The sequence below is a fragment of the Aotus nancymaae genome, unplaced genomic scaffold, assembly GCF_030222135.1.
Source record: "Aotus nancymaae isolate 86718 unplaced genomic scaffold, 86718_ANA_hifiasm-v0.15.2.pri h1tg000158l, whole genome shotgun sequence".
Lineage (NCBI taxonomy): Eukaryota > Metazoa > Chordata > Mammalia > Primates > Aotidae > Aotus > Aotus nancymaae.
The window spans coordinates 2,736,760-2,805,987 of record NW_026988573.1 but is presented as its reverse complement, the minus strand read 5'-3'; the positions used below and the strand labels follow the sequence as shown (position 1 = coordinate 2,805,987).

The following is a 69,228-nucleotide window of genomic DNA, read 5'->3' as shown; positions in this document are numbered from 1 at the left end:
CGAATCCTTTTAAGTTCCTTGAGACTGGTTTCATGGTCTACAACGTGGTTAATCTTACGAAATGCTCCGTGTTCATTTTCTGAAGAGATTTTTGCTGGTAAGGAATTCCTGTTTGACAACTTTGCTTTTCTTTCAGACTTTAGGGCTGTTTCTCCACTTCCTTTTCGCTGGCATCGATTCAGAGGAAAGGTCCGCCGCCATCGTTTGTTCTGCGTGTCATATGCCTTTTTTCTCTGGCTACTGTCAAGATTTTGTCTTTGTTATTGGTTTAAAGCATTTATTTGTGCCTTGGTGCTCCTGTTTTATGGTTTTTCATGTTTAGGGTTCGTTGAGATTCTTGGATCTGCAGATTCATGGTTTTCATCAAATTTAGAAAATGTTTGTATTTTATTTCTTCAAATATTTTTCCTGACCTTCCTTTTCTCTCCTTTGTAGACTCCAATTACATATATATTAGGCTTTTTGACGTTGTCCCAGGAATCACTGGTGCTGTTCTATTTTCTTAGTTTTTCTTTCTCTGGGTCTTATGTTGTGCAGTTTCTGTTACTATGTTTTAAATCACACTAACCTTTATTCTTCAGTGTGAATTCTGCCATTCATCCTATACCGTGTGTATTACATCTCACACATTGTAGTTTTCACGTTTAGAATTTTGATTTGGTTCTTTTTAAAATTTTGGTTCTTCTGTGTCTCTACTTGATATGTTTATTATTTCCTGTGCTTCTTGAGCATATAAAACTAAATTATACTAGCCGCTCGATGTCCTTAGCTACTAATTTTATTATGGGTGTCATTTCTGGGTCACTTCCAAGTGACTGGCTTTTCTCCTTCATATGGATTGTATTCTCTTGCTTTCTGCACTCCTGGCAAGCTTTTGTTGGTTGCTGGGCATTCTGAAACTGACCTTATTTGATGCTGGATACATACGTGCACACACACACACCCACGCACACGCACACACACACCACACGCACCCACACCCACGGGCACACCCACCCACACGCACACCCACGCACACGCAAACACACGCACACACACCCACACGCATGCACACACACACGCACCACACACCCACACCCACACACACCCATACACAACCACGCACACGTGCACACACACCACACCCACGCACACGCACACCCACACACACGCATATGCGCACACACACACCCACATGCGCCCACACACATGCACACACACCCCACGTGCACACACACACGCACCCACCCACACACACACACACACGCACATAATACCCTTGAGTTTATTCTGGAATACAGTTAAGTTACATGTAAACAATTTATCCTCTTGGGTCTCGGTTTTAGGCTTTTTCAAGTGAGAACAGAGCAGACTTTAGCCTAGGGCTGACTCTCCTTACCACCGAGGCCATCCTCCTCTGCATGTGCACTTGACGCCTGGCGACAGAGGGTGCTTTGTGCTCTGGCTGGTGGAACCAGCTCTGTTCCTGGTCCCACATGAGCCCCCACAATCCTTCCCTGTAGTTCCCGTGGTGATTCTTCCCCGGCCTCAGGTGTTTTTTTTTTTAATGTGTGCTGATTTCTAGAGTTCTTTGTGCAGCCGTCTCCCCTCCAGTGCCCTCTCCCGTGGGCTCTACCCTCTGTGGTCTTCCTGAGCTCCTAGCTCTGTTTTCTCCACGGTGGAGACCTATGGGCTTCCCCTTCCTGAGCTGCTACCTCCAAACTTTCTCCAGACAGCAAGGTAGAGAAGTCACAGCTCCCACGCAGGGCTCCCGCTCTTGTTTCACAAACTTCAGGGTGGGTTTCTGCTTAATATATTTTGTCCAGTTTTCCTCCCTCCCTCCCTCCCTCCCTCCCTCCCTCCCCTCCTCCCTCCCTCTCTCCCTCCCTTCCTTCCTTCTTTCTTATCTCACAAGACAGAATAGTCTGGTTCCCATTACTCTATCTTAGCTGAAAGTTACATTATTTTTTAAAAATTTACTTCAGTCAAGAGAAATTTTTACCAGAAACATTTATTCAACAAATATTTATGTATTATCTTCTGTGAAGATCAATATGCCTAGAGCTGTGAATAAAGACAGACAGGATCTCTGCCTTCAGAGCTGAGAGAGATATGAAATGAATCTCACGATTAGCTATTTAATTTCAGTTGTGATAGGCAAGGGTGCCCTTTTCATGTCCTGAGCACTTTGAATCCTATGATGGCCCCCAAAGCTTGTAGCCGGGTGGAGAGGTCAGCACCCCACACCTTCTTAGGCAGACGAAAGGGTCAGCAATGCACCTTATTAGGCTGACAGGGGTCAGCGACCCACCTGCTTAGGCGAATGGAGAGGTCAGTGTCCTGTGCCTTCTTAGGTGAGTGGAGGGGTCAGCGACCCGCCTGCTTAGGCAGATGGAGAGGTCAGTGTCCTGTGCCTTCTCACGTGAGTGGAGGGGTCAGTGATGCACCTGCTTAGGCAGATGGAGAGGTCAGTGTCCTGTGCCTTCTCACGTGAGTGGAGGGGTCAGTGATGCACCTGCTTAGGCAGATGGAGAGGTCAGTGTCCTGTGCCTTCTCACGTGAGTGGAGGGGTCAGTGATGCACCTGCTTAGGCAGATGGAGAGGTCAGTGTCCTGCGCCTCCTTAGGTGAATGGAGGGGTCAGCGATGCGCCTGCTTAGGCAGACGGAGAGGTCAGTGTCCTGTGCCTTCTTAGGTGAGTGAAGGGGTCAGTAACGCACCTGCTCAGGCAGATGGAGAGGTCAGTGTCCTGTGCCTTCTTAGGTGAGTGGAGGGGTCAGTGATGCACCTGCTTAGGCAGATGGAGAGGTCAGTGTCCTGTGCCTTCTTAGGTGAGTGGAGGGGTCAGCGATGCGCCTGCTTAGGCAGATGGAGAGGTCAGTGTCCTGCGCCTTCTTAGGTGAGTGGAGGGGTCAGCGATGCACCTGCTTAGGCAGATGGAGAGGTCAGTGTCCTGTGCCTCCTTAGGTGAGTGGAGGGGTCAGTGATGCACCTGCTTAGGCAGATGGAGAGGTCAGTGTCCTGTGCCTTCTTAGGTGAGTGGAGGGGTCAGTGATGCACCTGCTTAGGCAGATGGAGAGGTCAGTGTCCTGTGCCTTTTTAAGCAGGTAGAGAGGTCAGTGTCCTGCGCCTTCTTAGGTGAGTGGAGGGGTCAGTGATGCACCTGCTTAGGCAGATGGAGAGGTCAGTGTCCTGTGCCTTTTTAAGCAGGTAGAGAGGTCAGTGTCCTGCGCCTTCTTAGGTGAGTGGAGGGGTCAGGGATGCACCTGCTTAGGCAGATGGAGAGGTCAGTGTCCTGTGCCTTTTTAAGCAGGTAGAGAGGTCAGTGTCCTGCGCCTTCTTAGGTGAGTGGAGGGGTCAGCGATGCACCTGCTTAGGCAGATGGAGAGGTCAGTGTCCTGTGCCTTTTTAAGCAGGTAGAGAGGTCAGTGTCCTGCGCCTTCTTAGGTGAGTGGAGGGGTCAGTGATGCACCTGCTTAGGTGTTGTGGGAGATTCTGGGGAGGACACTGAGGAGCAGCAGGGTTGGGTGGAGTGACTCGGTTTCTCCTCTGTGAAGAGGACGAGATGCAGGCAGAGGGACTCTACCCACCCCGTGGACGGTGCTGCTGCTGAGTCCCGTCTTCCATACCTCCCCATGCTACGTCTCCGCAGGAAGAACTGAGCAAACTGAGCTTCTCAGAGACCCCCAAGATCAATGTGACAATTCATTGGCAGTGCCTGTCCCTTGGTCAGGTCCCCGATGCGACCAGGAGGAGGACTGGCACACAGACCCAGGGAGGAAATCGTCCCAGGATAGCACTCTCTCACAGGCAGCTTGAAACAGGCTCGGGACGGTCTGGGCTCTGCCTGTTGCCAGCCTCTCTGGACCTGAGCTTTGTTGCTCTGAGGGCCTGGACCTTTGCACGGGGAAGGAACATCCTACTGTGGGAAACTGCAGGAGATGCCTTTCGAGTTTGGGTTGCTGGGCTGCAGGGAAGCTGCCAGGGAGGGAAGATGCCTCACCTACACCTGCAACTGGGCCCATTTTCGTATGCTTTCCTCTCTCCTGCATGGCTCACATACTCAAAATATCTGCCCCAAAGCAGCCCTCAGGGGTCTCTTCTATTATTGCCCACCCTGCCCTTTAGATGCAGAGAAGGAGGCACACAGATCGAGGGGTGTCCACGGAGGCACACAGATCGAGGGGCGTCCACGGAGGCACACACATCGAGGGGCGTCCACGGAGGCACACACATCGAGGGGCGTCCACGGAGGCACACACATCGAGGGGCGTCCGCGGAGGCACACAGATCGAGGGGCGTCCGCGGAGGCACACAGATCGAGGGGCGTCCGCGGAGGCACACAGATCGAGGGGCGTCCGCGGAGGCACACAGATCGAGGGGCGTCCGCGGAGGCACACACATCGAGGGGCGTCCGCGGAGGCACACAGATCGAGGGGCGTCCGCGGAGGCACACAGATCGAGGGGCGTCCACGGAGGCACACACAGATCGAGGGGCATCCACAGAGGCACACACATCGAGGGGCGTCCACGGAGGTCCCAGGAGATGGAGACCTGGCTAGAAGGAGACCCCTGCATGCCTGATATCCAGTCCCAAGTGCCCCCAGCCCTTGCCAGCATGGCCAGACCCCCCTGAACCAGGGCCTGCCTGATGGCACTGGGGAGGACGGGGCTGGGGTCTCCTGCTCAGACTCTCACCCCCATGTGCATTACCAGCCCCTCTTTCCTCAGTGCCATTGGCATTCCTGTCCCAGCTATCTTGGAAAGGCCCAGCAATCCCATTACTGGGTATATACCCAAAGGATTATAAATCATTCTGTTATAAAGACACATGCACATGTATGTTTATTGCAGCACTGTTCACAATAGCGAAGACTTGGAACCAACCCAAATGCCCATCAATGATAGACTGGATAAGGAAAATGTGGCACATATACACCATGGAATACTATGCAGCCATAAAAAAGATGAGTTCATGTCCTTTGCAGTGACATGCCTGAAACTGGAAACCATCATTCTCAGCAAACTAACACAGAAACGGAAAACCAAACACCGCATGTTCTCACTCATAAGTGGGTGTTGAACAATGAAAACACATGGACACAGGGAGGAGAACATAACAACATACCTGGGCCCGGGGGGTGGGGGGCTAGGGGAGGAATAGCAGGGGGTGGGGGGATTGGAGAGGGATAGCATTAGGAGAAATACCTAATGTAGATGACGGGGTGATGGATGCTGAAAACCACCACCATGACACGCGTATACCTATGTAACAAACCTGCACAGTCTGCACATGTGCCCCAGAATTTAAAGTATGATAAATAACATTTTTAAAAAAGGATCAACTCACCAGCTCGTGGTCCTTGCCGTGGACCCATTGCTATTTATTATTCATAGTGAGAAGGTTTTAGGGGAGGCTGGGCACTCATTGACTAGGAAGTACAATTATTGTTTCATTAAAGATTGATTACACATGTGGCTGGCCATTCAAATAATGGCTCTGCTGACACCGTTAATTGAATGATAAACGATTCCACCCTTGCTCCTCTGAATCAATACGAACGCTGCATGGCAAAGGCAGCCAGCCAGCCCTTCTCTCCCACCTGGAGGTGACGAGGGACCAGGGAAGAGCAGGCAGTTCCCAGGCTACAAATAAGGTCAGCTTTGGGGGTCAGAGGTGCCAGGCGTCAGCCTAGCCACCTGCTCTGGGGCCTAGGCACAGCTGTCAAGAACTCAGTCAACTTTAATGTCTCTGTGAGAAACTTAATTTCAATTTAATAAGTCAGGTACTGTGTGTGATTTAATGTCACTTCATTATTAAAAGCAGATTGATGGAGACTTCAAACATTAGACAGCCCTACCAGGAAGTGTGATATCCATCTGGTCCTGCTAGAATTGAAAGAACACCACAGACCTTCCAAGTCTGAGAGAGGCATCCAGCTATGCACGCATTCATTCCTGCATTCATTCATTCATGAATTCATTTGTGCATTCATTCATTCATTTGTGCATTCATTCATTCATACATTCATTCATGCATTCATTTGTGCATTCATTCATTCATACAGTCATTCATGCATTCATTTGTGCATTCATTCATTCATACATTCATTCATGCATTCATTCATTAATTCATTTGTGCATTCATTCATTCATGCATTCATTCATTGATTTATTCATCCATTTATTCACTTATGCATGCATTCATTCATTCATGTATTCATTCATTCGCTTATTCATGCATTCAGTTGTGTATTCATTCATTCCTTCATTCATACATTCATTTGTGCATTCATTCATTCATTCATACATTCATTCGTGCATGCAATCATAGCTCATGTGCTCTGAGCCACATACTATGAATGAGTGAAAGTGGAGAAGCAGAGCAGACACCGCCCACCTCCTTTCCAAGCTCCCAGTCAAGTGAGGAAGGGGAAGGAGAGAAGGAAAATGAACAGGGAGCAGCCAGGCAAGGAGACCCAGCCTCCCAGGAGAAGCCACAGGGTGGCTGTGAGCAAGGAGGGCACAAGCCCCCCACTAGGATCTGGGGGTGATCACAGGAAAAGCATCGTCTGAGGAAGGCAGTCAGCACTGCCCCCACTCCAGGCCACACAGCTGTCCTCCCACCTCCCTCCAGGACAAGGTCCCGCAGGTGGAGCTGTGAAAAGCAGGAAGGAGACCTTGGGGTCCTGGAGAGCAGAGAACACGGGTGGGTCTTGGGTCCTGTGGGAGATGAGAGCAGAGTTCAGGATGGCTGGCAGTGGGGAGCCCAGGATGCAGGAGGAGACAAGGAGGCTCCCCAGTGCTCGGTGCCGATGCAGCTGAGAGAACAGAGGTTTCCCATCAGGGCTGTCAGGGACCGTGGACCTTGGCTCCTGAAATGCCTGCGGGAAGTGAGCCATGACTGGGATCCTCTTGGGTGCTTCTCTGCAGGTAGATGGGGTCAGGAGCTGGGAAGCAGGACTCCTGGCAGGCTTCCTGGAGGAGGTGGCCTTCAGGTGGGCCAGGCAGTCAGTGTGACCGGCAGGCACACCCTCTGCCTTCCCCACTCCCACATTCACTGCTAATGTACCACCCTCAGAAACACCGAGGAAGCCGAGTCCTAGGCCACACAGTGTGTTTCATGCACCCCTTCCTGTTCCCAGGCCAGGATTCCACCCCAGACCCTATCTGGTGTTTCCAGCTGTGAAACCCGGGGATGAGACCCAAGCCCCTGGTCCGGCCCTCCCAGCCTCCCCTGCCCTGGCGCGGCTTTGTCTCCCTGGAGTGACATCAGCCCTGAGTTAACAAGATTCCACCCCAGGAGGTGACGAGCAGCTCGCTCCTCTCCGTCCTTGTTGAGAGCTCAGCCGCAGCAGCGACACGGCCACGTTTACACCCAGAAGATTGACACTGGGGCTTCTCTGCTTCGTCCGAGTAATGAGGATTTAGTATTTGTCAGCCGCTGCGGCTTACCAAGCATTTCCAGGCTCACACTTCACCCTCCAGCTGTAGTCCCCTGTGTCTTCTTCCACGTGCAGAAACAGGGCTGGGCCAGGCAAGCTGAGGTCACACGACTGTCAGCAAAGGAGCTGGGACCTGAGCCTTTTCCGCAGCAGAACTTTCTGGCCCCTGCGGATGGTTGGATCTTGCAGAGAGGAGGCCCTGGGGCTGCCCTCAGGAAATTTCTTTGACCTGGCTCCTGGACATGCCTCAAGTCTATGCCCCTAGCCCCAGGGACTGTTTTGGGAACCAAGCAACTGGCCTTCTGGTGCCGGAGCTGCCTGGGCAACCCTGCGATGTGGTGGGGTGAGCTGGGGTCAGGAGACCTGATAGGGTAGACTTCCCCTCTGCTGCTCCTCGGCTGTGTGACCTTGAACAGCTCTCTGCACCTCTCTGAGCCATGCTGGGAGATGTCAGTGAGCCACTGAAACCTGGCCACTGGACACCCAGTTCCCCACTTGGCATAGAGAGGGGCTCCTGAAATACTCCGGTCCCTCCACCTTCCCAGATAGGGTCAGGAACTGCTGCGTTATCCTGACCAGACACGTTCCAGGCCCCGGACATCCCTAGGGTGGCAGCATTTCAAGTGCACCCAAGGGCCGGGTGCGGTGGCTCTCGCCTGTAATCGCAGCACCTTGGGAGGCTGAAACAGGCAGATCGCCTGAGGTCGGGAGTTTGAGACCAGCCTGAGCAACATGGAGAAACCCTGTCTCTACTAAAAGTACAAAATCAGCCAGGCGTGGTGGCGGGCACCCGTAGTCCCAGCTACTCGGGAGGCTGAGGCAGGAGAATCACTTGAACCCGGGAGGCGGAGGTTGCGGTGGACTGAGATTGCGCCACTGCACTCCAGCTTGGGCAATCAGAGCGAAATTCTGTCTCAAAAAAATTAAAATAAAAATAAAATAAAGTGTACCCAAGGGACGCAAGTTCCCTGAGATTCCCTGGAGGCATCGCTGGCCGCAGCCCACCCGGACCCGTCCTCATTCCCTTTCATTAGAGGAAGCCTGTGTCAGATTTGCCGCAACTGACAAGCGGCAGAGGTAGGTGCTCAGCCCACTTCCGGCGCCGTTGGGTGGGCGGAATTTGCAGCAATTAATTCCAGGGAAGCAGCTCCAGGACGAGGCCCCGGGGGCTCTGCGCAAGGCCAGGCAGCTGCTCCGGAGCCGGGACGGAGGATGGTCCCTCCTGCTGCGGGAACAGTCCAGCCGCCCACATCCTGCTGAAATCTTGAAATCCGAGCTCTGTTCTCCCCCAGTCACGGAGTTCTTGTCCGTGAAGTAGCATACAATTGCTTTTGGGAAGTACCCCTTGAGGTCAAATAAGATAGCCTGTGTACGAGAGAATTGTCACAATTGTGTCTCTTCTTTTTTTTTTTTTTTCAAGGAAAGGGGACTGGAATGTAGCACTATGGAAAATTAAAATCTCAAGAAAGCAGCATTAGAAAAAATAAGCCTGCTTCTAGTCAGCCCTTCCACCCCCAATTAATCACACAGGAGGCTGCTGTGAGCAGGCTGCTTCTGCTGAGGCTGCGGTCTGGGGCTTTGGTGAGCAAGCCCCAGGTCCATGCGGGTGGATGGAGTCGCAGATGCCCAAGGGGGCCGGCCTCCTCGGCTGCCCGATTCCTGTCCTGAGCTGACAGCTGCCCTCGCCCAGGCCACTGCCTGCGGCTACTGCCCGTGGCTACTGCCCGTGGCTACTGCCCACCGCAGACACAGACGCACTCCCTCTAAATGGAAGAAGTCCTGCCTCAGGGTTCCTCTCACGGTCTGAGAACGGGAGCAGTGACCGCACAGACAAGGGGTTGCCCCGAGGAGCCTTTTTCTCTCCACCAGGATGAGCTCAGGGCGCACAGGAAGGTCAGCCGCCCTTTGGGTGGCAAGCGGCGGGGGCACTGCTGAAGGGCACCTGGACGTGTCTCCTAAAGCTGAGCACACACGGAGCCTGCGGGCTGATAGTGAAGCGTGGATGTAAAGCTGCATGTGTCCGGTGACCCAGGAAGGCACCCCCGCCTGGCGTTCCCACGTGGGGCACTGCTGTGGGATGTTCTCCCTCCTTTCATCTGTGCGGCAGCTCTGAGGGGCACGTGCCTTGTCCCTGTGTCACTGATGAGGGACTCGAGTTGAGGGATGTGGATGGCCCAAGGAGGCTGAGTAATTGGGGCGCATAGCTGGAGGTTTTTCTCAGGATTGCTCCCCTCAGCCTGGGTTGAAAACCCCTTGGGAACCCCCTCCTGCCCCAGTCTGGGCTGGCGGGCACTTGGGGACCCACTTATTGTTTTCACGTCAGGTGAGCCCTACTGCAAAGCCGTTCCCTTGACCAGAACCGCACGTGGCATCTGTGGAGCCGAGAGTCCACCAGCAGCCGTGACTCACGGAGGAGGGAACTGGACCAGACGTTCGAGAAAGGAGGGCCCAGGGCCCTCAGAGGGTATCGACCAGCCCTGACCTCTGGTGCCACTGCCCACCAAGCCTGGTGAGGCCACTGTCCCCTGCCAGGGCTGTGGCTGCTAAATGCAGGGTGGGCATGAGTGAGCTGCAGGCTCCAGGCGGCTGGGATGCCCCCTCCTCCCCCTCTTCTCTCTCCATCCTCCAGAAAAGGTCACAGACCGGCCGGTGCTGGCCATCGTGCTGGCCATCCTGGCACGTGGGGCCTGCAGGCATCACCCCTGGGCTCGCTTTGTCATGGGAGAAACGGGAACTTGAAAAAGTGGCTCTTAAATAGGCGTCGGCCTCAGGCCATTGGGCGCATGATCGGCCCACAGGTGCATCAGAACCAGCTCCCTAGTGGCCTTTGCAGGAAGACCCTGATATCAGCACAGGGGAGGCCCAGTGAATGGGGGGGGCACGCCCACCGGGCTCTGCTAAGCTTGCTGTCTCACCCCCGGGGCATTGGCACCCGCTCTTCTTACCAACCAGCAAACCCATTTCCGCCCTTCTAATGACTCCGGGAGAACAACCCTGAGTACAGACAGGAGGTGAGAAAGGCGAGGTCAGCGGCACCCGGACAACTCCATACCTCCCAGAGGCGGCGTCGCGAACCGGTCGCCCTGCGTCTTCCTGCTCATTGTGGAGCCTCTCTTGTTTAAGTGAGAGTCCTTGGATCAGCTTGATTACTTTAGAAAGTTTATTTCCCCATTTCTTAAAGCTGTGCATGTGAATCGTGGAAGGCTGCACAGGAGAGAAGCCTGCAGGCCTCACTTCTTGGCGCATTTGCCAAGAACCTGTGGAGGGCTCTGCCACGCCCCATGCCGGAGATGCCTGTCCTGGCAGGCTCGGGGCTTGGGAGGCCATGGCGTCCTTGCAAAGGGCCAGCTGAGGGGCTGGGCAGGACAGGGAGGCAGGCCTGGTGGCAGCAGATCCAGGAGCTTCTCAGATTCTGCTCTGAATGGACACAGAGGGAAAGGATCGGGTTAAGGCTATGCCTGGCCAGTGTCACAGCCCGTCACCTCACAAAGATAGTGTTTTCCATCTGCTGCTGTGCAGCAAATTAACCCCAAACATAGAGGTTTCAACTAGAAGCATCTCTCATCTAAGGGTCTGTGGTCAGGAATTGGGTTGCTTCAGGAAGTTGCTGTCAAGTTGCTGGCCAGCGCCGTGTTTATCAGAGGGCTCAGCTGGGGTGGCAGGAGCTGCTGCCAACATGGTTCACTTGGCCACGGGCAGGTGACTTGGGTCCACACCATGTGAGCCTCTGGGTAGGGCCGTTCCTGGTTCCCTGCAATGTGACAACTGGCTTCCCTGAGAGCCAGTCACCCACGAGAGAAAGCAGGAAGAGGCTGCAATGCCGGGCTCGACCGACTCCGAGGTCCCACCATCACCCCTCCGGACACCAGGCCCACGTTCAAGGGGAAACGAGCTGAACTCCACCCCTTGAAATGGTAGCCATAGCTCAGAATTTCTGTGAACGTCTTTCCTTATTTCTCCATGCTGGCTGATGCCTACAGATGAAGATACTTAGTGTTTAGAAATCGAACGATCGTCTATAACCCTGTTGAATCCTGATCTTTTCATTTACACATGTCAAGAAGAAGGTCTTGCATCTGGAAATGTGGATATGTGTCATTCGTTTTGATATTTTAGGTGTTACATTTCAAACAACATGACGCCCTAATAAACGTTTCTTGAGCAAATGAATAGTGGACAAACGCCTGGTGCCAACATTCAATGTACCTAACCCCTCACCGCCAGGGCATTCCAGGTGGATTCAGTGCTCAATTACTTTAGAGTTCAGATAAACACAGCATGGAGATGGCTGGTGTTGGAATCAACCGTGCCCTCCTCCCCTGGCGCACACGCCTCCCAGGAGTCCTGTGTGCGCTGGAGCCTGGTCAGCGGACGGAGAGGAGTACTGTGTCCTGCTTCTGGGCACCCATAAAACCCCTCACGTGTGCTCCTCACCCTCCCTCCCTTACTGTCTGCTGAGCCAGAGAAAGGTGGCACCACGGGGCAGGCAGGACCTGGATCCCTGTGTCGCTCTGTGGGCTTCTAGGTTGGGTGAAACTGCCGAGGTTTGGGGGTGACTGTTATAGCAGAAAGCCCACTGGATCCTTGTTCCCTTGTCTAGGGATCTGAGACATTCTCCAAGGAAACGGGGGGCTGGTTCAAAGGACACACGTGTCTTCAGCGTGGACACCCACCATCAGACCGCCCTCTACATGTGGCCTCCACCGTCAGACTGCCTTCCACAGTGTGGACACCCACCATCAGACCGCCCTCCACACGTGGCCTCCACCATCAGACCGCCTTCCACAGTGTGGACACCCACCATCAGACTGCCCTCCACACGTGGCCTCCACCATCAGAACGCCCTCCACAGTGTGGACACCCACCGTCAGACTGCCTTCCACATGTGGCTTCCACCATCAGACTGCCCTCCACACGTGACCTCCACCATCAGACCGCCTTCCACAGTGTGGACGCCCACCATCAGACTGCTCTCCACACGTGGCCTCCACCGTCAGACTGCCCTTCACATGTGGCCTCCACCATCAGACCGCCCTCCACACATGCCCTCCACCATCAGACTGCCTTCCACAGTGTGGACACCCACCATCAGACTGCTCTCCACATGTGGCCTCCACCGTCAGACTGCCCTCCACACGTGGCCTCCACCGTCAGACTGCTTTCCACAGTGTGGACACCCACCATCAGACTGCCCTCCACACGTGGCCTCCACCATCAGACCGTCTTCAGTGTGGACACCCATCCTCAGACCATCCTCCACACGTGGCCATTTCTCCTCCCAAGGGCTCTGTGGCCTGGCCTCCAGCTCCTGCAGGCATTTCACAAACAAAGCAAGAGTGTCGACCCCAAATGTGCTCCCCAGAGCCCAGGTCCTTCCAGTTCTGTCATCTTGAGACCACCCCCTCCTCTCCTGGACCGGAAACTGCCTGAATGGGCCAACTGGGTCATCTTAGGGCTTGGTTCTGAAGACAGGAATCTCCAAGGAGCTACTCTGTGGTCCCGGCGCTGTGGGCACCTGGGGCTTCACTGCACGTGGGGCCAGGGGTAACTCCTCCTCTGCTGGGGCACAGCCACGCCCTGTCCTGTGGTCCTGTGACTCCCTCCCTCCTCCTCCACTGGGCACTAGGTTCCTGGTGGGCAGCTTCTGTCTCGGCCTAGCGCTGGCTGAGGTGCAGGTTAGGAGCTGAACCGAGCCACCCCTCACCCCAAATTCACATGTAGAAGTCCTCATTCCAGCACCTTGGATCTGTGATTGTATTTGGAGGCAGGACTTTCACAGAGGTCACTAAGTTGAAATGAGGCCATTAGCCTGGACCCTAATCCAGTAGGACTGGGTCCTTATAAGGAGGGGAGGTAAAGACACAGACACCCACAGAGGGAGAAGACGGCACCCACAGGCCAGGGAGAGAGGCTGGATCCTTGCATTGTCCCCTTGATCTCAGACTTCCAGCCTCCAGAACCGGGAACAATACGTTTCTCGCATTTCATCCTTCATCAAACAGAACGTGCTTTGATACAGCCTCTGAGCAGACTCATATAGGGGGCCTGGTAGCTTGCGCCTGGACTAGGGAGGTCTGAGGTCGCAAAGCCTGCAGAGGACAGGGGCCTCTGGGGGTCCAGCGGGTTCCTGTGATGAGGGCCTGGATGCCCGCCCCCGACCCCAGCCCCGCTCGCTGCTGCGTGGGTGCCCCTGGCCGCGGTGCCAGCTCCCACCTGCGATGCCCATTTTGTCTCTCCAACCCTGCGGATCTGCCCTCATTAGCTGCTCCGAATCCCATTTTTAGTCCTTTTATTTCCACACCTCTAAAACGTCAGTGTATTTCACTCCATTGCCAGTACAGAGCCCTGGAAGGCCAATTATCCCCCATTCGGAACAGTTCTCTTCAGCACGAAGAACTTCACATAAAAAGTTATTCATTTTATTTCAGGCAACTTGGAGGGAAGTCATGCCCCATGATGAGTGAGAGGGAAAAAGAGGCTCAAGCACCTGCGATGTACGTGTGTGTGAACTCCGCGTGGATGTGCCTCCGAAGAACACGTGAGCGACCCGTGCTGCGAGCACTGTCACCGTCTGGCTCCCGGGGCCTCACGCGTGCTGGAGCCGCTGTGGCCACACCTGGCGTTAAAGACGCTGGGGTTGGATCTGGGCTCAGCCACTGTCTGCATGAGCAAGGGTAAGTTACTTAACCTCTCTTGCCTTGGGTTCCCATCTGTGCAGGTGACTGAGACCATTTCCATCTCAGATGCACAAAGCGGTCAGCACAGTGCCCAGCCAGCAGCCCTGTCATCATCATCCCTGTCGGGCTCTTCCCCCAGCCAGCCGGTGAGGCAGGTGGAAGAGATCTTACTAATTATGCAGCGGAGGAAAGGGAGATTCCACAATGTTAAGGTATGGCCGGGTGCAGTGGTTCAGGGCTGTAATCCCAGCCCTGTGGGAGGCTGAGGCGGGTGGATCACTTGACGTCAGGGGTTCGAGACCAGCCTGGCCAACATGACGAAACCCCCATCTCTACTAAAAATACAAAAACGAGCCAGGCAGAGCCCCACCTGGCTTGTATGCCTGTAATCCCAGCTACTCGGTAGGCTGAGTCACAAGAATGGCTTGAACCCGGGAGGAGGAGGTTGCAGTGAGCCGAGATTGAGACTCTGCACTCCAGCCTGGGCAACAGAACCTGTCTCAAAGAAAACAAAATAGAACAAGATTAAGGGGCGTGTAGAGCCGGGCAGATGCGGTCTTCTGATTTCCAGCCTGCTGCCCTGTGGGACAGGCGGGCCCCGTCTTGGGGCGGGGAATGGTGAGACCTGTGCAGAAGAGGGCGTGCTTACACAAGTGTGTGCAGATGCGGGAGATGTTCTCTTCTTGGTATTCCAAATCAGCACACGCCAATAGTCACCTTTGTGTTCTGAGCAGGTTACCAAAGAGTTTCTTTAAGGGTATATATTTGCTTTTGTGGCCTTTAAAAAGCCCAATTAAAGTTTATGGCTTTGGCTGAGAAAGCCAACTTCCCATTTGTTATGAAGTCTGCAGGCTGGAGGCATCGGGGCGGGAGGACTTCCTGCCTTCCTGCTGCTGGCCTGAGATCCCGCCTGATGGTCAGCCTCCTGGGATGGGCCTGGCACCGGGAACTAAAGGCAGACAAGAAGGTGTGAAACAAACCCGTTACATCGTCCTTGCTGTCATACGGGAGCTGCAGCGGGCCAGGCGTGCCATTGCCCTACATAGCAATGAGAGGCAGAGCTCAGGGCGTCTGCACTGGTGGCAGCATGAATGAGGCACATGCACCGGGGTCCCCACAGTGGCTCTAGGCTCTGATCGTGGGGGTGACTTCCAGAGATTCTGTCACCTCCCCGCTGAGGGTATGTCTGTAACCTGTTGGAGGGCACAGACGTCTATTTCCTATGAAATGCCCAGCCAATGGCTATGGGACCCCCATACGGCAGATAAGAGCTAGTGGGCTCCCTGTGATGTGCTGAGCCAGATGACCCCAAGGCCCACCTGCAGTGTTTGCAGTAAAGCTGGGAAGGAAAGCCTAGCGCCTGAGTCAGTGCATGACCTGGGTGCAAGCCTGTGGCCATGGATGGCTGCCAAGGTGGAGAGGAGGGAGGGGACCAGGAGCATGGCCTGGGGGCACTGTGGGCAGGGCAGGAGCCAAGGGGTCAGACTCGCGGCAGAGAGTGGGGAGCAGTGGCAGAAAGGAGTGTTGTGCCCTCAGACACCGGGTCCTGCCGACCCCACTGGGTAGCGGCACGCCATGAACTCGGTAGAAAGCCCCAGAAGAAGTCCTCGTGAGGACACTAATTTGAAATCTTTGTCAGCAGGTGCTGATGGCAATTAGGGTTTTATTTCAAGCTGTAAATAGCCATAGTCTGGGGTCCTGGCCCCAGCTCAGCCACCTGCCTCTGCACGCCCCTGGTCACAGCTGCTCTTGGCCTCACTGCCCTCGGGAAACCAGGAGGTTGGCAGAGTTGGCTCCGAAGGCAGGCAAGCTGGAAGGTTCTCTGTGATTTTATGGTATGTGGTGACATTTAGCCAAGAAGGGGCAGCTCGGTGGTGGGAGTCCCAGATGCCTGGCTGAGGGCTGACCCTCCGCAGGGGTTCGCTCGCCTTCCTGGAATCTGGCGGGGACTGGCTGCAGGAGGCCGGCTCTGTCCTCTCCCCCATCACACGCACCAGGGAAGCGCTGCAGCTGCTGGGCAGCTTGTTCTCGGCCTTGCCCGTGGGCTCGCACTGGGAGAGCCATCGCAGGGGCCGCTGTCAGTGTCGCTTGCAGATGAGGGGTGCGAGCTGTGAGCCCAGGTGGGAGCAAAGGCCTGCAGTGCCCCGCACTGGGGGCCGCACCCAGGAGCAGAGCAGCTAGCGCCTCCTTCCCGGCACAGCCCGGGTCCTCTCCACTTGGCGGTCTTGACAGAGCCCCAAGCACCTGCAGAGCAGACAGGCTGCCATGCGCTGGCGGAGAAAGGTCACCCTGCCCTTGCCTGTTCAGCGAGGCTCTGCAGAAAGGGCCTAATGACTAATTAAAACCCTGCTGCCCGGGTTGGAATACTAATCCTTACAGCTGCACGGCCCTCCATGAGGCGTCTCTCTATGCATTCTGAAGAGCCGGGAGACGAAGCTGGAGGGGAAGGTGCTGGTTTCCACTGGCCACTTCTTTCCAGGTGCGGAGCGGCCTCTGTCTTCCAGTTCTCAAAGTCGCCGTGAAGAAGTTCGAGCTGCTCCTTCCTGCTCTCTTTCTCAGGGCCACAGGCAGAAATGGAGCCTCCTGGAGGGGCAGGGCCTCTACCTTCCAGTTCGCTTCTAGCTTCTGCCCAGGGAAACCTCTCCAGCCAGGAGATCCCAGCTGGGCCTGGCTGGGAGGGAGACGCATTCCCTCTGAAAAGTCTGGCAGGTGGTGGGCTGTGCCCAGCCATGCCCACTGGTGCCCCCGGGGTGGGAATGGCTTTGCCATCTGCCTCGAGTTCGCCCTCCTCTGGCCACCCAGCTTGCCCTCAGGCCCCGCCTGAGCCAGTGCTGGAGGGTGTATGTCTCTGGGGATCTACAGAAGTGACTTTCAGAGGCTCTCTGTGTGTAGGGGAATGGTGAGCAGTGAAGTCTGAGACCCTCAAGGGTTGGCCTGGCTGACAGCAAGAGGAGCTGACTGGTCTTTGACCTGGCAGGCCCCAGCACCTGAATGATTCTCCTCCATCAGCCCCATCCAGCCAGCACAGCGCCCTGCGCCTCCAGCCTTCACACCGTCCTTCCCGTGCCTGGGAGGTGCATCCGTGGCTCGCTTATTCCCGGGTCCTCTGGCTTCAGGCCGACCCACGGGTCCTTGGAGACACCTCACTGCACCCATCGAGGAGGCCCCTCCTGGCAGTGGTGTTCCGGAGCCATGCCCCTTTGTTTTGCCCAGGGCCTTGGTTGCAATCTGAAATAGACCCACACAGTATGCGTTCAGGTGGGTTGTCCTCTCCCCGGGGCAGCAGCCCCACCACGACAGAGCCCACCTGGCTGGCTCACAGTTAGCCGGAGAAGTCAGCCCCAGTGCGCATTTGCTTAATGAGTGGATGGAGGCGTGGATGCACAGATGGGTTCCTGCCACCTCTGTGGATGCTGGTGCCTCATAGGGGTCAGGGCTGTGGCCAGGACTGGCAGCTGCAGCCAAGGTGGTGTGGGCACCTCCAGCCAGAGCCAGGCCTTCCTCAGGGACGTCCCACCCAGCACCCACCAGGGGAGAACCTTCCAGAGATCGTCCTGGGAGGAGGGGCCAGGAGGACCGGTGGCTGTGGCTCAGAGCCTCTACTGACCCAACTCCGAGACCCCCAGGGCACCCGAGGCTGGGCCACACTCCACCCAGAGGCCCCAGGGCGGCACACAGTGCTCCTGGAGTCCCACTGTCCGGGCCCCGAGACACCTGCCTTCCCTCCACGGTGATTATGAGCCACACTGAGATGGTCAACAGTGACCCAACATGGTAACGGCTTTCAGACATTCAGATGCTTTGGGAATGATGATTTGGGCCACCCCACCAAACAAGGAATCTCTGAGGGCCTGGCTGAGGGCGCGGGGACTGTGAAGCAGCATGCGGGAGGGTGGTTATAGGGCAGCTACGGCCGCATGACCAGGCAGAAGCATGAGGTGTAACAGTCACGAGCTCTTATCCCTTGTTTAGCTGTAAGGCTGTCGGTGGATAGGACCCACACTTCTCCTTCCTCTTCCATTTCCCTGCATCTAACATATGTTGCATTGATAGTAGTGACCTTCTGTCTCAGCAGGCTGGGCGGCCTCTAAGACAGGCCCATGACTCCCTCCTCTCTGTATCTATGGCCTTCTGTACCCTCCCCTGGAGTGTGGACTGGACCTAGTGCCTCACTTCAAAGGATGGACAGAATATGATAAAGGCAAAGGGTTATCACTTCCATGATTACAGGTTAAGTCACGGAAGGACCACGACCTCCATCTTGCATGTGGTCTCTCGCTTTCTCTCTTTTGTAGCCCTTTTTTTTTTCTGAAAGAAGCAGGCTGCCACATCATGAGTAGCCCCACAGAGTGGCCCGTGTGACGGGAGGCTGCTGACGCAAGCCAACAGCCATGCAGGTGAGCACAGAAGACGATCCCGTCCCGGCCCAGCCTTCGGATGAGATCCCGGCCTTGGCTGGAAGCTTCGCTGAGGCCTGGTGAGGAGCCGGTTCAGCCATGCCCAGACTTCTGTCTGCCAAAGAGGTCAGATCACGCACACTTACTGTTTTAGGCCTCTGGGCTTTGGCGTGATTTGTTACATAGCAATAGATAATCAATACACTTGGCATTTAGGCCACAGGATATCAGGAAGGGCGTGTGACTTCGCTGCAGGCGGAAAGGACATCCCCCAGAGGTGGAGGAAGGGATTTTGTTTCCTCTTCTGGGCAGAGTGTGTTTTCAGTGGCTGGAAGGATCGTGCCCCAGCTTGGACACAAGCAGGGATTTTGCTGTTGTCTTTATTCTGACATTAAGTGTGTCTAAGTGAGTCACATGCAGTGCCAGGTTGACAAGAGGCAGACCGTGGTGGGTTTCTATTGCATCACCCCACCCAAGCAGAACTGCACTGCCCAGAACGCCCTTTCCTACGGAGCCCCTAGTCAGTGAGGCCCCAGGAGGCGTGGTGCAGACTTGGGAATGTGGGACGCTGTGGCCGTGTTCCCTTTGTGCTCAAAGGTTGGAGCTGCTGCAGCCCTGCATGCTGTCACCTGTGGGTGGGCACCTCACCAGTGTGCCGCCGGGGACCCGCAGCAGCTCTGTTCCTGCCAGATTCCTCCATGAGTTCTTTAACTCCCAGGACAGGTGAGACATTCAGCACCTGTTGCAGGACCCCAGCTTCTCCTGTGGGATCCCAGGATTAAAGCCAGGGCTGCAGCAGTGAGACTGCCTTGCAGGGGACATCCGTTCCGGCAGTTTCCAGGGGCCTTCTGCCGCCCACGTGACATGCAGCTCTCCTGCCCCCCTGCCCACCCTTCGGACACCAGGCTGCCACACCAGGCACAGAAGCAAGAGCCTTCTTTGACTGTTATCAAATATGGGCAAATCCTACAATAAATCCCTCAACCACATTGCCCGGTGGTTCTGCCTCTCTGATCAAAGCCTAATGCAAACCTAATCCCTGTGTAGGGAAGTCCTGTTCCCCTGCTCCCAGAGGATAAGAAAGAAGCTCTTTGCGGTTTGCAGCAGTCGCCAGGAGGATAGCAACAATGTCTGCGGCCAGACAGACTTGCCAGTGAGGGGATCACACAGGGACACCCACAAAACTCATCGACATCTGCCATACCCTTTAGGAGGCAGAGACAAAACCCCTGTGGCCGGAGGGTTCTGTGCCCCAAGGGCTGGACTCAGGGGCTGGAGCATCCATGTGTGCACATATACAAACACACACAGACACACACAGAAAAACACACAGACACAGACACACACAGACACACACAGAAATACAGACACAAATGCACACAGACACACACAGACACAGACACACAGGGATATACACAGACACACATGCACATAGACACAGACACACAGAAATACAGACACAAATGCACACAGACACAGAGACACAGAAATACACACAGACACACATGCCCACAGACACAGACACACAGAAATACACAGAGACACACATGCACACAGACACAGACACACAGGGATACACACAGACACACATTTACACAGACAGACACACAGAAATACAGGTACACATGCACATAGACACACAGAAATACAAACAGACACACATGCACATAGACAGATACACAGAAATACATACAGATACAGACACACAGGGATACACACAGACACATGCACAAACACAGACACACATAGAGATACACACAGACACATATAGAGAGACACAGACACAGAGAGATACACACAGAAACAGACACAGACACACATAGAAATACAGACACACATGCACACAGACACAGAGACACAGAAATACACACAGACACACATGCACACAGACACAGACATACAGGGATACACGGAGATATACATGCACATAGACAGACACACAGAAATACACACAGACACACATGCACACAGACACAGACATACAAGGATACACGGAGATATACATGCACATAGACAGACACACAGAAATACACACAGACACACTGCACATAGACACACAGAAATACACACAGACACACATAGAAATACAGACACACATGCACACAGACACAGAGACACAGAAATACACACAGACACACATGCCCACAGACACAGACATACAGGGATACACGGAGATATACATGCACATAGACAGACACACAGAAATACACACAGACACACATGCACACAGACACAGACATACAAGGATACACAGAGATATACATGCACATAGACAGACACACAGAAATACACACAGACACACATAGAAATATAGACACACATGCACACAGACACAGAGACACAGAAATACACACAGACACACATGCCCACAGACACAGACATACAGGGATACACGGAGATATACATGCACATAGACAGACACACAGAAATACACACAGACACACTGCACATAGACACACAGAAATACACACAGACACACATAGAAATACAGACACACAGGCACACAGACACAGACACACAGGGATGCACACACAGACACACAGGCACACAGACACAGACACACAGGGATGCACACACAGACACACAGGCACACAGACACAGACACACGGAAATACAGACACAAATGCACACAGACACAGACACACAGGGATGCACACACAGACACACAGGCACACAGACACAGACACATAGAAATACACACAGACACACTCAGATATACCCACACACGCACAGATATACACAGACACATACAGAGGCACAGAGATACACACACAGAAACAGACACATACAGAAACAGAGACATAGACACATATATATGCACACAAATACACAGCAACACTTGCATACATATGAATACACGTGGACAGACATTCAGACACACATATAAAAACACAGACACACACGTGTGCAAAGAGACACACACACAACACACATGAACAGATAGACACACAGCTAGAGACACACACAGATGGAAAGTCTACTGCAGCCCTATCAAAAATGTTTAACACCATGCCAGCAAAGATGGCACCTCCAGCTGTACCTTCTAGCCTCTTTCTTGTTCATTCTCTGCAGTTGCTGGAGGAGAAAAGGAGCTCAGAAAGTATTATCCCACCTTGCCGTGGACCGGTGGTGACGGTGAGCCCCACCGTGGTGAAGGACTTCCCAGTGCGGTACAGTTTCAAAATGAGGTCCAAGTCGGGTGGCCTGAAGACCCCGTGCCAGAGCACATGTCTCCTGTAGGTGTCACGCCCCCGAAGTGGGCAGCCCCTCTCTTGCCAGTCTGAGCTGCCTGGGGAGATGGTACGGCCACGCCGAGCTGTGATGGCACAGATGTCCCTGGCCCAGGCCACAGTTTCCTTCAGGGAGCTCCTTCCACGGCAAAGCACAAGGCGAGGAGAGGTGCTACTGTGGCACAGAAGCGTGTGGTGGCCCCTGGCTGGCTGGCCTTGCTGGGACCAACTGAGTCAGAGGGACAGGAGAGCTGCCACTCTGCACTGCGGACTGCATCTGAGGAGGGGGCGCAGAGCTGGAGGCTTCCGGAGCCCTCCTGAGCTAGAGAGGAGTCACTGCAGGGCCCACAGCTGTCAGCCGAGCCCTGCCTTCCAAGAAAGCCTCACTCATCACTGCTCCAGGATCAACCGCATTCATAATTTGTGTGTGTGCACCTGCATTATTGAGGCTCCATCCGAAAACCCTGTCCTGAATAGGGTATTATGAATCTAGAGGCTGGTTAAAGACCAGACCAATGGAGAAAACACATATTTGTGCATTAATCATCACCTTCCTCTGACATGATGGCTCCCATAGTGACAGAAGGTGTGGTCTGGAACCCCTGTTGTCCAGCTGTGGCACCTGCCACTCCTGCCCCAGGCTCAGGGTCACATAGGGGGAGACAAGAATGAGCGTGGATTCTCCTTATGTCCCTTACTCTGCCAGCTGCCTTCCCTCTGCTCTGAAATGCGGGTCCCGAGCTCAGACTTCAGGGCACTCTAGGCCGAGGCTGCACAGCGGGGTCCCCGGTAGTGCTAGTCTTCTGGACACACTCACTCAGCTTGGGAGAAGTCTGCCACATTCTGGCTCAGACAACTAGGACAGACAGCCCAGCCTCCTCGTGCCTGGGCTCTGGCAGGGCCGCCGGATGCATCTCCCTGAATTCACCAGGGCTTCCATGCTTCATTGTATTCTCCCCAGTGCCAGGTGCATAGAGGAGCTCGGTAAGTGTTTATTGGATGAATGAACTTTGCGTGAGTTGTCATAAAATCGCCGCCAGAATCAGTGCTACTCTCAGACCGTACGTATTTCCTGACACTCGGTTGTTAAATCAGAAAGCGTCTCCCATCTTCATCCATTCATCCACCCACCCAACGGCGCACTTCTGAAGGATTTGTGACAGCGGGAAGTACAAAGGTAGGTGACATCTGAATACATTTTTGGGCATTTGCATAGTGCTTGTTCACTCCTCAAAGTCTCACCCTAACGACTGCGTTGGAGATTACTGTGCCACGGGGCCTTAGGCACAAAGCGCTCCGGTTTGGTGCTGAGATTCCAACTTTAGCTGATGCATTGAGAGTCGCATGGGAGGCAGCTGGTGGGTTTTGTTTGCAGTCCTGAGGAGTCAGCACAGAGGAGGGTGGAGGGCGAGCATGAAGGGAGCAGAGAAAGCGGAGGATGCTGGGGTTCACGGCTATTCACGGGGCTGCTGAGAGCACAGGAGGGCTTTGCTTTGGCACCGTCTAAAAATACTCAGAGTGCCCATCATGTCCACAGCTAACTTCATACTTAATTCGGAAGCACTGAGAAAGCTTTCTACCTCTGATCAGAAACATGACAAGGATGTTCCTTCTCCCCACTTCTATTCAACACTAGGGTTCTAGCCAAACAGTCAGGAAAAAGAAACTAAAGATACCCAGATAGGAAAGGAAAAACAATCTCAACGTGCAAATGAAGTGATCTTCCCAAGAAATCCATAAAAAATCCTTTTAGGGCCAGGCGCGGTGGCTCACGCCTGTAATCCCAGCACTTTGGGAGGCCGAGGTGGGTGGATCATGAGGTCAAGAGATTGAGACCATCCTGGTCAACAAGGTGAAACCCTGTCTCTACTAAAAATACAAAAAATTAGCTGGGCACGGTGGTGCATGCCTGTAATCCCACCTACTCAGGAGGCTGAGGCAGGAGAACTGCCTGAACCCAGGAGGCGGAGGTTGCGGTGAGCCGAGATCGCGCCATTGCACTCCAGCCTGGGTAACAAGAGCGAAACTCCGTCTCAAAAAACAAATACCTTTTAGAACAAATAAACAAGTTCGGCAATGTGGCAGGATACAAGATTAATATGCAAAAATCAATTTTATTTCTACACACTTGTTTACAATCCAAAAATGAAACTTAAGGAAATTTCCACTTACAATTGCATTAAAAAGAATAAAATACCTAGGGATAAATTTAACAAAAGAAGCCCAAGACTTGCACACTGAAAGCTACGAAAGGTTGTTAACAGAAACGTTTAAACACCTAGACAAACAGAAAGATGTCCCACATCCTCGAAGGGGGTGACTGGCTGGTAAGATGGTGGTGTGCCCCCACATTCACCTACAGATTTGATGTGACCGCTGTCAAAATTCTGCCTGACTTTTTTGGTAGAAATAAACAAGGTTATCCTAAAGTTCATACAGAAACCCAGATCTCAGCTGACCCATGCTGTACACGCATGAGCACGCTGAGCCAAGCAGGCTGCATCTGCAGGCGGGGGCTTGCAGGGCGTGAGCAGAGGCCAGCCACAGAGCACCAGCCGGGCTGGGTCCGCGGCACAGGTTTGCCCGACACAAGGTACATTCTCGTCCTTTTCTATTTGAGATACAATTTAATACAATACAACACACAGATCTTAGTTTAGTAAATTTTAACAATCATAGGCACTCATGTAACTAGCCCCCTAAAACCCCCAAATTACGGCATATTGCCATCACCTAGAATGTTCCCTCGAGCACACACCCAGCCGGGGTTTTGGGAAGTCACGGAGAAGGAGTGAGAGAAAGGAGGGTGGACTCCCAAGTGAGGCGGTGCCTGCAGCCTACAGGATGGGTTTGCAGAGCGTGAGGAAGTTTCGCAAAAGGGACCTTTGTCCTCCCTGGGAGCTGATGGCGACTGAAGGAAAGAAACGCTCTGCCGGAGGAAACGCAGCCGGGCCCACACTCCCGAAGCCCCTGGGATGATGACTGTTTGGTCATCCCTTGTCCTCGCTCTTGGGGAAAAACGTCAGCTACCGTTTCCGCCGTGAGTCTGGCAAGGGGAGAAGGAGGAGAGAGGAGAGAGTTCCTGAATTCAGGACGCGCCGGCAACAGTTACAGAAAGGTGGATGGATGGGCGTAGCCTTCGTCACCAGGGACCGTGGATGGGTGGGGGTGGCACCGACCTTGCCACCTGCCTCAGGCCGGCCTCACCCAGTCTGCACCCCTACACCCTGGCCACCAGCCAGCGCCATGCGCCCACACACAGCGTCTTGAGGGCACAGCGCCGGCGCGGCTTCCGGGGCCGTTTGGAGAAATGAGAGTTTCGTTGCTGCTGCTGTTTTCCAACACAGTTTGATCTGGGGCCTCCAAAAGGCCAGCTACAGACACTGTGAATTGATGGGTTTCTCAGGAAACTGGTCAGGGCAGAAGACGAGCTTCAGCCACTGTGGCAGTGATGGGGCCAGAGGCAGAAGTGGCCTAGAGGTGCCATATGCTCTCGTAATGTCCTTTGCTTCCTGCTATTTATGAGCACACGCTGCTCTGAGTGCATCGTTCTAAGTCAAGGGCATGACCAGCAATCGCTCTGTGCGCCTCAGCTGCCAGTGAGCCATGGGGTTGCCGCTGGAGAAACCTCAGGGCCTGGGTAGGCCCCTAGCCAGAGCCGGAACCTGGCCTCGGTTCCTCCCTCCTGCACACCCCTCTACAAGTGTGGCCTAAAGGTCACCAAATATTTGCCCCCTCCCATCGGCCTCTAGGACAAGAAGGGAGCCAGAGAGCCAAGGGATTAGCCCAGCTTCAGAAACCAGACAGCCGGGTTTGGTCTTAGCTCTCCTGGCAGGATGCGACCTTCAGCTGGGTGCACCAGGGAATCTGTTTCCCACCCGTGTTGCAACGGAGAGGTGGAACTCTACCCCAGAGGCGGGGCTCAGACACTGGACCAAATTGAGGACCAACTAAAATAGGGATGGGGTGGAAGCACCTTTCCATAAGACGCGCCCCCAGTGTGCCAGGTGAGTTGACCGTTGCCATGGCAACACCTGGGCCTTACCTCCTCTTTCCATGGCAGTAACCCCGGGATCTAGAAATTTCTGCATAAACCTCCCCTTAATCTGCATGTAATTAGAAGTCATATGGATGCGACTACTGAAGCACACAGCTGCTCCTGTCGGCTCACTGCCTATGGGGCAGCCCTGCTCTGCAGGGGCAGTCACGGAGCTGCAACGCTGCCTCGTCAATAAAGCCGTTTCTCCCACCCCACCGCGGGCCTTTCCTGGGCCAAGTGAAGAACACTTGGGGCTCAGCCCCACGTTGGGGCTTCCTGCTCTGCCTCAGCATGATGGGTCTAATGGTCGACTGGAGGTCGGGAGTACCCGAGTCAGTGCAGGTCAGGGATTCAGTGGGGGGCTCCCCTGAGCCCAGCAGAATATCCTGGTGGACTGGCGGGCTGTCATCAGGGAGGAGTGGGGTTGTGGTTGGTGCGAGAGCTCAGCTGAGAACAGGCGTGAGTCAGGGTGGCAGTGGGTGCTCTGCTGTGCTGGGACCCCAGGCAAGGTCCGGGGTGGCTGTGCCACTCTGTACGCAGGAAAAGGACGGGGGCGCCTCTGAAACGTTCACAGTTGTGATTTCTGGGCAGTTCTTCATGTTATTTAAATTTTCTGTATTTCTCCAACTCTTTACTGAGTATGCAGGGCCTTTATAATCAGAAAACTAAGAGAGCCATTGCACCCGAAGCCACACTGGGGCGTGGCGCCACGGACATGGCACGCTGTTTGGCGTGTCTTCTGCATACGTGCTCACATTTCTCAACGTTTGCCCATGCACCCGGCCCCGTTCTGGGCTCTGGCTCAGGCTACAGTGTTGATCTCATTACTGCCCAGTGGGTGAGAAGGGCACGGGACCGGGAGGTTGTGCCAGGTCGTGCGGTTGGCAACTTGTGCCTCGTCTGAGCCACGCTTCTCCTCTGCTCTCACAGCACACAATCACCAACACAGGAGGAGACCCCTGTGACCCCAGGCTGCTCCTGCACACACCAGCCACAAGCCTGGGCCGTCGGAACTTCTGACGGGCCGGCTTCAAGGGGGCATCCCCGACCCCCTCTTTCCGATTCTTTTAACTTGCTGGGGCAGCTCACGGAGCTCAGGTAAACACGTTTACAGATCAATTTAAAAGAACATTGCAAAGGACACAGATGAAGAGATGTGTAGGCCGAGCGGGAGGGAGGGCTTCAGAGCTCCCGCATCCTTCCTGGGCGCGCCACCCTCTGAGAACCGCACGGGACCCAGTCCTCTTGGGTTTTTACGGAAGCTTCAGGATGTCAGCATTCCTTCTCCCATGGCATAGGATGGGACCCTCTCATAATCAGAAAGTCCAGAGACAGTTGGGGTGCCGCCTTGGGGCAGGCAAAAGGAGGGCAGGAGAAGGCAGAGGCTGCCCATGAGGCCCAACACCCACAACATTCTAACATGGGAACAAGGGCTATGGGAGTTATGAGCCAGGAGCTGCAGACAAAAACCCGTATCTATCCTAACAGCATGTAACCATACAAATCCATTTCCTGGCCACAGATTCACTTTGTAACGTAACCTTAATTAACAGCACGGCGTTCACTGTGTACAGAACGCCTGGGCCCGGAGTGAGTGTGCTGGTCAGGCCCACGTAGATTCCAAGGACATGAAGGGAACCCTGGACGCTGCTCCAGAAAGCAGAGGACACCTGTGGGTGGACAGTGACGGGCCTCTCGCCCCCAGGGAGCTGGGCTGGCTGCACCCTGTCCACCAGCAGTGCCAGGCCAGGGTCAGGGCTGTGGACACCCAGGGCAGGTGCAGAGGTGAGGAGGTCACAGGTGAGCACCCTGGGAGTGGGGTGAACTCTGCCGAGGCTTTCCTGGGGAGGCTGTGGGAGGCGCAGGGGTGTCAGGGATGACCTGAGGCTGTGCTGTAGCCCCGTGGCTTGCTGTCCGTGGCCTTCACGCCGCTTCTCACCTCCTCTGGAAATGAGAGTAACTGGCCTGGCCACCTCGACCCCGCTGGCTGAGAGCCCAGCAGAAGGGGTAGTGGAGCGGGGCCTGCTTTTCGGGCCAGGAAGCTTGGTTTGAACCTTAGTGTCTCGTACAGCTGCAGGTGACAAGGGCCTGCAGCTGTGCCAGGCAGAGCAGGACCCTGCTGTCCAATTCTGAGCTGAATCTTCCAAGTGACCCCGTGGAGGTGGCGTCAGTGTTACAATAGCTGAGCCGCTGAGAACTAGGGTGACCTGCAAGTGAGTGGGTGGACGGCGCCAGGCTGTGTAGGGGCATGGACACCCAAAGGGGCTCCTCCTGCAGGACAAGCCTTCTAGCACATTCTAAGGGAACCCACACCCTCTGCCCTGTTGGTGCTGCTCCCAGAGACTTCGATAGCTGGGTTTGGGGTAGGGCTCAGCTTCTGAATGTAAGAGACAAATGTGGGGTCCCGACGTGCAGCCGGACTGGGGCGGTGCTCAGAGAGAGCACTGGGCTCCCTTCCTCTGTCCTCACCTGTCATGCGGGGACCCCCAGCCTGCCTTCCCTGGGCTGCTGGGGTGGGGAGGGATGTGGAAGCTGCAGTCTGTGGAACAAACGTGGGTGGTTGACACCGCTGTCCGTCAGGCGGAGCAGCCCCAGAGCGGCACAGACTGGCCGCCCTCAGCATCCTCGGAGACAGATGGCTGGGGCCTCTGCTGGGCGGGGGAGATTTCTGCACCCTCCTGGCTGGAGGTGAGGCCATGAGCTGCTGGCTCTGGGAGCTCCAGGCTCTGTCACCCACGCCCGCTGCTCTGGGCACATGGCATCGCCCTGCAGGCCGGGATGGCCACAGGCCTGGCTGGCTCTGCCTGGCCCCCCAGCGACCTAGTGGAAACATGCACTGCAGAACCAGGAGAGAAAGTGGGCGAGGAAGTGGGGGAGTGTGGGGTGAGCGAGTGTGAGTGTGCAAACTGGTGTGTCAGGGTGTGCATGAGTGTGTGAGAGATTACAGTGGCTGTGTGCAGGGGTGTGCCTGTGTCTGTGTCTGTGTGTATGTCTGATGTGAATATATGCGTCTGGTGTGAATGTGTCTGTGTGGCTGGTGGGAATGTGTCTGTGTCTGGTGTGAATGTCTGTGTGTGTGTCTGATGTGAATGTGTCTGTGTCTGGTGTGAATGTGCCTGTGTGTGTGTCTGATGTGAATGTGTCTGTGTCTGGTGTGAATGTGTCTATGTCTGTGTGTCTGGTGTGAGTGTATGTCTGGTGTGAATGTGTCTGTGTGTGTGTCTGGTGTGAATGTGTGTGTGTATCTGTGTGCGTGTGTCTGGTGTGAATGTGCCTGTGTGTCTGTGTGTGTGTCTGGTATGAATGTGACTGTGTCTGGTGTGAATGGGTCTGTGCATGTGTGTCTGGTGTGAACGTGTCTGTGCGTGTGTGGTGTAACCCTGTCCTAAGAAGTGGTCCAGCCATCCCTCATGGGTTGCAGACCATGATATTTGGGACAACCAAGCAGTGGACTTCCACTGGTGCCCCCCAACCACACCCCATGGCCCCAGCACTAGGTGACTTCCTCAGTCACAGCTGCCTGTTTGGGAAGCTCCGTGGCCCTGAGCAGAGAGGAGAAGGGGCAGATGAGCCAGCACACACTAAACTCACTCTGCAACTCGACTTTTGCAGGTGCACCAGCCAGAGGAGCCACATAGCCTCCCCCAGGCCACAGTGACCACCCTCTTGGAGTGAGGCCACGGCTCACAAACCTGAGTCCTGTGTGCATTTGAGGGCACCTTGGGCCCCAGGCAATGGGCCAGGGCCTGGCTCAGGGCAGGAACCAAGTTAACTGTCTTGTGAACTGGGGACAGGGTAGGCTGCATAGGCAGAAGTGACGGGGTGCTTTCCCAGCCTCTGTCCCGCCCTCTGCCCTCTGCCCTCTGCCCTCCACTCTCCTCCCTCCGCTCTCCAGGTGGCCTTCCCCAGGACTAAGCGTGGCTCTGCCCTGAAGAGAACGGAGCAAGCATTTCTTGGCAGGAATTAGGAAGCCAGGACTTGACCCACTTCAGCCAGCCAAGCGGCCCCGGTCAATCCTCTGGAACTCCATGGCTCAGGATTCCCATTTGTATAAAGAGGGTCTCCAGGCTCTTCGAGGACCAGGATCAGATCTTCCAAGTGCAAGTTGAAGGCCAGGCTGTCTGGTGACAGGTGTGTGAGGCGGCACGGGTGAGGTTCTGTCGACCTGCTCACCTTGCTGGCTTTCTTTCTCCTGCAATCCCTGCTTGCTGGTTCTCCCCCACCCACCACAACCTGTCCCAAAATATTCCCAGCCTGCCAGGTAGGGAGACCGCGGTGAGGGCACCCACAGGCAGGGTTTCTGTGTCCCTCAGGAGGAGTCGTGAGGGCAACACTGAACGGGGGAGGGTGGCTAAGGGTAGAATTTCAGGCATGAGCAGGGGTGCCCTGTGTCCAAGCCAGGGGAGCAGGGAGGGACAGGGAGGGGTTCTCCACCCAAGGAATTCCCAGGGGCAGCACGCAGCCTTGGGACAAGCCCAGCTGTGGGAACCAGAGGACCTGGGTCCAATTTAGACTCAGCCTCCACTCATTTCCTTTCTCTTCAGTCTCTGGGCCTCAGTTTCCCTGTCTTTAAATTGCAGTGCAGTATTGCAGTGCTCAGGGCTGTGAGGTTGGATCAGCTGAGCTGACCCTGCCTGAGTTAGTGTCTCTCATCCCCATTCCCGACTCGCTGGGGCCGGGGCGCTGGGGACGTGTGCTCCAGCAAAGCCCTCAGAAGGAGGGACGGCGAACCTTGGAAATAAATAAACAAACCAGTCCCAGAACGGAGGTGGACAGGACAGCCACGGGGACGTGTTTCTGAAGTCAAACACCCGGCACTCAGTAAGCTCCTGGCAGAGGAGGAGTGAGAGCCCCTCCCAGGCCGGGCTGCCGGCTCTCCTGGCGCCTCTCTGCTCAATCCTATTAGCCAGCAAGCAGCAGAAGAAGCGAAGCACACGCAGAAGGAACGCAGGCGCCAGAGACAAAAGACAAAAGCCAGGATGGGGCTGGGAGGAGGCGAAGCTTGCAGGCCTGGCCAGGCCCAGCTCCCGGGAGAGGAGCCGCAGGGCTCCAGAGGGAAAGGTGGTTTGTCGAACTAGATGGATTCCTCCTATTAGACAAAGCCCCGTCTCCCCCAGCTCCCACCCCTGCACTGCTACAGAAAAAGGCTCTCCATGGTGGGGGGTGGGCATCTTATTCTCACCTCCACCTGGAGGGGCTGGCGGGCTGTGGATGGGGAGAGGAAGGAACCCATCCCCCTCCAGGCCAGGCCCCAGGCCAGCCTCTGGAGCAAGCTGAGGGCCTGTAGGATGAGCGCCTGGCTGCTTCCGTCTCAGCTGCGATGCCCCCAGCAGCCCTGGACTCTCATTGTGTGGCAGGGTCATCTGAGAGCCCAGGCCCAGTAGGAAACAGTAGGGGCCTCATTCCCTCCTCGAGACCTGGGAGGTGAAGTTGGGAGGGTCCTCCATCCACCTGAGCAAGGCAGGACGGGGCGGAGGGTGCTGCGGGGCAGGTGGGCATGAATCGCCCGACATCCCTGCCCACATGAGGGGATGTGTTGGGATCCGTGTGAGAAAGTGTGCCTGCGGGCTCGAGTGGGGCTGGAGCCTCCTCCACCCACCTGTGCACGGCAGCTCTCGGTGGGCAGTCTGGGCGGGATGCCCGGCAGACCCTGTGGCCTGAGTCATGGCCGATCCCACATGCCTCACTTAATCTTCCCGCCCCGGACCTCCTCCAGCCGTTTTCAGGATCTCAGGAAGGAAGAAGGCGTTTGAACATCTTCAAGATCATTTGCAGGTGAGGAAACCGAGGCTCCGAGGAGGTGCTCATGACCTTGCAGCGGGAATGTGAGTCAGGCCAGGGCACCTGCCAGGCTCACTCTTTTAGTCCAAGAGGCACAGGGCCCTCCGTTTCTACCTGGCAGGGCCCGGGGGCTAGGCTCTCCCGCCTCCACACGCCCAGTGCCCGCTCCAGAGGAAAAGCACCACTTCCCAGGATTTGACTCAGAGTGGCCTGTGGAGAGAGAGCAGTGTGTGGAGACAGAATCCCTCCAGAGACCTCCTCCGTGCCTCAGTTTCCCTCCGTGTCAAACGCCAGCCTCTGAGCTCTGAGGGTAAGCTTTCTTCATTATTAGAAGATTGTCCAGAAATACACCAAGGAGAAGCCCTGTCTCAGATAAGTGGCTCCTGCACGTGCCCCTCCCCCGTTTACACCTGCTCCCACCCCATGTGCCCATGACCCTCCCCCATTTACACCTGCTCCCACCCCATGTGCCCGTGACCCTCCCCCGTTTACACCTGCTCCCACCCCATGTGCCCGTGCCCCTCCCCCGTTTACACCTGCTCCCACCCCATGTGCCCGTGCCCCTGGCAAGTCACTGTTGTCTTGTTCCTCTCCTGGCCTCCGGGCACATAGGTAGGGGCAGAGACAGAGCAATCAGCTTTGCCCCTTGCCTACCGGCTGCCAGGGGCGGGGGCAAATGAAATGTTTAATTTATCACTGGTTCCAAGAACTGAGGGAAAACTGATAATAATTCTGTCCTGAGCAGCAAGAGCATGTTATTTACAGCCGCGAAACTTTCACGGCAATTTGAATGCAAAACAGGGTGCGCCTTATTCATAGCCGTTTGTCCCAGTTGGAAAGTAAGGCATTCGAGAGCAGAACAGCACTTTGCTGCAAACTGCTCACTAAGAAAAAAGCAAGGCGGCCTGCATCCGAGGGAGGCTGGGAGCTGGAAATGGGCAGATACCTGAGAAAAGCAGAACAAAAGCGGGCGCAGAAGGCAGTCCACGGCAGCCTGCGCCCAGCAGAGCACGGTGGCTTTTTTCTTTATGTATTTAAAATAACATTTTTATTGATTCCTGAATTCTGCCCAGATGAGGTGGGGAGGCAGGAAGCCACGTGAATGAGACGCTGGGGGAGAAAGCCCACGGCCCCCCAGCTCACGTCCTCCCGAGGCTGCTTCCAGTCTGCACCGCGTGGTGGGGGCGGGGGGCACAGCTGACTCAGTTTCCCTCGCTCTTAGGGCAAGCACCAGCGCTTCTGTCCCAGGAGCTGAGATGATTCATGAACAACCAAGGAGAGATTTGAAGATGAAAAATGTCCCACCGTCCCGGGGATTAATCATCCTATAAGGCATGCTCCCTCTCTGCCCGGCGACTTAATTACCCGCCGTCGACAAAATGATTCTCCTCCTGCTCCTCTCCGGAGAAACGCTGCCGTTTGGAGCCCATGGTACAGATTCTCGGCAAAGAATCAAAGCTCTCTCTGCATCAGCAGAAAGGCTCGGAGTGTCTTTATGGAATGAGAGAACAAAAGCAGCCTGTGCCGGAGAGATGCCTCGCAGCTCCCGAGGGGACGGGCCAGGGAGAGGCAGAAATGGCTTTAATTTTGTGATTTAAAAATTGAACTCGATTCTGTTTCCTCCCAAGCCTACTGGGAGTCCTTGGCCCCAAGGGGCAGGGTGAGGCAGGGAGCAGGGCCTTGCCTGGAAGCTGGCCTGTTGGTCCCAGCTAGGACCCTCCAGGCAGTTCAGCCCACTGTGCTCTGTCTCCAGTCTCGGTCACCAGGGAGCCTTAGGGATAGGGAACTTCCCTGCTGACCCTTCCTGAGGCCACAGCCCCTGGACACCTGGGCTTGCTTATCTGACGCCTTGTCCAGGACCATGTGGGTCACGGTTCTTTGTAAAGGGCCACCGGCACTGACCTGCAGCCTCACTGTTTCCCGCAGCTGCGACGGGGTCCAGTCAGCCTGGGGCAGTCCTCCTGCTTGTCTGCCATTCTGTAGCACCTGTTAAGGCTTGTAGGGACACTTTCACGCCCGAATGTCCTCCTGGCCGTTCCTGTTCTAGAAAAGGAGACATTTGAACTAGTCTTACAGCTCACACAGGGTTTTTTGTGTGCTTCTGTTTTTTGCACCTGCTAATTAAAGTAATAAATTCTCACTGCATAAAGTTTGGAAAGTAAGGAATAAATAACGTAAAGCCGTGGAGAAAGCCACGCCGGCTGCTAGCATCTCGGAATCTCTATTTTCTGTCGTTTTTCCTGGGCGTGTAATTATGCCACCTGGCCAGGGTCCTCCTGAACACAGCCATCGGACTTGACCGTCTGGACACAGAGATGGGAAGGGCTTCGAGGGGCAGAGCTGCGGAGGGAAGGAAGGGGCTCGGATGGAGGGAAGACGGGGCTCGGCTCCTGCCACTAGCTGCTGTGCATTCTCTTCCCAGCCACTCAGCCTCTCTGAACCTTCTTCTTTGGTCTGCAGAACTGGCAAGGGGCTGCCACAAGGGCAGGTGCACTACAAGCCACAGCCACGGGCTTCTGCTCCGAGGGCTCTACAGAGACCCCTGAGATAGTGCCCCCTGCCTTCCCTCCCCACCACCACCCCACTTTGCTTTTCTTCAAGTTGATCTCCACCTGACACAGGGCACGCCACAGTGCTGGGCTCCCTCTCCCCACCCGGGGGAAGGTGGGGAAGCCCCTGAGAGGGAACCCGCTGCTGTGTTCCAGGCTGTGTTTCTGGGGCACACAAGGCCCACGCTGGGTGCTCAGTGAGGCTGTGCTGAGTGGATGCAAGGCCTTCCAGGAAAGACGGTGAGGGCACTGGGACTGCCTGTGAGGAGCAGGAAGGGCCAGCAGAGGATTCCGAGGACAGAAGGTCACGGAAGGCCCTGGCAGCCTGGCACGGGGTTGCTGTCCTCTCTGTGAGCTGTGCAGCTGCCTCCACCCCTGGGCAGGCACACGACAGTGCGGGTGGGGGTCCTTTCTCCTGGCACAGACCGCCCCACAGCCCGTGGGACTGCAGAGCCTCCACCCCGGACACTCCTGCTCCTGGATGCGGAGCGAGAGGCGGCTGTGGCCATGTGGGATGCGCACAGAGGCTAACGGGAGCACGGTTCACTGAGAGAGAAAAGCCAGTAGGCCTCAGTAAGGAAGCCGGTGTTCGCTTGGTGCTTGACTGTGATTAGAGAGTCCTGTTTCACTGTGAGCACCTCGGGCTGTGTCCAGAGGCCTCTGTCTCACGGAGAACGTGGACCCTTTTGAAGGATGATCTGCTAGTCGTGGGGCCTGGGTGCCACGTTCTGCCTGGACAGCCAGGACCGGGATGGGGCCTAGACCAGCCCCCACCCGGAGCAGCTGAGCATCCACCCATCGGTTCACATAGAAGGAGCCCAGATGTCTGCCTTGGATGGCCGGCCAGCCCCCTGTGGGCAGATGGGAGGTTCCCTTTCCAGGGCTCTGGGCTTGTCTCCAGAGCTTGAAGTGCTGAGGACCCCCAGCCCTGGCCATGATGGATGCCAAAGCCCCCACCTTCCCACCCCGTTGATGTCCGTCCTCCCGTGGTGGACGCTCCCATCTTGTCTCCGTGATACTGGGGGTTTCCCCTGGCAGAGCCCTCATCACACGACTCAGACTGACATTTACTCATCCATCTCCCCAGTGAGCCCCAGGGACTGTCTCGAAGGCACCCCGCCCCCAGAGCCACCGTCCTCTCCCAGTGCCAGGTGACTGCCCACACGCAGGACTCAGTCTCCACTCATCCCATCTGCCTCTGGAGCAAGAAAATCGCCCTCTGGCATTAATCACGCCCCCCCACGTCAGTTCCACAGCTGGAAGGACCTCCAGAGACCTGCCTGTGTTCATTCACTTATCCGTTCATCATTCATTCAGGAGGGGTTGTGGGTCAGTGACACACCCAGCCTCGCACCGAGTGCCTAAGGTACATTGCTCAGGAAAGCAACGCAATCCCCGAGCACCTGGCCTCCGTGTGCCGAGAGACGAGTGAAATGGTCCCAGGGCCACGGGGGGATTCAGAAGGTGCAGCGTGCCCTGCGGGGGGGAGACGGGAAGGGGGTGACTGTCCAGGAAGACGAGATGGAAGGCTGAGTGGCAGTTAGCAGGCAAATACAAGTGTCCAGGGCAGAGGCTCTGGCCCTGGGAGGCCTGGGGGTGGCAGGGTGAGTGCCCCAGAGAGGGCCGTGCCTGGCACTCACACAATGAGTTGGGCATGAATGCGGCCGGACCAAGAGGGCCCAGAGCACCCGGGGCCTGGAGGCTGTGAGGAGGGCCATCTGCCTCTCGCTGCGGCAGGACAGCAGGAGGGCCTGTGTTCAGGGGCACCACACACCCTTCGTGCTCCATCTCACAGCTGGGCCCAGCAAGCAGTGCTGTCTAGGGTAGAGAAGCAGGCATCGACCTTTCAGGCTGCAGCAACAGAGGGGTGGGGTGGCTGGGCCTGGGCGGTGGCAGCAGGGGAGAGGGACGTGGATGGAGGTGAAGTGGCCAGGTCTGTGGAATGTGGGGCATCCTGGATGTGGGTATAGGGGGGTGTCACGGTCCTCTCTGCCCCTGCAGATGAGCCAGCAGGCTCTGGGGAACACTGGCGAGAGGCAGAACCGGGCTGCTTGGCTCTGGGGGCTCCTGCACAGAGCTCCAAGTTCCAAGAACTTCTGGGGCTGGGACCTGCCTGCACAGTGAGCGGTGAGTCCAGACCTGTGGCACGCGGCCTCTGCTGTCGGCTTTGCTCTCAGGGCAGAACCGGCCTTATCTTCATTGTGTGATTAGGAGATGGAGGCTCAGAGAGGCAGGGCCGGCACCCGCACAGGCCAGCTGATAACCCAGGCCCAATCCCAGGTCCCTCAGCCGGGCTCCATGGTGACCCACTGTGGGGTGACGAGCTTTGTCACTTGCAGGGCAGGAGGGCAGCAAGACCTGCTTGGAAGCTGAGCGTCCACATGCCCAGCGGGGCCTTGGGAGCCGCATCCCGCCCTCCTCCGCCTCTTGACACAGCAGCCGGTCATCATCTGCTCCCGACACCAGGGTCGTGGGGAGCCACGTCCCCCAATCTGGGCCCATAGGCCTCTGGCAGGCAGGGTGACTGTCCCTGCTGGGCCCCAGGTTTGTATTTGCAGCCACAGAGCAGGGCAGGGAAGAGCCACACTGACCCACCAGGAACCCCAGCTCTTCCCCGTCTGGCTCCTGCCCTGACCACGTCCATCACTGCTGACACCAGGGGGAGATCACGCAGTGGCCTGTGCTCCCTGACAGCAGCCTTCCCCAGAGAGCCAGCCCACCCCACCCACCCCGGCCTGGGGTCTCTCAAAGGCTCTGGATGCTGCCTTGGCTGAAGCCAGTCCTGAGCTCCAACTCAGGGGCAGACCCAGCCCACCTTGGTAGACAGGAGTTGGCAATCTCACAGAATCCTGAACACACCCCGTAGGCCCCTTCCAGCCTTCAGGTTTGGAGCGGCAGAGGGGGAAAGGTTCCAGCTAGTTAGCCGGGGGCAGGGAGAAGGTGCCACGGTCTGGTCGGTCACCTCCCTGACTTCCTCGTCCAGGTGGCAGCTGAAGCCTGTGACAGGAACGGACAAAACCAACGCCAGACCCAACCCTACAGGTTAAGCTTATCGGTCCTTACGTGAGGGTGTAAACTGTTTTAATCAGGTAAGTGTATGCATCCTGTTAGCTGAGCTAAACCACACAGAACTGACTGGAGGAGGCAGGACTGATTTGGAAGATGAGCCTCCAGCGGAGAGTGCCCCATGAGGACGCCTGGGGGCCCCAGGGTCTCCCTCCTGCAAAGCTGCACCAGGGTTCCTCCTGCAAAGCTGCACCAGGGTCCCTCCTGCAAAGCTGCACCAGGGTCTCCCTCCTGCAAAGCTGCACCAGGGTTCCTCCTGCAAAGCTGCACCAGGGTTCCTCCTGCAAAGCTGCACCAGGGTCCCTCCTGCAAAGCTGCACCAGGGTCTCCCTCCTGCAAAGCTGCACCAGGGTCTCCCTCCTGCAAAGCTGCACCAGGGTCTTTCCTGCAAAGCTGCACCAGGGTCTTCCTCCTGCAAAGCTGCACCAGGGTCTCCCTCCTGCAAAGCTGCACCAGGGTCTTTCCTGCAAAGCTGCACCAGGGTCTCCCTCCTGCAAAGTTGCACCAGGGTCTTTCCTGCAAAGCTGCACCAGGGTCTCCCTCCTGCAAAGCTGCACCAGGGTCTTTCCTGCAAAGCTGCACCAGGGTCCCTCCTGCAAAGCTGCACCAGGGTCTTTCCTGCAAAGCTGCACCAGGGTCTTCCTCCTGCAAAGCTGCACCAGGGTCTCCCTCCTGCAAAGCTGCACCAGGGTCTTTCCTGCAAAGCTGCACCAGGGTCTCCCTCCTGCAAAGCTGCACCAGGGTCTTTCCTGCAAAGCTGCACCAGGGTCTCCCTCCTGCAAAGCTGCACCAGGGTCTCCCTCCTGCAAAGCTGCACCAGGGTCTTTCCTGCAAAGCTGCACCAGGGTCCCTCCTGCAAAGCTGCACCAGGGTCTTCCTCCTGCAAAGCTGCACCAGGGTCTTCCTCCTGCAAAGCTGCACCAGGGTCTTCCTCCTGCAAAGCTGCACCAGGGTCTTCCTCCTGCAAAGCTGCACCAGGGTCTTCCTCCTGCAAAGCTGCACCAGGGTCTTTCCTGCAAAGCTGCACCAGGGTCTTCCTCCCGCAAAGCTGCACCAGGGTCTTCCTCCCGCAAAGCTGCACCAGGGTCTCCCTCCCGCAAAGCTGCACCAGGGTCCCTCCCGCAAAGCTGCACCAGGGTCTCCCTCCCGCAAAGCTGCACCAGGGTCTCCCTCCCGCAAAGCTGCACCAGGGTCTCCCTCCCGCAAAGCTGCACCAGGGTCTCCCTCCCGCAAAGCTGCACCAGGGTCTCTTCTGCAAAGCTGCACCAGGGTCTCCCTCCCGCAAAGCTGCACCAGGGTCTCCCTCCCGCAAAGCTGCACCAGGGTCTCCCTCCCGCAAAGCTGCACCAGGGTCTCCCTCCTGCAAAGCTGCACGTCCTCCTGCGCCTGATGTGCTCCCGCGCCACTTAGCTCTGTGACCTCCTCCAGGTTGCCTCAGTTTCCCCAGATGTAAAATGCAGAATGAAGTCCCCCTGCCCCCCCACCCCTGCAGATGGGACACAGGTGAAGAAAGGCGGTCCAGTGATCTGCGCCATCCCATGTGGCTCTTACTGAAGGTCGGCTGCTATTGTTAGGTCACGTGCACATTCTTTACATGGGAGATGGTTGAAACCTGCACTGGACAGTGCTGCCAGCTGTGGGCCACCAGCTCTGCAGGGACCCAAGGCCCCAGTGCAGGCTCAGAACGAGGCAGAAACAGCCCCGTGCGCCACTGCAGGCATCCGTGCTCTCAGGGACCGATCACCTTCCTCCGTGCTGTCTGGGCCATCCCGGGAGCCATTCGGGGCTGCTCTTGGTCCTCTTGTTCCAAGGGAAGAAAGAGGAAAATACCTAGAAATCTAGACGGCCCTGGGTCTATGACAGCTTATTCCAGGAGCGCAGGAGCTGGGCGTGACCGCGCCACCAGTTCCTCTTGGGAGACTTCTAGGGGTGGGGGCTGTGGTAGCCAAAACAGAGCGTGTATTTCCCCAACATTAGCCACACAGCTCCTAGGCTGCAAAGCTTAAAAGAGGAACCTGCCGCCCTCCATGAAGCCGGAGAATCGGCAGGAGTTTCCAAAAGGCAGCCTTGGTTTAAACCACAAGATGATGGAGGATTTGCACTTTGCTGGGGAGACCGCGAGGCACCCTGCGACCTTGTTTCAGTTTGTATTTGCTGTTCCTTTTCAAACGTCTCTTATTGAAGCAATTTCTGGGAAAATCACACAAAAACAGTGCTTGAGAAACAGGTGATAGCCCGCTTACCCAACTTGCTAATTAGGTTTGGAAATTTCTAGAGGGACTCTAACTTCAGTGACCAAACACCCCGGTTTGCCCCGGGGACATGGGGTCGTCAATGCTAACACTGGGACAGATGCAGGCAAACCGATGGGATGGTCAGCCTGCCTGTGTCCTGGTCGCTGTCTTCACCCAGCAGCTCCGCCCCTCATTTCCTGCGGCTGTGATGATTGACAGGTGACCCGCCAATCAGATTCTTCCCTAGGATTCTTCATTGGGGATTGGTGGGTCACATCCTCACTTGACCCCCTAACTCAGAGTATGATGGAGGTGACTTAGCGGTGACTGTGTGGCCGGCGTGGCGCTCTCTGCCTCTGAGAGAGCGCTCCTCTGTAAAAGGAAAGAAAGAACTCAGGCAGGGACAGCGTGTGTGCCTGTGTGCATGTGTGCGTGTGTGTGTCTGAGCCTGCAGACCCATGCACCCGCCCCCAGCTGTCCCTTGTCACTGCCATGACCAGATCGGGGTGACGGAGTAAGCCGCGGTCCCGTGCTCTGCTCTCTAGTGTAGCAGAGAACCCGCTACACAGAGGCGCCTGTGCTGGGGTGAGGGAGGTGGAGGAGAAGGTATTTATGCACAATAAATGTTTAATTCCACCCAGTGCTCCCCCTGTAGCAACCTGGGCCCTAGATGAGTTTTATGCATTCCACCCACATGGCGGTATCCTTCAGCAAGGTTAATCCTGTCCTAATGTGAGTTTAAAAATTAAATCCACTTCGATGAACAAATGTCCTTTGCAGCTTCATCCCATTCTTTTATGCAGAGTAAATACGTTTGCACAATGGCTCTGGGAACAGCGCTCCGGAGCGGATAACGCACACATCCAACACGGCTCCCAGCCCTGACTCCATGCATTATAGATGACAGTCCCAATCCAGTCCCGCCGCCACGCTGGGGCGAGGAGAGCAGCTTGTCAGCGCCTTTAAATCAAGCGCAAAGCAGACTGTGAGCTGGTTTCGGGGAGCAAAAAGCAGTACAAGAATTTGGGATGCTGGGAAGCACTCACGTAACTCAGGTGAGAACATGCACCTGGATTTCTCTCATCTTTTCATGAGTGTTAAAAACATACACAAAGCTAAACAACCCGAACAACCACCACGAGAAAACGGCAATGGCTCCTGCCCCGAAACCGACCCTCCTTCCTGGTTTGTTTGCCCCGGGTTTCCAGAAGGTGACAGTGACCTCTGTCCTACCCGGAGCTGGAGGTGGAGGCTGGAGACGTGGTTGTGCCACCGTGTTCTCGGGCTTGGAGACTCAATTAAGATATTAAAAACAGGATTCAGTCCAGCAGGGTTCTTCCGAGGAGCTGTCTTTGTTTATGTCTTCAGCCAGCAGGCTGTGAAAGCGCCTCCAGTCCCAGGGAGGCTGGAGAGTTCTAAAGGGGATTATCTGCCTCCTGGGGTATAAATTCCAATTTACTCTGACACAAACTATTACCCTGCAAACACTGGCCATCCGTCTTCAGGTGCCTGGCAGATACCCGGCGCCGGTGTTATTATCTCGGGAAATTAAAGTAAGCCGCAGGGTGAGGGACGCTTCCTGCCGGGGCCCCAGGTACCGCTGCCTCGAGGCCCAGGCTGACCTCCAAACGGTTCCGAGCATGAATTTGTCTCTCTGGCTGTCGCTGCCCAACGTCCTCACTCTCGCCCTCTGTGCCCTCAAGAGGGCTGAGAAGCACCTCACCTTTTGTAGCTGGTAGGGGACTTTATAAAAGGCAAGACTGCTGCCCACCCAGGGGTCTGGGCAGGGAGGAGGTTGTTGTACTGGGACAGAGGAAAGGGGAAGGAGAAAAGAGAGAAGGAAGAAGGTACCGTGCCGCGTAGCAGAGTGGGGCCTGCCCCACCCGGCCATCCTGGGCTACAGAAAATCCCCCTTTATTTTATTTAATTTTTTGAGACAGCCTCATTCTGTCACCCAGGCTGAAGTGCTGTGGCGCCATCTTGGCTCACTGCAACCTCTGCCTCCCCGGGCTCAAGCAATTCTCTGCCTCAGCAGCCCGAGTAGCTGGGATTACAGGCATGTGCCACCACACCCGGCTAATTTTTTGTATTTTTAGTAGAGACAGGATTGGTCCATGTCGGTCAGGCTGGTCTTGAACTCCTGACCTCATGATCCACCTGCCTTGCCTCCCAAAGTGCTGGGATTACAGGTAAGAGCCATGGTGCCCACTGAATTCACCCGTTTAAAGTGCACAGGCCCATGGTTTTTTGTACAGCCACAGAATTGTGCTGCCATCACCATATTCTAGTTTTAGGACGTGTTCATCACCTTAAGAGAAACCCTGGACCCTTTGGCCCTCGCCCCCGCTACCTCCCTTCTTCCCATCATCCCCTGGCCACAAGGAGTCTCCTCTCTGTCTGTGGATCTGCCCACTGTCAGTGGAATCCTGGGACGTGTGGCCTGGCTTCTCATGTGGGGTGTGTTAGGAGGGCCCGCCCTGTCGTTGCTGGGACCTCTGCCCCCTGCGTTCTATGGCCGCTGGGCTCCGCTGTGCGGGGAGGCCACACTGTGTTCATCCCTTTCTCAGCTGAGGGTCATCAGGGTCGCCTCGGCCTTTTGCTGACTGACGTGTGCTACTGTGAACGAGCTTGTGTGAGGGTTTGTGTGGAGCCTGTTTCATTTCTCTCGGGAATATTCCTGAAGGCGCTGCTGGCGCTGCAGGGGCGGTCAGAGGAGCCGCCAGCCCGTCTCCACCTCGGCTGCTTCGTCTCCCATTCCCACCTCCTAAGCACTGTTGTAGGTCGGCTTTGCCTTGAGTGGGAAAGTCCACCCAGAGGTCAGGTGCATCTTTGCTGAACCCATTCCCTACAGAAGTTAGGATCTCTTACCCCAAAGGGGACCCTGACACAAGAGCCGGGGGTCCCTTGCCTGCCCCTGAGGACTGAGTAGTGGTGGGGTTACCAGCTGACGGCGACAGTGACTTCTGGAATTGGAACATGGGGCCAGTGAGGGAGCGAGTAGGGGTGGAGAAGAGCTTCCGCTTCAGCAGAGAAGGCTCTGAAAGGCCATCCAGTCTAAACTTGCTACACTTGGGGGACCCAGGCTCCGAGCCGGGCAGTCCGCCCCGTGGCAGAGCTCACTCAAAGCTGCACGGGAGCTCTGGCTTCTCGCTTCTTTCCCTGGCCCGGGCTGCTGCTGGGCACCGCAGCCGGGACTAACTGGAGTCAGGGAGTTTATCTGGCAGGTGACACCTGTGCTCCAGAGAGGCCCACAGTCAGGTGTCCTCCAGAGAAGCCACCAGGGCCAGGGCCTGGGTCTGCTGGGTCTGATTTTGCCTTTCAAACTCAGTAGCAACCCCCACCCAGTCACTCCAGGAAGAGGAAGGAGAAGACGCCGCTGAGGCTGGAGGGGAGAAATGGGGCTCCCTCTCTGCCAGCACTCTCTGAATACCTGGCCTGTTGTTCCAGCAGGCTTGAGCTCTGCTACCTGTGTCCCTGGTGTGGTGTGGATGGAGCACGAGACGTGACACGAAGCAGGACCCGTGGGGCTCTGCAGCAGAGAAGACAGACTGTGTGTGTGCTCGTGCGTGTGTGTGCATGTGGGTGTGTATGCATGCATGCATGTGTGTGTGCACGTGTGTGCCTGTGTGCATGTGTGCATGTGTGTATGTGCGTGTATGTGTATGCATGTGTGTGCACGTGCGCGTGTGTGTGTGCGTGCATGCATGCATGTGTTCATGCATGTGTGTAAAGAATGAGTTCTTCTGACTCTAGACAACAGAGAACTAGTTTTTCTGGGCTCCATTTTTAGCAAGTCATTGACTTCTTCCTAATGATCTACCTAGAAACAGCCCGTAGGATGGACAGATACGTTGCCTATTTCTGCTAGACATATCGGACCTACAGAAGTCCAAAACCTATGTTTTCCCCAGAATGTCATTTTCTGAGGCCATTCACCACAGGAACAGAATTCATTACGTATCTAGGAATCAAGCAAAAATGTACTCTCTGATACAAGACCTGGAAGACTCTGAAGGCAGGGGACGGCTCCGTGCTCGCCACACTCTGCGAAGCAGCAGCCCAGTGTCGGGATGACGCCGAGTATCTCCAGACGAACCCACAAATTCAAAGCAGTCACAGTCAACAGTGTTTGGGGACTTCAGCTGTGCTGGAGGAGTTAAGGCCTCAGATAGCTCAACGTTAGCAAAGAAGGGCAAAGGCCATGGGTTTGTCCCGTGAGACAGAAAGACGCCCTGCAAAGATGCAGAAATAGATGCCACGTGGCACCGGCAAGAAGAGCAATGGCCTAGAACCAAGAGCCCAGAGACACGGCCAACGTGGACACCACGTGGGAACGAAATTCCAAAGGCAGCGCTGCAGATCCAATGAGAAGGGGCATGTGGTCTGCGGATGTTTGCTTAGCATGGGGAGGGCAGCAGTGAGTCCCCGCAGCTGTGGGTCACAGACACAGGACTCCATGGATCAAAGGGCCGGATTGGGAAGGTAGATAGTCAGTAAGCCAAGAGACTGGAGAGTATCTTGAGGGCTTAGGGGCCACGAAAGGCTTCTTAAAGAAAACTTACTTATTTAGACAGGGTCTCACTCTGTCATCCAGACTGGAGCGCAGTGGTATAATCACAGCTCACTGCAGCCTCCACCTCCTGGGTTTAAGGGATCCTCCCACCTCAGCCTCCTGAGCAGCTATGGCTACTGGCCTGTGCCAACACACCTGGCCAATTAATTTTTTTGTAGAGATAGGCTCTCATCATGTGGTCTTGAAGTCTTGAGCTCAATCAATCCTCCCACCTCCGCCTCCTGAAATGCTGAGATTCTGGTTCAAAATTGTTACACATGGGGAAACCGAGGCTCCGAGGGGGAGAACATGCATGCTTGTGCACATACACACACACACATGCACGCACATGCATGCACACACGCATGCACATACAGGCACAAACACGCACACACGCACATGCACACATGCACGCGCACACACACATGCACGCACACACCTGGTCTGTCTTCTCTGCTGCAGAGCCCCATGGGTCACACACACACACCTGATCCGGGATTACAGGCATGAGCCACCACACCCAGCTAAGAAAACTTTAGAGGCCAAAATTATTAGCTCAAAAACTATAGTGGCAAAGCCGTGGAGAGCTAATGGAATGGAAGAGAGGTTTGCAATGTCTCAAGCCCACCAAGGTGGATGTGTAGAGCTAAGACATGGACAGTGAAAGCCAGCAGCCCCCACGGAGAAAGCTACGAAGGAGCAGTCTCCTTGGGCGACAGTTTTGCTGTCCACCATAAAGCTGACGAGCGCCAGCAAAGATATTCAAATCCCAGGCTCGCTCAGGAAGCAGGAGCGCGCAAAGACTCGGCGGGAAAGTGCAGAAACCAGCGCGGCCCCGCTGGGACACGGCCTTTCTAAACCGTCCAGTTTTACTTCATCACATTAAGGCTCAGAATAACTTGACGAAGAAGTCCTCGCCTTGGTGTGAGCTAGGAGGACTCTGGCACAGGTTCGGGGCGGCGGGAGGGCGGCAGCGCTGCGGCACCGGGGCTGGGAGTGGAGGGAGGTTTAGAGGCCGCCTGGATCACCGGCCAAGAAAGCGCGAGTAAGGAGGCGGCTGCAGCCTGGGGGTGCGCGTGGCTGTGGAAAGTGCGGGCTGAATGCAGATGCACCAGGATGGGTGACGGTGAAAGTCACACGTGCGCACGTGAGCTCGGTGGAGGAAGCGGAGTTCAGAGCCAGGTGCCGAGGCTGCCATTTACCTAAGTTAAAAATACACACACACAGATTCATTTTGCGAGAACATGGTTCAAATAAAAAGCTACTCACTAAAGCATGTAAGTGGTGCAGAGGCATGGAGGAGAGGCAGGGGAAGGAGTGTGGGACAAGGGGAAAGAGGGAGAGAAAGGAGTCCGTGGGGATGGGGCGTGGCGCTGGTGGACGATGGCGCCTACCCCAGACCCAGGCCTTTCGAGGTTGGATTTTCTGCTTCTCTGGGTCTGCGGTGTCTGCAGAGCCCCAGGCCATCCTCACACCCTGCTCTGTGCAGCAGCATTCCTCCCAACCAGAGGTGGGGAAACCACAACTACCCACTCTTCCCTGGAGGCCCGAGGAGGACTGGCATTCCATCCAGGGGCTCCCTTTGCTGGAAGAACCCTCCGGAGGACTATGGCCATCTGGCTGGGAGATGGGGCAAAGCAGAGGAAGGCTGAGAGAAACGGGGTTGGGGGCGAGGGGGAGCCTGAGTGGGGGCCGCTCTGCGCAGAACGACTCTCCCCTAACCCGGCATGGCTGTCCCCCAAACTCAGCATCTCTACTCTCTGCTCTCGGCACAGCTGGCCACGGCTCTCAGCACAGTCGTCTCCGTCTCAGTAGAAGGGGCCGCAGCTCTCATCTGCCCTCATCGGCATGGCCTGCGGAGAGCTGGTCCAAGGTCCTGCACCCTGGGTTGGGGGAGCCCAGGTCTGTGTGGGCCCACGGTCCAGTCCCTGCTCCTCACATGGGTGTGGGGCTGCCGGGTCGCCTCCCGATCAGGGGGATAACAGGTGCTCAGTAAACTCATGTTGAAACCTCATGCTCCCGAGGTCAGGACCTGGCGCCTGAGCCAGGAGGCAGGGGTGGCCCGGGCTGTCCTGAGGGCTGGGTGAGGCGGGATATTGTCGAGGAAGAGGTAGTGGGGGTCAGGCTGGGTCAACTCCGTGAGCTGCTGGGTCCCTGCCCAGGGGTTGGGGATGGAAGGATTCCATGGCTCTTCCAGGAGCCGGCACATGGTGACAGAGCTCGCCTCTCTGGAGGAGAGAATGAGGAAGTGAGCAGCCTTCAAACAGGGCAGGAGTGGGGCTGTGTAGCCACGAGCAGGAAGCAGAGGCCGTGTGTCCTGAGGTTGAGAGAGGAAGCCGCGGGTGTGGACGCATCCTCCCCCCCCTCCTCCCCCTCCTCCTCCTCCTCCCCCTCCTCCTCCTCCTCCTCCCCCCTCCTCCTCCCCCTCCCCCTCCTCCTCCCCCCTCCCCCTCCCCCCCTCCTCCCCCTCCCCCTCCCCCTCCTCCTCCCCCTCCCCCCTCCTCCCCCTCCCCCTCCCCCTCCTCCTCCCCCTCCTCCTCCTCCCTCCCCCTCCTCCTCCCCCCTCCTCCCCCTCCCCCTCCCCCTCCTCCTCCCCCTCCCCCCTCCCCCTCCTCCCCCTCCTCCCCCTCCTCCCCCTCCCCCCTCCCCCCTCCCCCCTCCCCCTCCTCCCCCTCCCCCTCCCCCTCCCCCTCCCCCCTTCCCCTCCCCCTCCCCCCTCCCCCTCCCCCCTTCCCCTCCCCCTCCCCCTCCCCCTCCCCCTCCCCCTCCTCCTCCTTCTCTTTCTTCCTTTATTATTTTTGTCAGAGTTCTGTTCTTGTCACCCAGGCTAAAGTGCAATGGCACAGCTTTGGCTCACTGCAACCTTCACCTCCCAGGTTCAAGTGATTCTCCCGCCTCAGTCTCCCAAGTAGCTGGGATTACAGATGCCTGCCACCACACCTGGCTATTTTGTGTGTGTGTGCATTTCTAGTAGAAATGAGGTTTCACCATGTTGGCCAGGCTGGTCTTGAACTCCTGACCTCAGGTGATCCACCTGCCTCGGCCTCCCAAAGTGCTGGGATTACAGGTGTGAGTCACTGCTCCTGGCCCCCAGTGGTTTCTTGTAACAAATACCCAGTGGTTCAGAACATTGTCACCCTATTTGTACAGGACATGATGTGCAGCTCTGTTGTTTGCTGTGCACGCGGTTAGAATTGCTGTCCCTTCTTAGCAGGTTGACCCTTTATTATTATATTCAGTATCCAGTAATTTTCTTTGCTCTGAAGTCTCCTTTATCTTATATTAACAGAACCTCTCCTGCTTTGTTTTGATTAATGCTTGCATAACATACATTTTCCCATGTGTTTATTTTCAATTTTCTTTTAGACAGTGTAAGGTATATGCCGAGTTAAAATGAGGAAACTGAGGCCAGTGTGAGAAAATGAGAATCCAATTTATTCAGCTCCCGGGCGAGGTTCTGTGGTCCGGGAAGGGGCCAGAGAAGTCCCACTGGGCTTCTCAGGGTGTGGGGTTTTATAGGGAGTGGAGGTAATTGATTGGTCTTTAGGGAAACAAAGAGCAGACAGTTTCATTGGTGAGTTTCATTGGTGAGGGGGTTTGATTGATTACTAGGGAAACAAAGAGCAGAGAGTTTCATTGGTGAGGGGAAGTCAAGGTGCTGATGGGGCGAGCTGCCATTGGTTGCCAGGCGGGACTACTGGTGGGCTGACCGGCTGGGGAGGTCAATGTTAACCTGCTGTTGGACAAATCTTTGGCAACCTTTTTAAATTTTGAAGGGGTCGAGTGAGGAATGCAGGAGTGGGTGTGTGGAGCCTGCATAGAGAGACCAGATAGGAGTGGGTGTGGGGAGCCAGCATAGAGAGGCCGGCATGGGGAGAGATAAGTGTGTCCATTTAACTCCCGGTGAGGCGGCCGGCCTTACAGACAGTGTATGCATTAGTCAGGCTTTTAAATACACTCTGACAGTCTCTCTCTTTTAATGGGTGCATTTAGGCCATTTACCTTTATGTGATTATTGAAATGTTAGGACTCCTCATTACTGCTGGGTGGGTGTAGGAGACCCAGCTCCTCAGGGGACCTCCCCAGTACCTCTGTGCATACGAGGGTTTCTGCTGACACCTCATGGGGAGGGGTGGAGTCATCGCTACTGGGAGGTGGTGAAAGTCCTGAATCTCCACTAGGTCTCTCCAAGACCAGCCCAATGGGGAAGGAGATGAGTGACGAAGAACTGCTGGGTTGGGGCGGAAGTCTAGCCCCCCAAGTAGACTCTGCTCACACTGCTTGTTACTGCTTGTGCACAGAGGAGATGAAAGTGCCTTTTCTGATACCAACTCATTCAGCACTAGAGGCTGCTGGGATGCCTCATTACACCCTGATAAAGGTGGAAATCTAGCCTCTCTATCTAGCCTTCGTTTGTAGGGGAGGAGGTGGGTCACAGCGTTTGACTGGAATAGAGCGATTATTGTCTAAAGTTTTCTGTCTTGTTGAGCCACCTTCATCCTGAGCCTTTGATAGAGAGAGCAGGTTTTTACTGGCCCTTTTTTTCCATCTGTGCCTATTGGTATTTTCAGATTACCAGCTTCTTCAGGTCAGAAATATCTGTCACATTTATTGAGTGGAATAGGGTAAAAGTATGTCTGCTCCACATTACCAAAAACAGAACTCTCCATTTTTCCCCGTGGGGTTTCTCTCTGTTGTTCAAAATGGAAGAGTTTTATTGAGCTGTCTTCAAGGTCACTGGCTCCTCTGTCCTCTGCATTCTGGTATTGATTCTCCCTGGGGAAACGTTATTTTTATTGTTATCTTGTTCAGTTGTAAAAGTTTCATTGGGTTTATTTCGTAGCTTCTAGTTCTTTGCTGAGAACGTCTAGCGTTCCATTCATTTCAAGAGTGTTTGTCCGTCCTCCTTAGAGCATGGTTATCACAGCTGCCTTAAAGTCTTTAATACTTACAGCGCCTGGTCATATCAGGATTGGGAGATGTCGATTGCCTTTTTCCTTCAGAGTCGCTTATGTTTTTCTGGTTATTTGCATCCCTTGTGCAGTTTTTGATGTATACAGGACATTTGGAATATTACGTTACGAGATTCTTTTAAAGCCTTCTGGGAAAATGTTGGCTTTGTTGTTTCAGCAGGCAATGCACCTGAGTTTAGCCTGCGAGCTCTGTTTTGCTTTCCCCGTATGGGTTATTTACACAAATGTTGTGTTCTGTCTCCCATCTGTCTTTGTTACTTTTCAAATCATCAGGCGTTTTATCCAGTGTTTGATGTGCTGCAGTCCGCTTGCTCCACTGTGGGAGTGTCATTCTAAAATGCGACCCAACCCCAAAGGTTTTCTGCTCTAATTCCCAGGGCTATAAATGCAAGCTATCATGCCAGTGATCATGTTATGTTACATTGCAAAAGTGATTTTGAGATGCTATTAAGACAGCTAATTAGTTGACATTGAGTTCATTCAAAAAGGGGATTGTCAGGGTGGGCTTAATCTAATCATGGCAGCCTTTTAAATGCAGAGAGTTTTCTCTGGCAGGTAGCGGAAGAGGAGTCAGAGAGATTTGCAGCATGAGGATTATTTGATAGATTTTTTCGAGCTTTGAAGGTGGAGGTTTATTTAGAAAGAACTCGAGAGTGGCCTTCAATAGCTGAGAGCAGCCCCCAGCTGATATCCAGCAAGAAAACAGGAACCTCACTCCTAAAACCACACAAAACTGGATTCTGACAACAACCGGAATGATCTTGGAAGGTGCTGCATCCCCAGATTTTCCAGCTGAGCATAAGGCTTGACTTCAGCTTTGTGAGACTCTAACCAGAGAACCCTGCTTGCTCAGCCCACTCAGACCCTGATCCAGAAAACCGTGAGTTAACAAACGGGTGCAGTGTGTGGTAATTTGCTGTGCAGGAGTAGAACGCTAACACAGCCACCTCGACTGCCATCGAAATCACGGACTTTGCTTTTTAAAGGTTGACTTGGATAACTTGAAACCTAGCAATATCTTGTCTTCCTCCAACACAGGTTTCACACTTTTCCAGGCATGTTCCGGAAGTTAATATCCAGTTCCAGCCTACAAGGAGATGGTCTGTGCACCCCTATGACTTAAAACCTGTTTGCAATTTGGGGGAGAGCTGGTTTACGTGCAAGTGACCCTCACCTCTGGGATGCAAATATGTGTAGTTGTCAGGCTGAAGTGCACATTTCCTAGCCTGAAACTTCATCCCTGGGAGGCTCTAAACCTGCACCTTGGTCCCCCTCAGCCTGCTGAGTTGACAAAACTCCTGCACAGCCTTGAAAGCTTTTCTCTGATTGGTGAATGACCCCAGGCAAAGGTACCCACAAATACTCTAATCTGGGTTTCTATTTCTGCTGAATCTTATTCTGGTAATTATCTTTAATGCGTACGAAGAGTATCTCTGAACTTTGTCCAGCTTGTTCGTTTCAAAAGGAAGTTTGGCCTTATTTTCTAACCCCTCATTACTGGAAGTAGATGTCTGCACTTCCAGCTCTAGGTTCTAATTTTACGCTTAGGTTTCCAGGTTACTAGAGTTTGTACACTGAGCATTTCATCGGTGTTCACTTCACACTCACTGGAGGAAACGGACATCCTCTGATTGTTGGCGACTTGTAATCCGTCGCGCCAGCGTTTCCTGCTGTTGCTTACTTACATCCTAGCCAGTAATTAACACTTCTATGTGCACGGTTTTTCTCTTACATTGCATTTGTTCAACAAGTTCTCTGGTGAGCTTACTAATTCAAAGGGCGCAAGCTTTTCTTTTGGTTTATATAGTGTCATAAGTGACACTCATGAGACAGACTTAGTCATAGTACCACATCGCCTTTTGTAAACATTCGCTGTGATTAACCTGATCCTTATTCTGTGTTTAAAAAGAAATTTGAACATGCTCTTGTTTCAGATCACTCTTTCCTTTATTCTGAGGGATGGGTGGGGGGCCTGGGGACACGTGTCCCTCAGAAGGCTGGAGATGGAGTGGGAGGTGGGCCGAGTTGTCATCTCCGTTTGATGGGCTGTCGTGTGACTCCCTACCACAGCTCATCAGCAGAGGAGAGGAAGGGCTCCAGGCATCACCCACTGAGATTTTGGTTCTAAGGGTGTGGGATGGGGCCCCTGAATCTGTGTTTTTCAGAGTCTCCCCAGGTGCTCCGATGGACAGTCAGACTGAGGAACCACTAATGGGCTCGTTTCAGAGAGCTGAGTAGAAGGCTTGATGATTTCAGTGCAAGTAAATAAAACCTGGGGACCTTCTGGCTCATCAGAGCAAGCGCATGTTAAAGAAGACAGCAATCCTGGGAGGGAAAGAGATAAACAAATTAACACAAACAGGTTTCGATCAGAATCCAGGCTCACACAGCCCAGGGAAATGGGCGCTGGAAGCCGGGCAGGTAGGTGTCCCCTGAGCCGAGCGTTCGTCATAACCAAGCGTGCCGGCTGTGTGGCGCTGGAAGCCGGGCAGGTAGGTGTCCCCTGAGCTGAGCGTTCGTCATAACCAAGCGTGCCGGCTGTGTGGCGCTGGAAGCTGGGCAGGTAGGTGTCCCCTGAGCCGAGCGTTCGTCATAACCAAGCGTGCCGGCTGCGTGGCGCTGGAAGCCGGGCGGGTAGGTGTCCCCTGAGCCGAGCGTTCGTCATAACCAAGTGTGCCGGCTGTGTGGCGCTGGAAGCCGGGCGGGTAGGTGTCCCCTGAGCTGAGCGTTCGTCATAACCAAGCGTGCCGGCTGTGTGGCGCTGGAAGCCGGGCGGGTAGGTGTCCCCTGAGCTGAGCGTTCGTCATAACCAAGCGTGCCGGCTGTGTGGCGCTGGAAGCCGGGCGGGTAGGTGTCCCCTGAGCCGAGCGTTCGTCATAACCAAGCGTGCCGGCTGTGTGGCGCTGGAAGCTGGGCGGGTAGGTGTCCCCTGAGCCGAGCGTTCGTCATAACCAAGCGTGCCGGCTGCGTGGCGGCCGCTCCGGGTTTCAGTTTTGTTGTTGGGTGTGTGTTCTGCCCTTGACTTGCAGGTCTTGGCCATCAGCCCAACAGAGGCTGTTCCTGACGGCATGGGGTACATAACCTTGGGCTTCCCGCCATACAGGTCACTTGGTCCCCTTCGAAGATTAGCTTTTATGGAGAAGCAGAGCTACATTTGACAAGAGGAAGCTCTTCCAGTGTCAGTCACCACCGTCCCAGACCACGCCGGTCTGGTGGCTGCTCGTGACAGCGGTGAGCTGCTTTGACTGGGACCTGTAGAGGCACTGAGTGGGGTTGTGGGTGGCAGGATCACCCAGGGCGGCTGCCCTTTAGTTTCCAGTTCTCAGATTTGATGGTTTATGTTTCAACCCCAATTAAATTGCACACCACCGATCCCATCTTGGAAGACCCAGTTTGCTGCCTGGGGACAGATGGACATTTCCAGATCGTCCCTGGAAGGCCCAGTTTGCTACCTGGGGACAGATGGACATTTCCAGATCGTCCCTGGAAGGCCCAGTTTGCTGCCTGGGGACAGATGGACATTTCCAGATCGTCCCTGGAAGGCCCAGTTTGCTGCCTGGGGACAGAGGGACATTTCCAGATCGTCCCTGGAAGGCCCAGTTTGCTGCCTGGGGACAGAGGGACATTTCCAGATCGTCCCTGGAAGGCCCAGTTTGCTGCCTGGGGACAGAGGGACATTTCCAGATCGTCCCAGGCTCTGCTGGCTTCCCCACATCTTAGGGTGAGTGGGTGGGCTTCCAACCTCCTGTAAAGCTGCAGGAATCAGACAATTGGCCGCCCCCCACCCGTATGGCCTCAGGCTGATGAGTCACAGTGACAACCAAACCGTGTGCCTCAAGTGCAGCTGAAGGAATCAGTAGGAGGCCAGCCTGGCGCAGAGCCCAGAGGACGTTTTCAAACCAGGAGGAGAATGCAGCTTTCTCCTCTCCTCGACTGGGCCACCTCTTTGTAAAGACGAGGAATGGCAGCTCTTTTAACAGGGAATCTTAGTACCTCAGGGCTGAAATACAAGGCAAGCTTGTTTCTTGCCCAAGTCACGGTACAGTGCAGGGCATGGTGACGAGAACCGCTCCTGCAGTGACTCTAAAAACCAGGTTTCTTCTGGGCATCTTCTTCCCTGAGATAGAAATTTGGTTCCTATTAGACTCCGGTTGGATGCCTCCCTGCATCTCTCATCTGAAGGAAGTCTTCCTTGACGTTTTCAGGCTCGAGCAGGAAGGATCTTTACTACCAATCCGAGTCACTGTGTTCAAAACCACACATACCACTGATGCTTCTTACCTTAGTGCTTTTAAAATCTCGTCTCCTACTGTCTGGAGTCTAACAGTGTTCAGGCATTTCCCAACTCTGCAAGACTTCCAGTTCTTAGACCCTTTAATCCATCGTGCTCCTCTTGCTAAGCTCTTTCCTAAGCTCTTCTTCCTCCTGTAACACCTAGTCAGGCAGCCGATAAAAGTAAACATGCACTGAAAATTCTGTTTGTCAAGCTGCTCCCCTGGGGCTGGAAGAGCTGTGCCAGGGAGCTGCCTTCCAACTTACTGACGGCGACATGCTCATCAAACAAAACTCCGGGGCCCTCCACCCACCACGTGGCAGCCAGGCCGTGCCTCGGATTTTAGGTATACGTTGCCACACTCTTGCACTTCCGGTACCAATCTCTGCCTAAGTCAGCGTGAGCACCAATAGCTGCTGTGACAAGCAGCCCCTCGGGATGGCAGTGTCATCATTTCCCCTTGTCCAGCCATGCAGGACCCACACGGTGCAATGCAGATTTACAGAGGGCTTTGGGGTTCTCCACCAGGACATGGGACAGAAGGTTTGGGGGGCCAATTTAGGAAGGGGTCTGCGTAATCTGTGTGACCATCCCATTGACTAAATCTCCATCATATAGACTCCTCTAACTGCTAGAGAGATTTAGAAAAGGAGCCTTCTTGTACCCGCAGGAGGGGAAAACGCAGGTTTGGTGAACATGTGACATCACCTCTGTCTCAACGCCACGAGGCATGTTTTTATGAACAACAACAATGAGAGAGCCTCCTGGAGTGACGGGAGCACATACAGTAACGATGCATCTGTCTTCACCGTGCGTTTGCCATCTGTGTGTGGGTTGGGATGTGAACTGTCCGTATTTGCACTTAAATTTGGAAGTCCACCTGATGCAGGGCAGGTGAACCCAAAATTGGGACTTAGCCCAGGAGGGATTTTGGCTCCACCCAGGAAAGAATTCAAGGGTGAGCCGGTTGCATTAAACAGCAACTTCTGCTGAAGCAGCCGGTACAGCAGCAGCCGAGGCAGCCTCCTTGCAGGGCAGGGCTCTCCACAGGCAGCGTGCCCAGTCCGGCAGCTCGGAGGCGGTTCTGCAGGCTTACACACATCCACCTTTAGCTATATGCAAATTAAGGGTGGTTTATGTGGAAATTTCTAGGACAAGGGTGGTAACTTCTGGGTCATCAAGTCGTTGCCATGGAAACGGGCGGTAATTTTGGGTGTTGCCGTGGCAATGGTAAACTGACGTGGCACACTGGTGGGTGTGTCTTATGGAAAGCTGCTTTTACCCCAGCCCTGTTTCAGTTCATCCTCGATCTGATCCAGTGTCCAAGTCCCTGCCTGCAGAGTCGCACCCTGCCTCCTACCTCTCACTCAGGTCAGACGGGCAGTGAGGGAGTGACTGAGGAGTTCTGACTCCTGTGAGGATTCAGGAGAACGTCAGGCTGAGCCTGGAAGAAAGTAACAGGAGACACCTCGCCAGAGCCTCTGCTCTGAGTCTTCTGTTTAGGCCGTTTGTGTGATGCTGTTGGAAAATGCCTCGTTCTCCTGGCGAGAGGGCAGGCTTCTTTGGAGCAGGAATTCACTGCCCTGTACTCAGAGAGAGCTGTGCACCCCGCCGATGTTCCATGGGGGTAGTGGCAGAAGGGTTTGGCTTAGTCTTTCTTCACTAAGTGATTAGTGTCACTCTAGTGAAGAAATGAAGAGGTGAAGGTCCGTCAGGCTGGTGTCCCGAAGCCTGTGTCTTCCCTGACTTCGAGGATAGGGGATCAAGGGTTTTGGGGATTTTGTCTCTGTGGCAAATGACTGGGGCCACTGAGACTCCTCTTAGGACAACCAACCATCTTGCTGGCCAGGGCTTTTCCAGGAGATGGGACGCTCAGTGCTAAAACTGGGCAGGCCCAGGCTCACTGGGACAAGTTGGTCACCTCACTCTTTCTGACCACAGGTTACCGGGAGAGGAAAGCAGCTTAGGACGCAGAGGAATGAAGGGACCAGAACAGACACACAGAGAGGCTGGGGACGACGTGATGGGAGGAGCCCTGAGCCCAGGAGCCCAGAACAGTGATGTTCTCCTAGCGTGGGGTCACCTCCCAAAACGCACCGCTCGCGCCCTGCGGCAGGCCATGTTTCATGCCTGTTACTCCCGTTTGCCTTCGGCCGCTTCCCCGAATGCTGTTTCCAGCTCTCCCTCCCATTCCCGGCACTGTTCCCTCCTTGGTTGCTGTAAAGTGCAAAACTCAGAACACAGGGCGCAAGTGTTGAGTGACCTCTGCAGAGAAGAGTGTGGCACCCTCCTTGCTGTAGATGTCAGGCCTTTGTTAATGCAGCCTAAAACAACATCCTGCATTCAGTGAGCACCATCACGCTCCACCTAGAGCCAGCTGAGCCTGGAATTGACACGATAGCCCCTTCCCAGCTCTTTTTTGTCAATTGCACTCAAGGCATGGAGTCGTTGGAAGAACTTGGAAACCCATGGTGAAGGGAAAGGAAGGGGCAGGAGACATGGAGGTTTGGGTCGATGGAGGCAGGAACCACCTGGCTTCGGGGTTTGGGTGGCTGCCAGTCACAGCTCCCAATAATCAGCTTATTAGAGGGAGACAGTGTCCCTCAGGCCAGGAGAGAGAGAAGAGAGCCAGTTCTCCCCCGAGCAGATCTGAAGGCAGTGAAGGCAGACGGCCTGGCCTCCGCTCTGACCACAGGGAGCCCGCCCTGGCTAGTGTGGGCAGCAGGTGAGGGAGGCCTTTGCTGGAGCCCAGCCCAAGTCAGGTGGCTCCATCATCCTCTCCCAGGTCTGGATACACAGCGGGGTCCATCCCTGCCCATTGCCCCATCCCAGGGCACAGCTCCCAACACCCTCAACAGAACAGGCTGGACCCAGCCCGAGGAGACAGGCAGGTGACGGGAGGCATGGGGGCAGGCCAGGCAGGACTGGAGCCCACAACAGAAACCTGTAGCCAAGGACTCCTGTGCCCAGGGAAAGGTCCGAACAGAAGCGGAGGCCTCACAGGCAAAGGCTGGCAGCTGGGCGGGGGTACCCTAGCAGGAGGACTGGCAGCTGGGCGGGGGGTGCCCTAGCAGGAGGACTGGCAGCTGGGCGGGGGGTGCCCTAGCAGGAGGACTGGCAGCTGGGTGGGGGGTGTCCTAGCAAGAGGACTGGCAGCTGAGCGGGGGGGTACCCTAGCAGGAGGACTGGCAACTGGGTGGGGGGTGCCCTAGCAGGAGGACTGGCGGCTGGGCGGGGGGTGTCCTAGCAGGACTGGCGGCTGAGCGGGGGTGCCCTAGCAGGAGGACTGGCGGCTGGGCGGGGGTTGCCCTAGCAGGACTGGCAGCTGGGCGGGGGGTGTCCTAGCAGGAGGACTGGCGGCTGGGCGGGGGGTGTCCTAGCAGGAGGACTGGCAGCTGGGCGGGGGTTACCCTAGCAGGAGGACTGGCAGCTGGGCGGGGGGTGTCCTAGCAGGAGGACTGGCAGCTGGGCGGGGGTGTCCTAGCAGGAGGACTGGCAGCTGGGCGGGGGGTGTCCTAGCAGGAGGACTGGCGGCTGGGCGGGGGGTGCCCTAGCAGGAGGACTGGCGGCTGGGCGGGGGGTGCCCTAGCAGGAGGACTGGCGGCTGGGCGGGGGGTGCCCTAGCAGGAGGACTGGCGGCTGGGCGGGGGGTGCCCTAGCAGGAGGACTGGCGGCTGGGCGGGGGGCGCCCTAGCAGGACTGGCGGCTGGGCGGGGGGCGTCCTAGCAGGACTGGCGGCTGGGCGGGGGGCGTCCTAGCAGGACTGGCGGCTGGGCGGGGGGTGCCCTAGCAGGAGGACTGGCGGCTGGTGGGGGGTGCCCTAGCAGGAGGACTGGCAGCTGGGCGGGGGGCGCCCTAGCAGGAGGACTGGCAGCTGGGCGGGGGGCGTCCTAGCAGGACTGGCGGCTGGGTGGGGGGTGCCCTAGCAGGAGGACTGGCGGCTGGGTGGGGGGTGCCCTAGCAGGAGGACTGGCAGCTGGGCGGGGGGCGCCCTAGCAGGAGGACTGGCAGCTGGGTTGGGGGGTGTCCTAGCAGGAGGACTGGCGGCTGGGCGGGGGGTGTCCTAGCAGGAGGACTGGCAGCTGGGCGGGGGGTGTCCTAGCAGGAGGACTGGCAGCTGGGCGGGGGGTGTCCTAGCAGGAGGACTGGCAGCTGGGTTGGGGGGCGCCCTAGCAGGAGGACTGGCAGCTGGGCCAGGCAGGTGATGCTGTGCTGTGCTTCCTGGCCCTTCAGCATCCTGAAAAGCCGGTGTCCTCTTCTTACTCCCCGGAGTCCTCAAACCGACCCTGCCATCCCATGTCACACGAGAAGGAAGATTCAGAGCGGTCAGGTAACTGATCAAGGCCCCACAGCCCACGTCTGTGCGGACCAAACGCCATTGCCCTTCACCAGCCGAAACAGAGAGACTGTTTTTGAAGGAGGCAAGTTCTACTCTGAGACCTCCCTGGGAGCACACATCACACACAGCGCCACATGGCCACGTGTCTCCATAAACATGTACTGGCAGCTGAACGGGACCAGGGACCAAAGGGCCCCAGGCGGGGCTACTGGCGCCAAGGCCTTTTTGCCTTTCAGAATAATGCTCTAATACATTCCAGAGAGGACCCCTTTTCCAGAACTCAAGGGTCAAGATTTGGGGGAAATGTCCAGGTCCTCCCTTTACGGGGGTGTGAGGTGTGCATTCTCTTCACCTGTTGGAGGTTGAAACGCCCAGACTTGGGGTGGACGGCACTGAGGGGAGTCCTGACGCCAGGTCTCATCCTGACCATGGCCGGGGTGTGTGGCTGAGCCCTTTGCTGCCCTAGAAATCTGAGTGGCCGTGAACGGCTGCAGTGTGAGGCCGCAGAGAGGGGAGGCTGACGTAAAGTCAGCACCTGTCTGAATCGTAATCCTGTCTAGAAGCTAAGGACCCAGGTCTGTGAGGAAGGAGACGTCTGTGTCTAGTTTCCTGGTGGCAGCATCCCTTCATTCAGTTATAGACTCTCAGATTCGTCAGCTTGCTGGTTTCTATCCTGAGGACTGGTCAGCCCCCGGGGTGGGTGGTGTGGAAGGAAGGGCCACGCCCAGGGCTGTCCCTGAGTCCTCCTGCCCTGGCTCATCCCAGGCCTTGGACCCAGAGTGAGGAGGGAAGGTGTGGATGGATCACGGAGGGCGAGGCTGGCGCTGCGTCCTGATCTTCAAGGTGCAGCCACCCCAGGAGCTCAGAGGAAACGGTGCTCTCCTCCCCGAGAAGACCCAGACACGCAGCACTCTCCATGACTCATGTGGAGCTTAGACCAGCCAAGACCCAGTAGGGGAAGGAGGGGACCCGCATTAAAAAGCTCAGAGAGGGATCACGGCCTCCTCGGGCCCTTCTGGATCCTCTCTGAGCAGAGGGTAAAGGACTAGGGCAGCACTGTTATGAGAGGGATCGGGGCCCAAACAGCCCTCTAAGGGTCAGCTCTGGCCAATGCTGGGGTGTGGAGCCTCCAAAAGCCTCGTCAGGCTGAGCGGGCCAGGGACCAGGGACAGGGCACAGGTCCTCAGGAGATCAGGAAGAGGCGAGGGTAGAGGGCCAGGCACTGTCCTCGGCAACACAAGTTCCTGAGTGAATGCACTTCGCTCTCTTGCAGGCGGCCCGCTCGGGAGAGGCGGTGGAAGGGGCAATCTGCACTGGGCTCGCTGCAGGCCAGCTTTGCCCTGGACACTCAGGGCCAAGAGGAGGGCTCTTCCCTCCTCAGGAGCACTTGGGGCTCGCACCTGCCTCATTTAGCCGCTCTCTCCGTTTTGATGAGGGAGTCACAGGCACACAGTCACCCTTGGTTCTGCTCATGAGGAAGTGGTAAGCAGCTTCCATGAACACCCAGAGGAGCAGGTGGCAGGAGCCTGGGTGGCAGGGGTGAGTGGGCGGCAGGGGTGAGTGGGCGGGGCTGCAGCTGGGGGGCTGGGGCAGGCAGGAAGCCTGGGCAGCAGGGCTGAGTGGGCAGGTCTGCAGCTGGGGGGCTGGGGCAGGCAGGAAACCTGGGCAGCAGGGGTGAGTGGGCAGGGCTGTGGCTGGGGGGCTGGGGCAGGCAGGGAGCCTGGGCAGTAGGGGTGCGTAGGCAGGGCTGCGGCTGGGGGGCTGGGGCAGGGCTGCGGCTGGGAGGCTGGGGCAGGCAGGGAGCCTGGGCGGCAGGGGTGAGTGGGCAGGGCTGCAGCTGGGGGGCTGGGGCAGGCAGGGAGCCTGGGCAGCAGGGGTGAGTGGGCAGGTCTGCAGCTGGGGGGCTGGGGCAGGCAGGGAGCCTGGGCAGTAGGAGTGCGTGGGCAGGGCTGCGGCTGGGAGGCTGGGGCAGGCAGGAAGCCTGGGCAGCAGGGCTGAGTGGGCAGGTCTGCAGCCGGGGGGCTGGGGCAGGCAGGAAACCTGGGCAGCAGGGGTGAGTGGGCAGGGCTGTGGCTGGGGGGCTGGGGCAGGCAGGGAGCCTGGGCAGTAGGGGTGCGTAGGCAGGGCTGCGGCTGGGGGGCTGGGGCAGGGCTGCGGCTGGGAGGCTGGGGCAGGCAGGGAGCCTGGGTGGCAGGGGTGAGTGGGCAGGGCTGCAGCTGGGGGGCTGGGGCAGGCAGGGAGCCTGGGCAGCAGGGGTGAGTGGGCAGGTCTGCAGCTGGGGGGCTGGGGCAGGCAGGGAGCCTGGGCAGCAGGGCTGAGTGGGCAGGTCTGCAGCTGGGGGGCTGGGGCAGGCAGGAAACCTGGGCAGCAGGGGTGAGTGGGCAGGGCTGTGGCTGGGGGGCTGGGGCAGGCAGGGAGCCTGGGCAGTAGGGGTGCGTAGGCAGGGCTGCGGCTGGGGGGCTGGGGCAGGGCTGCGGCTGGGGGGCTGGGGCAGGCAGGGAGCCTGGGAGGCAGGGGTGAGTGGGCAGGGCTGCAGCTGGGGGGCTGGGGCAGGCAGGGAGCCTGGGCAGTAGGGGTGCGTAGGCAGGGCTGCAGCTGGGGTGCTGGGGCAGGCAGGGAGCCTGGGCAGCAGGGGTGAGTGGGCAGGTCTGCAGCTGGGGGGCTGGGGCAGGCAGAGAACCTGGGCGGCAGGGGTGAGTGGGCAGGTCTGCAGCTGGGGGGCTGGGGCAGGCAGGGAGCCTGGGCAGTAGGGGTGCGTGGGCAGGGCTGAGGCTGGGGGTCTGGGGCAAGCAGGGAGCCTGGGCGGCAGGGGTGAGTGGGCAGGGCTGAGGCTGGGAGGCTGGGGCAAGCAGGGAGCCTGGGCGGCAGGGGTGAGTGGGCAGGGCTGAGGCTGGGGGTCTGGGGCAAGCAGGGAGCCTGGGCGGCAGGGGTGAGTGGGCAGGGCTGAGGCTGGGAGGCTGGGGCAGGCCATTGGACCAGCAATGGCATCTCAAGTGCAGGAGAAACTTCCTCTCCGATGCGCCTTCTCATTCCCCCACCATCCAGCTCACAGAGGAGCCCAGGTAATGAGCCCCAGGAACGGGTTTATCCTGCCAGGGACCCCAAGCAGGGCTGCACTCTGAGCCCATCACAGCATCAAAGTCTTGTATTTGTTCTTAAGGAAGGCGCTTGCTGGCGTAGTCAGAAACACCCTCTTTTTTGCTAAGAGAAGACAGAGGTTTGAGATGAGTCGATGTCACAAATCTGGAAGGGCCGATAGTGGAAACAGCAGGATTTGAACCTCTTCCGCAGAGCAAGACAAACGCAATTTAGAATCACAACACGTGTTTCTTTTACGAACCGGAGGGCTAAGCTCCAGCCCCACCCCCCACCCGCGCATGTGTGGGGCGTCCTGACCCTGCGGCTGCCGGGCTAGGCGGGCCGCAGTTTCATCTCCGACGCCCTGTAGCTGTACTTGTACCCCTTCCCCGACTTCCAGTTGATGCCGTTTGCAAAGCTGTCATGGGCCCCGCCGAGGTAGCGACCGTTCAGGTTTGACACGTGGCAGGTTTTGTACCACCAGCCTCCCTGGTACATCACGGCGCAGCTTTGGGTGTGAAGGTCATTGTCCCGGTCTTTGGTGGAGAAGGACTGGTTGTTGTGGGACGTCAGGGAATCACCTGCTCAGGAGGAAATGTGAGCGTCGTTACAGGCAGTCATGTCATTATAGGCAGAATGAGTCTTTCCACCTGAGGCCTGGCCTGGTGGTCCTCCATGTACGGTTACGCAGGTTGTGCACTGCACAATCCAAGGAGTGCAGTCCGTGACTTCAGTGAATACTGCCCTGCTGTTGGCAGTGGCCTTAGAAAATTGCCTTTGGTCTAGCCCTGCCACTTAATGTGTAGTGTGTTTATTTCATAGAATGACAGGAGGCAGGATCATCATTCTCTACTCTGGATTCCACTATGGCAGACCCCTTCCGGCCACATCCCGCAGAGATGTCAGCTGCTGTCACTGTGCATAGGTCCCTCCTCTGCAGACACTTCCTTCCTACTGATGTCCTTGCTGGGGTTTCAGCACCTGCCGCACTGATGTGTCCCACGACTCCCGTGCCACACAGAGCACAGACGTTAACGTCCACAGGTATAGATGGACAAACCAGGCTCAGAGAGGTGAGGCCTCTTCCACAAGGCCACCAGGACATGGAGCACACTCCCTCCACTTCCCAAACCGCCCCCCGGAGGCCCAGGCCACACAGCCCGGCACAGACACTCACCCGCGCTGCCCTCCACAAAGGCCCCCAGGACCAGCCTGTACTTCTCCGCCTCGCCCGCCATCTGGAATGATCTGTACTTGGCAAATTGGTGGTTGTCCTCAAAGTCCACCAGGTCTACGCGGAGCTCGCTGGTCCCTGTGGGAGGAAGGTTTCAGGGTCCCAGCAGAAGGGCCCTGTGCCTCCAGACGCGGGAGCTGGGGAACTGGGGCAGGGGCTGGAAGGAGGTCTGGGTTCCATGGAGGCAGAGCGTGGAGAGCACTGTGGCTTCCCCGCGGCCAGCGCAGCTCTGACCCACGGCGGGTGCTGAGCCACAGGGAGAGACTCGACTCCCAAATCCTCGAGGGTTAGAGGCAGAACTGGGCTTGGGCCCAAACTCTACTATGGGGCCACTGGGTCCCTCCTTCCCACACTCAGGATCTAAGGTGCCGGTGGAGCCTAGACCAGAAGAGGCTTCAGCCCAGAGCTCCGACCCTCTCCCGTCCCGATGCCGCCAGAGCCAGCAGCAGGGGACACAGCCCTCGGGGATCCCAGTGCCACCCTGCGTGTGCTCGGGGCCCAGTGCCCTGTGGACCAAGAGGCGCTTATGTTCCAGGCGGCTCAGGCCTAAGGGGCGGGGGCACCTCCATTCAGGGCCCCCGACCCCCGATCCCCGGCAGCGGCCCTACCCCGGGCGGTCAGGGCGTGGATGTTGTCATTCCCCAGCCAGAACTCCCCCAGCTGACTGCCGAAGCCCTGCTTGTACGCGGCCCAGTCCCGATAGAAGTCCACGGAGCCGTCCACCCTCCGCTGGAAAACCTGTGGAGGAGCCGGGGGATGGGAGCCAGGGGCCAGGCCGACGTCCCACAGCACGGGGGACCCGCCCTCCAGAGGAGCAGCACGTGCAGGTGGCAGAGCATCACGGCCGGCAGCTCGCAGACCCCACGGGAAGATGAAGGAGGAAAGGGGGCCCGGGAGGGGAGGCAGCAAGCCCCAGGCCACACAGCAGGAAAACACCGGCCCCTCCCAGCCTCCCCCACCGCCTGGACTTTTACCCACGGGTCACCGCCCCCCCCATCATCTCTGCCTGTCCCTGTGCAGGGGGATAGAGAACTCCAGAGTGTTCTCCCACCAGGTGCGCAGCCTGGCCTCCAGGACTCCCAGGCTGGCCGCCCCTGCCCAGGGCCCCTCAGCTCCCCCCACACTCACGGTCCAGCCCCCTCCGTCCGTGTCCATGTCACACAGCACGGTCAGGGGCCGGCAGTCGGGCAGGTAGACGGTGTGCCAGCCGCTCAGGAAGTGCCCCCGGTCCCGCAGGTCCTTGCAGGTGCGTGGGCCTGGGAAGGGAACCCGGGGAGTGGCTGCAGGACGGGAGCCCTGGGCAGGGCAGGGGCAGTGGGAGGGAGGCCCGGGAGGGAGGAGCAGGGCCACAGACATCTGTGCGGACAGAGCAGGACTCCGAGGCCTGGACGGGGACACGGCCCTCAGGGCCACGCAGCTGTGATAGCCACGCCCAGTCTGCCTGACCCTCCCAGCTCCCCGTGTCACCCCCTCATTCGGCTCCTGGGCACTCGGCCTTCTGGGGTAAAGCAGAAGGTAGAAGAAAATTGCCATGGAGGGCACTGAAGTTGTCTGGACAGTACTTGTCACTTGCTCAAATGGTTAACTGACGAGGGAACGGGCAGACCGCCTTCTCTTTTGTTTGTATTGGTCACTTCCTTCTGGACTTCCCGCCAAAGGCAGCCACAAGCCATGAGGGGAGTGTGGGGGGAGCGTGGGGGGAGCGGGGCGTGGTCAGTCACCTGTCAGGCACGACTGAGGCTCCCCAGGTGCTCCTGTTCGTGGGTGAGAGAGGACACACGTGTCACAGTTTGGAAATCAGAGCCCTTCAGCCCCCACTGGTCCTCGGATACCGTGTAGAACATGGAGACCATTTTCTGGGCCTCTCCAGGAGGAGATGGTGGGGGTCCAGTCAGGGAGTCCCTGAGCCTGCTTCCATGGGCCACATCTTTCTTTCCCTCAAGGGAGGCCTGCACTGACCCCTCCACCACACGCACCCCTTTCGGACGTCCCCGGGGAAGCAGAGGCCTCCATCCCAGAGACTGTCGCGGCCTCCATGTGCCAACCAGAGGGAGCCTGGATCTTCCGGACTCTCCCGGGGCCCCAAGGCCTGCAAACAGCCCATCGTGGTAGACGCAGTAATATGATGGGACAGCGTTGTTTGGGGTCTGGGTGCCACACTGCGTATTTTACGTTTAGACACAACCCGTGGCTGAGCCCGGGGCGCGGTGCGTGTGGGGAGGTCCTATTCTGAGGAGGTCCGTGGGTGAGTGAGTAAAGGGAGCTTCAGTTTCCTACTGCATATTTCTCTGATTCTTCGAGATATTCCTCATGAAAATATGTCAGAAAATTATTTGTTTTAAAGCAGAGCATTTCCACGAACTGTGCTGAGAGCTTGGCGGCGTGGTTCTCCAGGCCCCCCGGGGCTCATCCTGCTCCCCACACATGGTGCTGACTAGAGATACGGCCCTGGGGCGGCGTCAGGAGGAGGGGACCAGACAGGACCTCGTGCTTGGGGGACAGAGGCCAGGGCTGAGTGGGACCGAGAGAGGTGAGCAGACACGCCCTCCCCGCCCTCCCAAGGCCACTTCCACCTTAGAGGGACAGGATTTCGCCTCAGACACACCCACAGGCAGATGCTCCAGTACTGAAAACCTTCCCCTACCCGAGAACCTCTTCCCCATACAGAGGCCCCCACTGAGAACCCCTCCCACACCAAAGCTCCCTCCCTCGACCCCAGAAGCTCTCCCCCCCGGTATTGACGGCTCCCCTGGTATTGACGGTTCTCCCTCCATACTGATAACACCTCCCCACAACCTGCACTTTGGAAACCCCTCCCCCGACACTGAGAAGCCGTCTCCAACACTGATAGCCCCACTTCCCCAAACTGAGAGCCCCTCCCCGACACATTGAGAGCCCCTCCCCCACACAGAGACCCCTGCTTGGACCGAGCCCCGGAAGCCCCAACCACATTCCTCCGCAGCCTTGGCTGAAAGGAACTTGCAGCCCCTCCTCACTCGGGTCCCCTCCTTACCCTTGGACCCAGGTGGTCCTGCCTTCCCAGGGGGTCCCGGGGGGCCGCGTTCTCCTGCAATTTCCAAAGACAAAACTCCCTTGAGCAAAACTCCCCAGCCCAGGACGGAAGGGCCCACCCTGGAGCTGGCGGCTGTAATTTGCAATCATGACCATGACCCTGCTTGCTACGAAGTGACCGAGGCCCCACCTGGGCTTGCCCATCCTGCACCAGAAGGTTCTAGACCCAGGACCCAGACCTCACAGGGCTCTCCTGTCCACTCAGGCCGGGAGCTGGAAATCCAGACACCATGGGTGTAATCCCAGCTCTTTTCCTTCCAGGCGTGAGCACAGAGGGAAATCCCTGGACTGTTTGAGCCTCAGTTTCCTCATCTGAGGCAGGTGGAGAAGAGTTTGTGGCCTCAGGTCTCAGGTGAGAAGGTGGAGGGACATAGAACTTAGAAGCTGTGCCAGTGGCCAAGCAAAGCTGGTGTTGGATCAAGGACGGGGAGACAGCGCTACAGAAGCGTGTCCACGTGTGAGCTCGTGGAATAGTTAAGAAAGACGCTCCCCCATTTCAGAACCCTGCTGGGCCCTGGGAGTCTGCTCTGTCCCTGTCTCTAGCAGGGGCCCAACCCAGGCTCTTGATCTAGGAACCGCGGTGGGGGCGTTGCCCAGCTCAGCATCTAGTTTCAAAAACAGCAAGAGCCAGTGCCCCCGCCATGCCCGGCCTCCCCACCCGGCCCATACTTACCTCTCTGTCCATTGGCACCTGCCTCTCCCTTTGGCCCTGGGGCCCCGGGCAGCCCCGGGCAGCCTCGGAGAATGGTGAGCTTGTCGGAGCCCTCCACGCCCACCACCTTCACCTCTGCAGAGAAACACACGTGGGCACTCAGTGTCACCCGGGCCTGAATCCTCCACTGAGCCACAGACACACCACTCAACTGAAAGGCACCTGCCACCTTGGTGACATCAGGAGCTGGCAGATGGCTGCAGCCACAGCCACCTCCCTCCGCTGGAGGTGTTCCTGCTTTGGTGGGCACTTGGTCTGTCCTCACCTCCTGGGCGCTGGTCAGGCAGGAAGGAGACGCGGGGCAGAAACCAGGCCTTGGAGGCCACCCTGCCCGAGGGGAAACCTTACTTCCTCAGCACTGTGTGCCCTGAAACAAGTCCCTTGGCCCCTCTGAGCCTCCGTTCCCTTGCCTACTGAGGGCGCAGGTTCATTTCAGCTCCTACCATATAGGATGGCATCGTAATCTCAGCCGTTCCCATCTATCGTACCATGGTCATCAATATCAGGTGAGAAGGACACAGGGAGAGAGGCTACCAACGTGACTCCCACACCTGATCTTGGGAGCAGAGCTGAGAGTGGATGGGCTCCTGTGGGTCCACCTCGTCCTTCCACAGAGGGAGGCGTCCTTCGAGGACAGAACAAGCTGGTGCAAAACTAGAGGTGGGATGCAGCTTCGTGGTTTTCAATTAGGTATCTCGAATTCAAGTTGGATGGTGTATTATAAAAATTACAGTTGCTGTTATTCGACCATTTAGAAGCTCTAGAAGTGTTTAGGGAGAATAATGCCGCCCTAACCCCACCGCTCCACAGTGAGCCACTAGGAGCTTCCAAGTGACCCTGCTGTCCCTGGCCTGTCACCCTCCCCGGATCGCTCCTGGAATGCAGTGCCGGCCGCAGCACCCCGAGCTCCGGAAGCCCCGGCTCTGCTGCGGTTAGAGCCGTTTCTCCTGAGCACTCCAGACATCCCAACACGAGTCTCTGCAGGCATTGGGAACATCACAAAATCCTGACCCTCCGTCAGGTGGACGGAGTCAGGACCCGATTCCAGGGGCTGCATGTTCAACCTGCCCTCCCATACTTTGGAACCCGTGGTTGGGCACCCGAGTGTCCTCTTGGGAGCCCCGAAGGAGGTCCAGAACTCTCAGGGACGGTGCCACTCCTATGGTGCCACATCAGGGACACCATGGGAACCGCCACCTCCAGAGCCCAGCAGATCGGGGATGGAAACGTCCCACAGTGCTGGGTGCCCATCCCTGCTGACGCTCTGTCTCCCCGTGATGGCAGTCACGGCGGAACACCTGACCGCTGCCTGCCCGGTTGGCGCCACAAGCCCCGCCTCCCCTCACAACACCACGACCGTGCCTTTTACGCGTAGAGGACATGTGGCCCGGGGAGGCTGGAAAGCTGCACGGTTTCCGTGACCAGCGGACAGGCAGAGGAAGCCCCGTCTCTGAGACGCCACATGCATTCAGGGCCTCTGCATCTGCTAACACAGACGATGTGTGCAGAGCTGCTGTCTCGCTGGATGACTCACCACATGGCCTGGGGCAAAGCCTGGAAGCCAGGAAGCTGCCAGCTTTTGAGGATGAGAAGTTTCCAGGAGGAGGTCCTGAAGTGACTCACCTGGACAGCTTTCTGCCGCTTGCACAGCCCAGGACGTGCCCAGGAGGGTGAGCAGCAGCATGGCAGGGCCCGGGACCCCCACAGCTCTGTCCAGCTCCATCTCTTCTGGTCTTTGCTTCAAGAGGTCCCTGACCTCTTATAGGGCTGGAGAGGCCAGCCTCCCTCAGACTCCAATTTCTCATCTTCCGAGTGACAGCCGCTTCCTCTCCGCCGGCTTGGTGACGCCAGCGGGAGGTACGAGGTCATCTCCAGGGCTGCCCCTTCCGCCCGCCCCTTGGGGATCCCACGGCGACTCTCATCCCTGCAGGGGGACGGTCTTCTCCCCGGGAACAGGCTGACTCTCTTGTGGCCTTGCGCAAAGCCCAGGCCCATCCGCCCACCTTTGTTCAGCAGTGAGCAGACGACACCAGGAGCTGAGGACGGGAACAAGGAGGGGTTTGCTAAAGACGTTCTGCTTCAAAGAGGTCTCTCTCCCTTGCCCGAATCCCTAGAGTCCTCATGGCCAGAGCTGGTCATTGGCCACTGGTGTGGACCTTCCACAGTAACCCTCGCCATGTCACGAGCGGGCTTGGGACGCTCCTCAGGAGGCTTGGAAACTGCCGCTGTGAGGTCCAGGCAGGATGTCAGGGCGAGAAGGAGAGGAAAATACATGCGCGTCCACCGTTTCCTGGGGAAGCGTGTAGAGCTGGGTTTCCCACCTCAGTGGCACACAACGTGAGGCAGGGAGAGAGGGTGGGTAGCCTGCGGGACTAAGACCCCGGCGCACATCTGAGGGGGAGGCCTTGAGGGGCTGAGCCTGTAGGGAGGGTGAGAGTAGGCACATTTCACTCCTAGCGCCCAGGGGAGCCCCTGAGCCTGAGGCCAGGTGTCCCACCTGCAGGTGGCTGTGGTCTGCAGCGACTGTCCCTGGGGCAGAACCCCGGCCTTGGAGGCCACCCTGCCCGAGGGGAAACCTTTCTTCCTCAGCACTGTGTGCCCTGAAACAAGTCCCTTGACCCCTCTGAGCCTCCGTTCCCTTGCCTACTGAGGGGTGCAGGCTCATTTCAGCTCCTACCATTTAGGATAGCATCGTAATCTCGGCTGTTCCCATCTATCGTACCATGGTCATCAATATCAGGTGAGAAGGACACAGGGAGAGACGCTACCAACGTGACTCCCACACCTGATCTTGGGAGCAGAGTTCCCAAAGGCTCACTCTCACCCAGGGAGGAGCCGGCCCAGGGATGCACTCTCACCTGGGACTGAGCCAGGTTAGAGACAGAGACAGTAGCAGGTGGGGCCCCAGACCCCATATACCTAGGGCCCCCCAGAGACAAAATCAGCGCCACACCCCACCTGCCGCCATTGGGATGCTGGGGTGCCTCCTTCCTCAGCAATATCAGTAGAGGATTTTTAACTGTGACTCCAGCCCAGGAAAGCCATGCAAGAAACTAAATTCCACTGGATGTTCCTTCGATGCCCATGGAGATGCGTGGTCCTGAGACTATGACCCCCCTTGGGGTCCATGGTGTTGTGGGCTATGCTAGATGCGGTCCGGGGGTGAGCCTGGGGAAGACACGGGCTCCATGGAGGTGCAGAAATGGAACCTAAGAAGCTGGCTTGAGGACATCTTCCCACAAGTCCTGAAGTCACCTGCAGAGGAGCCAGGTCCCCAGAGCTGCCCAGTGAAACCCCAGCAGCCAAAATTCCGGGTCCTTAGACAGGTTCCTTAACTGCATTCTATTTGTCCTTCTTAATAGAAGCATCTTTCAAGCCTGGGTGACTTAGAATTAAGTCTAGAAGGCTTTAAAAGCTCAAAGACATTCTATTAATATTTTAGTGTTCAGAAATCTAAAAACAAATGCTATGTAAAGCACTCATGATAATCAAGAGAATTTGGTCTATCGGAGCGGGTGCAGGATAACTTCAACAGAAAATGGCCAATTGAGTATTGATTTGACAGAGTGCATTTATGCAGAAAACTTACTGAATTCATG

The 69,228-nt window shown here is 56.6% G+C and overlaps 1 protein-coding gene and 1 long non-coding RNA gene across 2 annotated transcripts; both read right to left on the bottom strand.

The window, feature by feature from the left end:
* Nucleotides 1-32,200: 32,200 nt before the first annotated feature.
* On the bottom strand, nucleotides 32,201-38,967 carry LOC135272970 (uncharacterized). Its single transcript, XR_010340863.1, has 3 exons — nucleotides 38,757-38,967; nucleotides 33,450-33,590; nucleotides 32,201-32,493 (listed from the first exon to the last, which is right to left on the bottom strand). It is a non-coding gene; the product is annotated as an uncharacterized LOC135272970 (long non-coding RNA).
* Nucleotides 38,968-60,840: 21,873 nt separating this feature from the next.
* LOC105712277 (ficolin-2) lies at nucleotides 60,841-67,364 on the bottom strand. Its single transcript, XM_012445274.3, has 8 exons — nucleotides 67,253-67,364; nucleotides 65,591-65,704; nucleotides 64,859-64,912; nucleotides 63,567-63,599; nucleotides 62,974-63,101; nucleotides 62,454-62,583; nucleotides 61,789-61,923; nucleotides 60,841-61,192 (listed from the first exon to the last, which is right to left on the bottom strand). Exons 1-8 carry the CDS (start codon nucleotides 67,350-67,352, stop codon nucleotides 60,945-60,947), a joined length of 942 nt encoding a protein of 313 aa, XP_012300697.2. The 5' UTR covers nucleotides 67,353-67,364; the 3' UTR covers nucleotides 60,841-60,944.
* Nucleotides 67,365-69,228: the final 1,864 nt, after the last annotated feature.

Bases quoted from the DNA above. Each gene is read 5' to 3' on its own strand.
- LOC105712277 (XM_012445274.3), bottom strand. From the start codon at position 67,352: ATGGAGCTGGACAGAGCTGTGGGGGTCCCGGGCCCTGCCATGCTGCTG. The intron at 65,705-67,252 runs GTGAGTCACTTC...GTTTCTCTGCAG, and splicing joins AGCGGCAGAAAGCTGTCCAG to AGGTGAAGGTGGTGGGCGTG. The intron at 61,924-62,453 runs GTAGGGCCGCTG...TTCCTCCCACAG, and splicing joins CCACGCCCTGACCGCCCGGG to GGACCAGCGAGCTCCGCGTA.